The sequence below is a fragment of the Eubalaena glacialis genome, chromosome 7 (assembly GCF_028564815.1).
Source record: "Eubalaena glacialis isolate mEubGla1 chromosome 7, mEubGla1.1.hap2.+ XY, whole genome shotgun sequence".
Classification (NCBI taxonomy): Eukaryota; Metazoa; Chordata; class Mammalia; order Artiodactyla; family Balaenidae; genus Eubalaena; species Eubalaena glacialis.
Window position 1 is genome coordinate 22,822,181 of NC_083722.1, and position 62,398 is coordinate 22,884,578.

Consider the following 62,398-nt stretch of genomic DNA (forward strand, 5'->3'; position numbering starts at 1 on the left):
ACCTTACTCACATGCTTCTTCTATCTTCCAACTCTACCTTCTTTGGTCCCTCAATTCCAGTTTTGTTTAGAAAAGAATGTGTGTGTGGAGAAGGCATCTTCTACCCTGAACTGTCTCAGACCAGAATTTCTGTTGATCAGAATTTTTTATATAATCCAACCTACATGGAGGCTGTAAACTATAGAGGAGCCCATGGGCTTTGGTTACCTATTGCTGCATAACACGCTATCACCCAAATACAGAAGGTTAAACACTTATTTAATTAAACTGCATTATTCTGTGGTTCAGAAATTGGGAAGAACACAACCGGGAAGTGTTGACTCTGTTTAATAATGTTTCAGGTCTCAAATGAGATGACTTTATCAATAGAAGTGTGAAAATAATTTGATAAACTTCAATATATTTTTATGACTAAAGTTCTCTGAACAATAAAAGTAAAAGGACACATATAAAATGTTATGGCTCTATGTCAGTCTCTTCAAGCTATTCTTACTTAAGGAGACAGGGCAGTGACTAGAAAGAAGTTGTGAGTTTTAAGAAATCTTTTTTTTTTTTTTTAAACGCATTGTTTACTTTGTTTATTTATTTATTTATTTATTTTTGGCTGTGTTGGGTCTTCGTTTCTGTGCGAGGGCTTTCTCTAGTTGTGGCAAGCAGGGGCCACTCTTCATCGCGGTGCGCGGGCCTCTCACTATCGCGGCCTCTCTTGTTGCGGAGCACAGGCTCCAGACGCGCAGGCTCAGTAATTGTGGCTCACTAGTTGCTCCGCGGCATGTGGGATCTTCCCAGACCAGGGCTCGAACCCGTGTCCCCTGCATTGGCAGGCAGATTCTCAACCACTGCGCCACCAGGGAAGCCCAAGAAATCTTTCTAATTTTACTTCCAAATCAATGTTAGGCTTCTGCTTAGTTGTTGATTTTATTTTTTTTAATAAATTTATTTATTTTTATTTTTGGCTGTGTTGGGTTTTCGTTGTTGCATGAGGGCTTTCTCTAGTTGTGACCAGCGGGGGCTACTCTTTGTTGCGGTGCCCAGGCTCATTGCGGTGGCTTCTCTTGTTGCAGCACGCGGGCTCAGCTCAGCTCACGGGCTTAGTTGCTCCGCGGCATGTGGGATCTACCTGGACCAGGGCTCGAACCCATGTGCCCCGCATTGGCGGGCGGATTCTTAACCACTGCACCACAAGGGAAGCCCCTTAGCTGTTGATTTTATTCCTCAACTCTAGCTATAGGAAATTTTCTCAATGGAAAATTCCTCCAGGATTTTCACCAACGAGTAACTCTGGGAACTGAGTCTCCAAGGCCAAAAAGATTTCTTCTGCAGCCAAACTCTTTCTGGTCTGAAGAGAGATGAAGATTGATAATGCTCATCTCCTAAACTGTATTATCTTTACCTGGTCTCATCAATGTATTCCAAGGCCCTGGATTCTTTTGTTCTGGTCCATCTACCCACAAATAACATTGGATAGAATGGATATTTCTAAGGTCATCATTTATGGAGTAGAGATTAAGGAACCCAGAGATAAATATTGAAAATGTCATTTGGCAAATGGAGAAATGAGATCAGTTTTAAGTGGACTATAGAGAGTTCAATTTCTGCACTTGGTGGACTATATAATGTTGAAAGTCTATTTGATTTGTGAATCTGTTTTCAAAGCCGTATGCCAGCTGTAAGAAAATATCTCAAATGGTAAAACTGCTACTGTAGAAATGTCTAGTTGGAGGTTAAATATACAAGTCTAGAGTTAAGAAAATAAGTTGAAATTGAAGGTATAATTTAAGAGTTATCTGTTTATAGATATATATAAGGCACAGAACTGGAAGGTAGAGAAGAGGAGAGGTACAAAAATGAATAATAAGGAGGAAGAGCAGTAACCAGCCAAGGAGACTGAACAGGAGTCTGCACTGGAAACCCAGGAGAGCATGGTGGGTATCCTGAAAGCAAGATTTTTTTTTAAAGTGTTTGAGGTAAGAAAAGAAGGATCAACTGTGTTAAGTCTTATTGAGAGGTCAAGTAACTTAAGGACTGAGAATTGAACTTTGACATTGACAAGAGGGAATTCAGTGTAATGATAAGAGCAAAAGCTTGATCGAAGTGGGTTCAAGAGAGGAGTCAAGGCAAAAGTCAAGGTTCGATCCCTGGTCGGGGAACTAAAATCCGCCATGCCGCGTGGTATGGCCCAAAAAAAAAAAAAAGACCTAGAAAGTCACCAATAGATCTGAGCTTAGAAGGATGAGCAAGAGCTGACTGAGAGCGAAGAAAATGAACATGGTGCATATAAGGGAACGCAGTGCAGCCAGTGTTTCTGGGGAGCAGATGATGAGTGGACTGTGGTGCAAGATGAAGCTGGTGAGACACCTTGAGGTCAAAACCAGAGGAGCTGGGACTTCTCTGGTGGCACAGTTGTTAAGAATCCACCTGCCAATGCAGGGTACATGGGTTTGAGCCCTGGTCCGAGAAGATCTCACATGCCGCAGAGCAACTAAGCCCGTGTGCCACAACTACTGAGCCTGCACTCTAGAGCTCGTGAGCCACAACTACTGAGCCTGCAAGCCACAACTACTAAAGCCCGCGTGCCTAGAGCCGGGGCTCCGCAAAAAGAGAAGCCACCGCAATGAGAAGACCACACACTGCAACAAAGAGCAGCCCCGCTCGCTGCAACTAGAGAAAGCCCACACGCAGCAACGAAAACCCAAAGCAGCCAAAAATAAATAAATAAAAATAAAAAAACAAACAAACAAAAAAAAAACCAAATGAGCTTTGTAAGACATGGCAGGGTATTTTTCATAATAGCGATGGTTTTCTAGAGACCCATTTTTTAAAAAATTTTATTGAAGTATAGTTGATTTACAATGTTGTGTTAATTTCTGCTGTACAGCATAATGACTCAGTTTTGCATATATTCTTTTTCCTGTTCTTTTCATTATGGTTTATCACAGGATATTGAATAAGTTCCCTGTGCTACACAGTAGGATTTTTCTCTTTATCCATCCTATATATAATAGTTCGCTTTGCTAATCCTAAACTCTCAGTACTTCCCTCCCCCATCCCCTCTCCCTTCTCCTCCCTTTCCCCCTCCTCCTTGGCAACCGCAAGTCTCTTCTTTTTTTTTTTTTTTTGCAGGATCATAGTTCCCTGACTAGGGATTGAACCCAGGCCACGGCAGTGAAAGCACCGAGCCCTAACTAATGGACCGCCAGGGAACTCCCACAAGTTTGTTCTCTATCTCTGTGAGTCTGTTTCCGTTTCGTAGATGTATTCACTTGTGTTATATTTTTAGATTCCACATATAAGTGATACCGTATGGTATTTGTCTTTATCTTTCTGACTTACTTCACTTAGTATGATAATCTCTAGGTCCATCCATGTTGCTACAAATAGCATCATTTCATTTTTTAATGGCTGAGTAATATTCCATTGTATATACATATACCACATCTTCTTTATCCATTCATCTGTTGATGGACATTTAGGTTGTTTCTATGTCTTGGCTATTGTAAATAGTGCTGCTATGAACATTTGGGTGCATGTATCTTTTCAAATCATAGTTTTGTCTGAGTATATGCCCAGAAGTGGAATTGCTAGATCATATGGCAACTCTATTTTAAGTTTATTGAGGAACCTCCATACTGTTTTCCATAGTGGCTGCACCAATTTACATTCTCACCAGCAATGTAGGAGGGTTGCCTTTTCTCCACACCCTCTCCAGCATTTATTGTTTACAGTTTTTTTTGATGATGGTCATTCTGACCAGTGTGAGGTGATACCTCACTGTAGTTTTGATTTGCATTTCTCTAATAATTAGTGTTGCTGAGCATTTTTTCATGTGCTTTTTGGCCATCTCTATGTCTTCTTTGGAGAAATGTCTATTTAGATCTTCTGCTTATTTTTCCATTGGGTTATTTGTTTTTTGGATTTTGAGCTGCATGAGCTGTTTGTATATACTCAAAATGGATTAAAAACCTAAATGTAAGGTCAGATACTATAAAACTCTTAGAGGAAAACGTAGGCAGAACACTCTCTGACATAAATCACGGCAAGATCTTTTTTGATCCACCTCCTAGAGAAATGAAAATAAAAACAAACAAACAAAAAAACAAATGGGATCTAATTAAACTTAAAAGCTTTTGCACAACAAAGAAAACCACAAACAAAACAAAAAGACAACACTCAGAATGGGAGAAAATATTTGCAAATGAAACAACCGTCAAGGGATTACTCTCCAAAATATGGAGACCCATTTTTAAACAAAGAAGTGACATGATGAGATTTTCTTTTTTTGAAAAGATAACGCTGACCACAGTATGGAGAATGTATTGAATGGGGCAAGATCCATGTTAAAACAGTTAGGAGGATAACCGTTCTCCAGTCAATCAACAATACTCTGAACTAGAATAGTGACTGTGTAGGTGGGTAGGAGCATTTACTGGACCCCTGCTATATGCCAAGCACTAAGCTAAGTACTGAGATGCAGCCTCTGCTTTGAAAGACTGGTAGTCTTATGAAGAAAACAGATTCACGAACAAGTAGTTAAACCATCAATCATACAAAGTTTAATTAAGAAAACTCCTTTACACTTTAATAACTCCAGGAAGTCTCTGTTGTTTCTCATTCTCTTACCTTTATGCCTCCTTACTTTGACCATCTTTTATGAGGTCCAACTCTTGTCCTCATTGCTATTTTAGTTTTTTATCCATTCCTCATATTGGTGTCATATGGAAAACCCATTGCCAATAGACAGGATCCAAGGTTCTATCTACCTGTAGCTAACAGTGAGTGAATCCTCCTCATGCTGACTCTTTTCTTGTAGCACATAAAGATGGCAGAATGAACTGTAGCAAGAACTCTGACTTTGTCCTCTCAGGGCTGTCCAGTGACCCAGACAAACAACAGCTCCTCTTTGGTCTCTTCCTGGCCCTCTACTTGCTGAGTGTCTTAGGCCACTTGCTACTTCTGCTGACTATTGGTGCTGACTTCCACCTCCACACCTCCGTGTACTTCTTCCTTAGCCAGCTCTCCCTGGTGGACCGCTGCTTCACTACCAAAACAGCCCCCAAAATGCTGGCGGCTTTGTGGACCAGCAATGGATTGATCTCTTTTTCTGAGTGGGTGGCCCAATTATATTTCTTTCCACTTTTTGCTGATATGGACAGCCTGCTTTTGACTGTCATGGCTATTGACCACTATGCTGCCATCTGCCATCCTCTACACTATCCACTCCTAATGACTCCTTGCAGATGTGGACTGCTGATGGGTGTGTCATGGGGAGTGGCCTACTCAGACTCTTTGATCCAAACCTTGTTGCTAACCTGACTGTCATTCTATACTAATCTAGAGATTCCCCACTTTTTTTGTGATTTCAGCCCACTCTTACGGCTTTCCTGCTCTGATACCCACCTCAATGAGGAACTATCGATGGTTCTGACAGGACTTTTAGGAATCAGCCCTCTCCTCTGCATCATAAGTTCTTATGCCCATATTTTCCTTGCTGTAGCTAGGGTCCCATCAGCACAGGGTAAAAAGAAAGCCCTGGCCACATGCAGCTCCCACCTCTCCATGTTCATTCTCTTCTACAGCACAGTCTTTGCCACCTACCGGAAGTCCCCATCAACTTCTCACATCTCTGGGGAGCTGGTTGCTGCTGTCATGTATACCCTGGTAACTCCGACTCTCAACCCCTTTATTTATAGTCTGAGAAATAAGGATGTGAATAGTTCACTGAAAAGGGTTCTGGGTATGGAGAGTTCTTGGGATTAAGGATAACCCCCATAAACAAGCATTTGGGAAAAATCTCTCTCCACTTCACCACCACATTTACAAAGTGCACCAATTAACATCAAGATTTTCACAGAGTATTACATAATCTACTGGAAAGAAAACTCCTGAAATAGAAATCAGGAGAACCAGGTTCAAGGTCTCTCCTTGCCCTCCATGTATAGGGGCCAGTTTTGAATTTCACCTGGGGAATTCCCAAGGTTGTGAATCAACACATGGGCAATCCCACTGACCTAAGAAAGCAGAAATCAGAATTTGGGAAATGTGGGGCACCTGAAGCAACTGAAAGTTGTAGCATAGGCATAAGAGAAGAGAGATCTGTGCAGAGGACACCCAAAAATAACATTTGGGGGCAGATGTTGTAGCTGTGACTGATTTCCAGGTTGTACATGTGAATGGAAAGACACTTTGAGAAAGAAGCTTCTACAGAATTGAAATAAAATAAACACTAGAAGAGGAGCAGGGCTTGGGGAAGAGCAGTACCAGGAGAGTGTGCTGTTCTGGCCCTGCTAAACGGGGGACAGCCTGTTAACACCTCATTAATATCCTTGTTATCAACCTACCACTCTTAAAGTCTAAGCGTTAAGAGTAAAAACCACATCTTTGAGTAAGGTTTACTCTAGACCTGGCCAAACACAGGCTAAAGCCAAAGCCCTGACTGTGCCCACCAGGAAGAGAGAATTTGGAAGCTGAGTCATGTCACACAAGAGAGTGACACCTTGGGCTTTCCACAAATCCATACTACCAAAGCATAAAACCAAGCCTACTCAAGTTCAAGATGATCCTCCGTGACTTGAAATGTCTGCTAGAACAAAAACCAATCTTCTGAAGAAGAAGATGACAGAATCCAGAGTTTCCACAGTGATCTGTATTCAGACAAGGAATTATTAGTCATACAAATACATGGGAAAATCTTATCAATATTCAAAAGAAAAGGAAGTCAATAAAAACTGAACTTGATGTGGCCCAGATGTAGGAATCCACAAAGATTGTACAACAGCTACAAATAAATTCAAAACATGAAAACAAAATATGTTCAAAGAATTAAATCACTTGAGCATTAATTATCAACTTTTATCAATGGATGCTAAAAATATTAGGTGAAAGACTGATGGAGAACTGAATAATACATGGATCAGATGGATGCCACTTATGGTCAAACAAAAGTGGTGGCAGTGATGGGTGGCATCACTAAAAATGGGACAACCAAACATTGTGTGCCTCATGATATGATGCAGTAGAAATTGCAGCAACTTTGTGTTATTCTGCTAAAAAGCTAACCAAGATCCAATTAAGCTTCTATCTTAATATCAGTTTTGTAGTGTAAGTGCCTGATAATTACCTTTTTTAATTGTGATGTAAGTGCCTGACATTAAGCTTTTGATTGCCAGGGCATCTGTTTCAAACACATTCATCTCAAATAAACATATAGTCAACTACACAACTAGGTAAAGAGCCAGGCCACCCCACCCATGAAGTTCCCCTTTTAGAAAACTCTGGGTGACCTCAGTTAACTGACTGCTTGAGTGACTCTGCTTTTCCCTTCTTACTCTTTAATTCCTGCTCTTGTGTTTTATATTCACCAATAAATAGTGAACCCACGCAACCCTAGGCACCCCACCCTCGATCCCAATAAAGGCAGAGCCCCAGGTCCATGCTCTCTCTCTCTCTCTCTACCTAAGATCTCTTTGTGTGGCCCCAGGTATGCTATGTAACCTCCAGGACCTATGGGTAATAAACCTTGTTTTTTCAAAGTTCCCTGATGGTTGTTGCTGAGGTGCATCCTGCAATCATAACAAGAACCACAATGGTCATCCCAGCCCCAGCACTGGCTCTGGTCAGGGAAATAAATGTTGGTGGGGGCAGGTGAATGCCCAGGCACTCCTAGCTGATGGCACTACTACACCATCAATAGGCTGAGACTGACACAAAACAAGTTTATATAAAATACAAGATATAGGAGTATATGCCAAACAAAACCATAGGTCAGCAGAAAGTCTAATTTAGAATATGGAACATTCTAGAGATAACCAGATTCCTCCGGTAGGTTGAAGGTAAGAAAAAAAGAGGGGAGAAGGACTGCTGTGAAATAAGGGACTAAGAAACATAACAAGATACATTGTGTGAATCTTGTTTACATCCTAATTTTAAGAATTTAAAGATAATTGGAGAAATTTGAACATGGTCTGTGTATTAGATGACATTGAGGAAATGTATATTAAGTATCATAATGTCAGGGTCAGCATGTTTTTTTCTTTAAATGCCTTTATCAATCAGAGAGCATATTAAATACAGTTGACCCTTGAACAACACTGAGGTGAGGGGCAACAACCCACTGAGAAGTTGAAGATTCACCTATAACTTAGAGTTGGTTCTCCATATACATGGTTCTTCTGTATGTATGAGGTTCCCTATCCCTGGATTCAACCAACCACAAATCCTGTACTGCTGTGGTATTTACTACTGAAAAAAATCTGCGTATAAGTGGACCTGTGCAGTTCAAACCCATGCTGTTCAAGGATCAATTGTACTTGCACGTAGAACAATTACTTACATGACTTACACAACACAATACTTACACAACATCTGGAATTTGCTCTAAAATTTTTCAGAAAAAAAAAGGAGCTACAGGCAGTTGAAATAGGATTGGCAAATGTTGATATTGAAGCTAGATGATGGCTGTATGGGGTTCATTATAATGTTCTATATACTTTTGTGTATATTTGAAATTTTCTACAATAAAACAGTTAAACAATTACAATGCATTCAGCTTTAAATATTTTTAATATGCATGTCTTTAAACCTGGCAATTCAACACCTAGGAATTTATTGTAGGAAAATCTAGATGTTAACTATATTTGCATGGTGAAAGAATTGAATACAACTAAAAATTTGCACAATAGAAGATTATTTAAACAAATCATGTTTAGCTATATTAAAAAGCTCAGAAGAATAAATAAGTATGTATTTGTCAAAATAAAAAGAGGTTCAAGACATAGTAGTCAATGGAAAACTAGATTACAAACTTCCATGGTTCAACTTGTTTTATACATATACACCCAAGTAGCCAAGATTTCTAGATTTGCTTTGTGTTGCTATTTTTGTACATCTATTTCCTATAGTAAATATTCATAGATTATTTAGTAAAGAAATAATAAAATATTAAAGTAAAATTTTTAAGTTAGCACTTCAAAATTATTGCTCTTCAATACTCATTTTTAGCGTGAGTATGATAACTATAAAACTTTTCACAGAGAGAAATGTCAGAACAGAACAAAGTTATTTCTACCCAACCAACCCCAGAAGACATCCCAAAGTCCAAATAAAATCTTTACCACAATCCTCCTTCAATCAATTGTTTCAGTTTGCTTAACATAGAGAAGCCTCTGTAGTGCCTGATGAACCTCCTTATTCCTCAGGGTATAAATCACAGGACTGAAGAGAGGGGTGACCACAGTGTAGAGCAGGGCAAAGACCTCGGAGAGGAGCTGGGAGTGGACAGCAGAGGGTGCAATGTACAAGACCATGAGGGTGCCATTGAATGTGGACACTACAGCTAGGTGGGAGGAGAAAGTGGAGAAAGCCTTTCGCCTGCTGGCCCCAGCAGGAACTCTCAGCACAGCCACCACGACACAGGCATAAGATGTCAGAATCTGTCCAAAGGGAACAGTGAGGCAGATCACAGAGAGAATGAATGTTGTTATCTGGGCTACACTGGGATCTGAGCAGACCAGGCTCATCAAAGGCATGAAGTCACAGTAAAAGTGGTCAGTGTGGTTGGGGCCACAGAATCTCAACTGGGCCATCAGGACTACAACCAATCCATCTGCCATGAAGCCAGAGAGCCACACTATGACCACCAGCCCCAAATACCATCTGGGCCCCATCAGGAGTGGGTAGCACATTGCCAGGTAGTGATCATATGCCATGACAGCCAGTAGGAAGCATTCAGCCGTGGCCAGAGAACCAAAGGTAAAGAACTGGCGCAAGCAACCAGCCACAGAGATGGCTGCCTCCTGCATGAAGCCCTTCAACATTTTTGGCACTGCTGTGGAAATATAGAGGATCTCCAGGAAAGACAGATCAGCCAGGAAGAAATACATGCGTGTGTGGAGCCTCTGAGAGCTAACCATCACCGCAATGATTAACATGTTCACTAGGATGATAGAGGCATAGCTGAGAGTGAACACAATAAAGATAAGGAGATGCAGTTCAGCTACGACATAGAAACCAAGAAGGACAAATTCAGTAACCGTTTGGTTTCCTATGGAGACAATTTGCATGAGGATCATCCACGTTTCTGCTCGGCAGTAATTAAGGGAGAAATTTTCGTGCATCTTTGTATCTTCTACACCAAGCCTGAGATAAGTAGAACTAAAATGAAAAAGACAAAAGTGAGTCTCCAAAACAAGAGTCATTTATACAAGTCCTCATCTGTCCCCCTTTTAGTTGCTTTCACTCCTTTTCCAACTCTTATTCTTCCCTGCATTCTTTAACTGTACGTTCTTCAAGACTCAAGAGAATTTATCCAGACTCACAATTTCCAGACTTCAGAGCCCTTTAACCTATTAGTTCAACCTAACATTTTTATGATATAATAAATTCCACCTTCCCAATCTCTAACCAGTCATAGAGCCTTCTGCATGTGCAATAGTGTAACGCCCTACAAATGCCTGCTTTACATGTCCTATCATCAGCTTGAAATCAGCATGATCAAAAAACAAACTATTGTATCTTCCCTGACCACAACCAGCTCCACTGTGAGTGGTTTGAAAATTCTGCCTGATACCCAAGCTTGTTATATTGTAGTCATCTTTATCTTAATACTGTCTCTCATTCCTCAAGCACTTTATCTGTTGTTGCTTGGAAAATTCTTATCTATTCCCTCTTCACTATTCCACCATTAGTCTCACAACCTCTTTATGACTATCTTAGCACAATTATAGACTTATAGTCTCTAGATTACCCTCTCCCTTATCAAAATAATCTTCTTTATATTCTAGTTTCATACAAGATTTTATAGTACAAATGTGATAAATAATAATGTTGAGGAAAGTGTAGTCGTGGTAGTAGAGAGAGGCCAAACCCAGACTAGGAGCTGGGGGGCTGTGAGAATCAAGGTCAGAGAGGCTCCCTGAGGAAGTAGTTGTAGGTTAAGTTTTGAAGTACAGGTAAGAGTTGACCAGGCAAAGGATAGGAAAGTGAGCATAGCATTCCAGGCAGAAGAGGCATAATTGAAAGCAAAGATGTGTAATTGAGTGAAGAGCTAAAAATGGTTCTGAGTACCTGCAAGGAAGATCTCCTATGCTATCCAAAGGGATGTGTGTGTGTTTTTATTAAAAACAATGAGAATACATCAAATGATTGGAAGCCGAGGGGAAAGGTACAGGAAAAAATGTAGGGGTATGTGTGTGTGTGTGTGTTTGAGAGAGAGAGAGAGAGAGAGGTGTCTCAGAATGTGCTAGCAGAGTTTGTGAAAATAAGGTTGTCATCTCCACAATGAGACTGCTCTTGGGAGTGTTTTAAAAGTTCACTCATGTGAAAACTATTTTCAAGTCATAACTATTTCCAAGTCCTGTATTTTCAGACCACCACATTCCCCACTCTATTTTTCAACAGGTTGGGGAAGTGGGGTGAAAGAGGAAGATAAAGAGAAGGTAGTAGGATGTGAGGATTGTAGAGAAATGGGCAAGTTTCAGTGGAAGACGCTGCAGCACTGGGATTCCAGAGGAAGACTGTGGGATTTCTTTAAATTACCTTTCAGAAAGAGACTTTTTGACTCTCTGGGTTAAACGAAATGTGTTACTGATAGAGGAGAAAACTCCATAAAGACCAGTTCTTTAGCTTTTTTTTTTTAAAGGATCTGTGAACTAAGCTGTGAACAATTATACAAAAATAGGAAACTCACTTGAAATAGCACGTCTAAAAAAAAAAAACTGTAAGCAGAATATGTGCCAAGGTTTTCTGAAGAGTTCAGAATATTGAAATTTCCCACCTTCAACTCCTCCCTTCTTGAGCTCAATGTGAAATCATGTAGGACATTGATTAGAAATGTCACACGTGTCACCCTCCACTCGCCAGAGCCATTCTCTCCTCCTCTCTCCATCTCCTTTCCTAGCTCCCAGATTCCTTTGGCTTTTCACTGGAGGTCCTTCCCTTTATCGCAAAGGAGGGCTGACAATTGCGAAGAGGGGAGGGGCCCCTGAGAACCAATTGCAGATTTACTGGAGAGCAGCCTTAAATGAAAAAGAAATATCAGCCCCCTGAAATACTTGTCCTTTTCCAGAGGAGGTTCCTGAACTGTTGACTTCACCAAAAGTAGAGCAGAAACCAATAGTCATATGGGAACCCACCTTTCCATCTCCATAGGGGCTAACGCTCTCCACCAAGCATCCCATCCCCCAATTTCCAGTCTCTTTCCCGGAACTCATCACAAAATTCTCCTAAGTTTTCTGCAGCATCCCTAAACCACCACCCCCAATAGTGGTCCTCCCAGAAGACTGCTCTCAACCCTTCTGCCCCACCCTCCAGCTTTCAGACCCTTTCACCATCCCAGAAAACTATTTCAATTGAGACAGCCCTTACTAGGAGTGTTTTATATGGATTATCAAAGACTTTAAGGGAAAGAAAGCTGGCATGTTGTTACAAACATTTGGCTAAGGCTTCATAAATGAATCAGAAAGAATGGCTGCTGTTTTACAAAACACAAAGGAGGATGCCAAGTATGAGCAAAGACACTGAGGCAGGAAGCAACCTAGGGTTTCAGGGCAAAATAAGGAAATCTGCCTAAAATGGCCCCTAACCGTTAGATTCTCTAAATGTTAAGTGTGTATCAGTGATTGATGATATATGTATATAGTTTACTAAGGAGTCTCAACATATGGATTGTAAATGTGCAACAGTTTTATTTCTATAGTTACTGCTACAAACTGTGCTCTGTTTACTCCCTCCCTTTCCACTGGGTTGCCAACTGCCTAATGACCCTGAATCAAATTCCCTAATTTGTCAGTCATGTTTAGCTTTAAAAATGTTCTCTGGCTATTAAGACTGTTTACTTTTCCTTTGCTTCTACTAAGGTATAATTTTGCACACAAAGGTCTGTTTATTTTTGTTTCAATCACATTTTCATATCAATACTCCTTTTTTAATAACTCCAGCCAACAGCCAGTCGTAGATTCGCTCTATTAGCTTAGAGTAAAAGGGAGAGAGCCTGGTCTTCCCCCATGACCCCCACTCTTCCCTGCCTCTACTTTTTCTGGTAGGGGAGATAAGGAAGGAGAGTAACAGTATGCTGGTAAGGTTGCATCCTCTTCTTGGTTGGAACTTCTGCTCTAGCTCTTTGTGTGATTAATTTAAACAGGGGTGAGCAGCTCCCCTAAGCCTTGGCCACCCACTCAGCTTCAGCTTGCAAGTTGAATCCCAACTAGTGGCCTCATACTAAATTCTTGATGCCCAAAACTCTTTGCCCAATGATCCAGTATGGCCCCTAAATCATCTGCCCTCTGTGACCCTGACTCTGGAGCCTGTACCTACAGGAGGATTCATCTTTGTACTGCTGGGAAATCAGTAATTCAAGGAAGCAGAGTCTGCCTCTTCTCTGCCTGGAGACCTCACCACCTCATCACCTCTCCCAAGGCTCTTTCCCTAACTTGGTTAGCATCTGCTGGCCAGTGAGCATCCAGCTGGGAAATCAGAAGTCAGTCTCCCTTTCTCTGCAGGCATCTCTTTTCCTTCACGGAATAAGACTACTGGAAGGTCAGAGATGGGACTAGACTTTCTGTCCAAACAAGCCCTGCCTTCCCCACAAAAATAACCCACCCCTTCCTCCCAACCTTCACCTTAAACACGGCTCTAGGGAAGTCCTCACAGTTTTCATTTCATGCCTTCATGCATTTGCAAACACCCTGTTCTTTGATACCTAAAAACTCCTTTGTATCCATCAAGACTCACATTGAATTTTACTTCCTCCTTGAAACATTTCTCTGCTTCTCAAAAGTCAAATCCTTCATCCTTGGTGGTTCCTTAAAGCCCTTTGACTATCCCATGTTTATGACACTTCCCGAAATGCTTCATGATACATCTGTTTATATCTGTCTTTCTACTATTAGACTTGAGCTCCTTGAAATCAGGAGCTCTGTGTTATTCATATGTAAGTAAAAACTGGGATAGAGGTAGAGCTCTTTCTTCTGACCTAAATCTCTCAGCAATCCTTATTGGGAGATAGCAGACTCTCTCAGAAAGTTTGAATTTAGAATGAGTTCTGGGGAAATAGGAAAAATCTCACTAGTAAACTTAAAACTACACTTTCATAGACAGGTGGTGTGGAACAGATTTTGCAGCATCTGCAAAAGAATGCCAAGGAAAGGAATTGGAACTTGATATAGTGTGTCGTGGGAGTCATCGTGCCTTAAGCAGAAGAATGATGGAATGAAAGTTTTGTCCAAGAAAATCCATCTGGCAGGGAATTTGGAGACAAAGAAACTGGATAACAATTAGAAAGCAGCTTTGATGGTGTATCTATTAATTCCTCCACTTAACATTTAGTTTTTACTGCTCTGTCTTCCAGGCTGTACCCTAGGCTTTGAGAATACAACCATCAATAACATAGAGCTCCTGATTTCAAGGAGCTCAAGTCTAATATTAGAAGGATAGACATAAACAGATATATCGTGAAGCACTTTGGTAAGTATCACAAATATGGACAAGTCAAAGTGCTTTAAGGAAGCACCTAGGATAAAGGATTTGGCAGTTCAGAAGCAGAGCAAGGTTTCACACAGGGGGTCAAATTCAACATGAGTCTTGATGGATAAAAAGGAGGTTTAGATAGCAAAGAATGGGGTGTTTGCAAATGCATGGAGGTATGAAATAGAAACTGTGAAGAGTTCCCTAGAGCCATGTTACCAGAGCTTAATGAGGGGGTGATACATGAGACTGAAAGGGTAGGTGGAGTCCAGACTGAAAAATCTTACGTGCTCTACTAAGGAGCTTAGACCTGGTCATCCAGGCAGCCTGGTTTATAGAAACACCGGCAACCTCAAAACCACAAACACCTGGATTTGAGTCTTGCTTCCACCTCTTACTAAATACTTTGACTCTCAATTCTTCATCTGTGTCTTGAAAATAATACCTGCTTTGCAGAATTTTGGTGAAGATTAGGTAATACATGTGGAATGTATATTAAGTATACTTAAAATATAACTAATGTGAAGTTCCAGAAATCCCAGTAAATTTCAACTATTATTTTTCAGTAATAAAAAATCAATAGAGAATTTTAAGCATAGAAATAGCATGCAAAAAATAAGAAGACTGATTGCTGAGTATAAGTGTAACTAATTAGTTTCAGGGAGCTGTTGCATCAGTCAAGGTGAATGATGATCAGGATTTATTTTAAATGTGGCAATAAGAGCAGAAAAGAGGGACCTAGGGGCTTCCCTGGTGGTGCAGTGGTTAAGAATCTGCCTGCCACTGCAGGGCACACGGGTTCGAGCCCTGGTCCGGGAAGATCCCACATGCTGCGGAGCAACTAAACCCGTGCGCCACAACTACTGAGCCTGTGCTCTAGAGCCCGTGAACCACAACTACTGAGCCCATGTGCCACAACTACTGAAGCCCGCATGCCTAGAGCCCGTGCTCCACAACAAGAGAAGCCACCGCAATGAGAAGCCCGCATAACGCAAGGAAGAGTAGCCCCCGCTCACCACAACTAAAGAAAAGCCCGCACACAGCAACTAAGACCCAATGCAGCCAAAGATAAAATAAATAAATAAATAAATTTTAAAAAAAAGAAAGAAAAAGAAAAGAGGGACCTAACTGAGAAAAGTTTCTGGGATAAAAATCAGCAGAATATTTCGAAAGATTGACATGGGGGCAGGGAAAGAGAGAGGGGGATAAGGGAGTCATTGAACATTAGTCCATATTTCTAGCATGAGGAACCTCATGGGTGGTAGCATCATGAACAAAGGAAGTGGTACTAAGATCCTGAACCAGGATGGCAGTAAAAGAATGGAAAGTAAAGGATGAACAGTTAAGAAATTTCTTTTTATGGTTTCAAGTGTGCATTTTGTGCATGTGTGTGCGTGCATAAGTGTGTGTAAATACATGAATGAAAATAAAATAGTCCATAAGTTAACACTCAAATATAAATAATGTTTATCACACTGAATGGAAAGTATTCAGATGATTCTTAATTTCTTCTTAATACTTGTCAATTTTTTCTAGTTTTTCTCAACTAACAATATTTCTGACATGAAAATAAATAAATATTTTAATAGCAAAATAAAACATCTTTTATGATATTAAAAGTGTATTTATTATAAAGTGTTTCATGACACAAAAATTTACATTTAAAAAGTCACTGGTAATCTGACATCTTGGGAATATGTACCAGATCGTATTGAATATTAGATTTTGCAGCATACCTTTACATTTTGTCAAAACAATTTCTCATGTATTTTAATGTATAGTGTATTAACCTTACTCCTAATGATGAATATATTTATATTTCCATTTTTAGAGCACTTCAAAGGAAGAAACCTGCAAAATTTGGAAAATATGTAAAGCTCACATCTCAATAATGTCAATGCTATCACCTTCATCCATCCCAATGTTAACTTTAACTATGCAAACCTGACTGTCCTATGAGCCTTGCTTTTGTGACCAGTTTGGGTTTAAGCACATATCAATAACAGTTGTTGCCTTCCAAGGATCCTAACCCATCTCAAAATTCCCACCTGGGAATCCAAGCCTGCATTCACTTTTCACGTTAAACTATATTCCTCTCCTTACCCTCCACTGAGCAAGATCTCTCCTACTCTGCCTTTGATACTCAGAATCAAGGAGTCTCCATGAAGTGCCTCTATCCAGTCTTGTGCTGGAATCTCTACAAAGGGAAACATACTCACTACTCCCCAGCTTCTGAGATGTGATGGCATAAGACAGAGCTACTGTCCAGAACAGACAGAACAGTATGATTCCACATCTTTTGTAAGCCTGAAGGTTAAAGAATCTTAGGGTCAGAGAGCAAGGGTACACACTAACCAATTCTTGGAAATATTAAGTTAAATAATATGAAATTGCTGGTTTGAGGTCCAAAAAAGTTGATATCTGCAGTAATATGTGATTTAACCTACACCTGAGGACGAGGTCACTACATGTTCACTCTAGTTAGAGCCACTGAAGCTGAATCCTCTCCTCTAATCAATCTAAAAAGAATTCCTGTGAAATGGGGCATTTTAGGACCTATTTCAATGAGGAGAAAGAGAGAGAGTCTTGACTATTCAGTAATCCTACTTTTAAAAAAATAGAGTACTCACTGCTTTGGAGAAGCTGAGAGGCAACCAAAGAGTGAAATAAAAGGAATACTGGGAATGTGTGCAAGTCCAAATGGTTGAATAAAGCTGGAGAGGAAACCACATAACAGAGGACATCTCAAGATCTTCATATGTCTTCTCCTTGCCCAGTTGACCCACCAGGCTGAATGGAGAGAGCCAACTGCACCTTGGTCACTCAATTTGTCTTTGTGAGATTTTCCAACTCTCCACGTCTCCAGCTGCTCTTTTTCTCCCTCTTCCTCCTCATCTACCTCTTATCCCTGGTGGGCAATGCACTCATTGTGCTCATTGTAACCCTGGATGGGCGCCTCCACACTCCCATGGACTTCTTTATCTGCAATCTCTCCTTAGTAGAGCTCTGGTACACCACGGTCACTGTGCCCAAAATGCTGGCCAATTTTCTAAGTTCCCAAGGTGTCATCTCGGTTCCCAGCTGCATCACCCAGTACTACTTCTTCTCTTTGGCTGCCACAGAGCTCTTCTTTCTCACCACCATGGCCTATGACTGCTATGCTGCCATCTGCCGACCACTCCGCTACCCACTCCTGCTCAGCCCTCAAACTTGTGGTACCCCGGCTGGCGTCTGCTGGTTTGTGGGATTCCTCTGCCCCATGTTCCCCTCATTCCTCCTTACACAAATCTTCTTCTGCACCCCCAACCAGATCAACCACTTCTTCTGTGATGCCATTCCAATTTTCCCCCTTTCCTGCACAGACACATAAGCCGAACAAGCAGTGGGCTATGCTTTTAGCACTGCCATTATCCTAGGGCCCCTGGTCTTTACCATGGCTTCCTATGTCCAAATCCTGGCCACAGTTCTAGCCACGGCCTCAGCTGCTGCCTGGCGCAAGACCTTTTCCACATGCACAGCCCATCTTTCTGTGGTCACAATCTACTTCGGCATTCTCACATTCATGTATGTCCACCCAGCAGTAAAGTATGAGTCAAATATCAACAAGATTGTGGCTATCTTCTACTCAGTCATCCCCCCCCCCTTCTCAATCCTCTCATCTATACACTCCGTAACAAGGATGTCAGGGAAGCTCTGAAGGTGTTGGTGTCCCAGATGCAAAAGGTCTGCTACCCAAGGAGGGAAACAAAGTGATAGAGCCACATGAGAAGCCAGAGAAACCAAAGCTGGTGCAATATCCAGCAGAAAACAATTCCTAATCATTGACTTTTACTTGTGCAATGTAGCTTTTCTATTTATTAAGTTTATATATTTGCTTTTGGGGAGTTATCTGTGGCATATTTTAAGTGAAAGAGCTGCTCCTCCTGCCACCCAGTATGTCCATTGCTGCCCATTCTTTCCATTGTTCAGCATCTCCAGAGGAGTGAATAATCTCATGTTAACATAAGTGCAGGGAAATTGCACAGGCTTTGTAGTCCATGCATCTGTGTTGGAAATCCAGCTCCCCCACTTGCTATCATCAGTTAAGTAAGCCAGTGAGACTTCTGAACAGGTAACCAAAGAACATCAAATCCTTTTTAGTTCTCTCAGAGGGAAGTTATGATTTTCAGTGGACCTAATAACATGTAAAGCAGTGAACAAGTGCTGGTTTATTTGATTACATTGGTCTGTAGTTTTCTTCCTTGTAGTGCTGTTATGAGCTGAATTGTGTGCCTCCACCTCCCCCTTCCCCAGAAAAATTCATATGTTGAAGCCCTAAGGCCCAGTGCCTCAGAATGTGACTGTATTTGGAGAGAGGGTCTTTAAAGAGATAATTAAGGTTAAATGAGGCCATTGGAATGGAGCCTAATCCAATATGACTAGAATCCATTTAAGAAGAGGTGATTAGCCATACACAAAAATAAACTCAAAATGGATTAGAGACCTAAATGTAAGACTGGACACTATAAAACTCTTAGAGAAAAACATAGGAAGAACACTCTTTGATATAAATCATAGCAAGATCTTTTTTGATCCACCTCCTAGAGTAATGGAAATAAAAACAAAAATAAACAAATGGGACCTAATGAAACTTAAAAGCTTTTGCAAAGCAAAGGAAACTACAAACAAGACAAAAAGACAACCCTCAGAATGGGAGAAAATATTTGCAAATGAATCAATGGACAAAGGATTAATCTCCAAAATATATGAACAGCTCATGAGACTCAATATTAAGAAAACAAATAACCCAATCAAAAAATGGGCCGAAGACCTAAATAGACATTTTTCCAAAGAAGACATACAGATGGCCAAGAAGCACATGAAAAGATGCTCAACATCACTAATTATTAGAGAAATGCAAATCAAAACTACAATGAGGTATCACCTCACACCAGTTAGAATGGGCATCATCAGAAAATCTACAAACAACAAATGCTGGAGAGGGTGTGGAGAAAAGGGCACCCTCTTGCAGTGCTGGTGGGAATGTAAATTGATACAGCCACTATGGAGAACAGTATGGAGGTTCCTTAAAAAACTAAAAATAGAATTACCATATGACCCAGCAATCTCACTACTGGACACATACCCAGAGAAAACTGTAATTCAAAAAGACACATGCACCCCAATGTTCATTGCAGCACTATTTACAATAGCCAGATCATGGAAGCAACCTAAATGCCCATCGACAGACAAATGGTTAAAGAAGATGTGGTACATACATACAATGGAATATTACTCAGCCATAAAAAGGAACAAAATTGGGTCATTTGTAGAGATGTGGATGGATCTAGAGACTGTCGTACAGAGTGAAGTAAGTCAGAAAGAGAAAAACAAATATCATATATTAACGCATATATGTGGAACCTAGAAAAATGGTACAGATGAATCGGTTTGCAGGGCAGAAATAGAGACACAGATGTAGAGAACAAACATATGGACACCAAGGGGGGAAGGTGGCGGGGGGTGGGGGGTTGGGGTGATGAATTGGGAGATTGGGATTGACATGTATACACTAATATATAAAAAATAAATAAAATTCTAAAAGTCAAAAAACAAAAAAAAGAAGAGGTGATTAGGGCACACACACACACAGGAAAAACCAATGTCTTAATACGTAGGAGAAGACAGACTTCTATAAGCCAATGAGAGCAGAATCAGAAGAAACTAACCCTGCCAACACTTTGATCTCTAGATTCCAGAACTGTAAGAAAATGAATTGCTTTATTTAATCCACCCAATCTGTGATACTTTGTTACGACAGCTCAAATAAACTTTGCCTGTTCTTTTTTTTATTGAAGTATAATTGATTTACAATGTTGTAGTTTCAGATGTACAGCAAAGTGATTCATTTATATATATATATATATCTATTCTTTTTCAGATTCTTTTTCCTTATAGGTTGTTACAAAATATTAAGTGTAGCTCCTTGTGCTATACAGTAGGTCCTTGTTGGTTATCTATTTTATATATAGTAATGTGTATATGTTAATCCCAAACTCCTAATTTGTCCCTCCCCCTCTTTCCCCTTTGGTAACCAAAAGTTTGTTACCTTTTTTTTAAAATTGTTATTTATTTATTTATTTATTTATTTATTTATTTTTGGCTGTGTTGGGTCTTTGTTGCTGCGTGCGGGCTTTCTCTAGTTGCGGTGAGCAGGGGCTACTCTTCGTTGCGGTGCATGGGCTTCTCATTGCGGTGGCTTCTCTTGTTGTGGAGCACAGGTTCTAGGCACGCAGGCTTCCATAGCTGTGGCACGCAGCCTCAGTAGTTGTGGCTTGTGGGCTCTAGAGCACAGGCTCAGTAGTTGTGGAGCACGGGCTTTGTTGCCCCGCAGCACGTAGGATCTTCCAGGACCAGAGCTCAAACCAGTGTCCCCTGCATTGGCAGGCAGATTCTTAACCATTGCACCACCAGGGAAGTCCCCGTAAGTTTGTTTTCTATGTCTGTGATTCTATTTCTGTTTTGTATATAAGTTCGTTTGTATCGTCTTTTTTAGATTCTGCATATAAGCAATATCATATGATATTTGTCTTTGTCTGGTTCACTTCAATTAGTATAATAATCTCTAGGTCCATCCATGTTGCTGCAAATGGCATTATTTCATTCTTTTTTATGGCTGAGTAATATTCCATTGTGTGTGTGTGTGTGTGTGTGTGTGTGTATACACACACACATACCACATCTCCTTTATCCATTCACCTGTTGATAGACACTTATGTTGCTTCCATTTCTTTTTTTAAAAAATATTTATTTATTTATTTGGCTGCATCGGGTCTTAGTTGTGGCATGTGGGATTTTCATTGTGGCACGTGGAAACTTTCATTGCAATGCACAGGCTCTTCATTGCAGCACACAGGCTTCTCTCTAGTTGTGGGCATGTGGGCTCCAGAGCATGTGGGCCCAGTAGTTGCAGCGCATGGGCTCAGTAGTTGTGGTGCACAGGCTTAGTTGCCCCACGGCATGTGGGATCTTAGTTCTCCAACCGGGGATCAAATCCGTGTCCCCTGCATTGTAAAGTGGATTCTTAACCACTGGACCACCAGGGAAGTCCTCTCCATTTCTTGACAATTGTAAATAATGCTGCTATGAACCCTGGGGTGCATGTATCTTTTCAAATTAGTGTTTTTGTTTTGTTCACATATATACTTAGGAGTGGAATTGCTGAGTCATAGTTCTATTTTTAGTTTTTTGAGAAACGTCCATACTTTTTCCACAGTGGCTGCACCAATTTACATTCATACCAACAGTGTACAAGTGTTCCCTTTCTCAATATCCTTGCCTATTCAATTCGTCTGCCAATTTTTAAATTGAGTTGTTTGCTTTTTTGATGTTGAGTTGTATGAGCTGTTTACATATGTTGGATATTAATCCCTTATCAGTCATATCATTTGCAAATATCTTCTCCCACTCAGTAAGTAGATGGCCTTTTCATTTTGTTGATAGTTTCCTTCACTGTGCAAAAACTTTTTAGTTTCATGTAGTCCCATTAGTTTATTTTTACTTTTATTTCTCTTGCCTGAGGAGAAATCCAAAGAAATATTACTAAGACTGATGTCAAAGACTTACTGCCTGTTTTTTCTTCTAGGAGTTTTACAGTTTCAGGTTTTATATTTAAGGCTTTAATCCATCTTGAATTTAGTTTTGTGTATGGTATAAGAGAGTAGTCCGGTTTCATTCTACAGAGTGAAGTAAGTCAGAAGGAGAAAAACAAATACCGTATGCTAACACATATATATGGAATCTAAAAAAAAAAAAATGTTCTGAAGAACCTAGGGTCAGGACAGGAATAAAAATGCAGACAATAGAGAATGGACTTGAGGACACGGGGAGGGGGAAGGGTAAGCGGGGACGAAGTGAGAGAGTGGCATGGACATATATACACTACCAAATGTAAAATAGATAGTAGGAAGCAGCCACATAGCACAGGGAGATCAGCTCAGTGCTTTGTGAGCAGCTAGAGGGGTGGGATAGGGAGGGTGGGAGGGAGACGCAAGAGGGAGGCGATATGGGGATATATGTATATGTATATGTATAGCTGATTCACTTTGTTATAAAGCAGAAACTAACACACCATTGTAAAGCAATTATACTCCAATAAAGATGTTTAATTAATTAATTAATTAAAGAAAGGAAGTTCCAATGCTTTGATCAGATGCAACAAGAGGTCATCTTTGTCCACCTCACAATTCCATAATTGCAACTTTCCCTTGTCATTTCTTTTTTTTTTTTTTTAATTAATAGCTACTTTATTTATTTATTTATTTATTTATTTTTGGCTGTGTTGGGTCTTCGTTTCTGTGCGAGGGCTTTCTCTAGTTGTGGCAAGCTGGGGCCACTCTTCATCGCGGTGCGCGGGCCTTTCACTATCGCGGCCCCTCCCGTTGTGGGGCACAGGCTCCAGACGCGCAGGCTCAGCAGCTGTGGCTCACGGGCCCCAGTTGCTCCGCGGCATGTGGGATCTTCCCAGACCAGGGCTCGAACCCGTGTCCCCTGCATTAGCAGGCAGATTCTCAACCACTGCGCCACCAGGGAAGCATTAGCAGGCAGATTCTCAACCACTGCGCCACCAGGGAAGCCCCCATTGTCATTTCTTTTATCCTTCATTCAGAAGGGATGTGAGCAGGATGAGTACAAACACCTCTGCGGTGACTGAATTCATTCTTACCGGTTTCTCCCACCTGGCCGAGCTCCAGAGCTTGATCTTCTCTTTCTTTCTCACTGTCTACCTGCTCACGGTGGCTGGCAACCTCCTCATTGTGGTGCTGGTCTCAGCTGACGCTGCCCTCCAGACCCCCATGTACTTCTTCCTTCGAATCCTCTCAGCCCTGGAGATTGGCTACACGTCTGTCACCAACCCCCTACTGCTTCACCACCTCCTCACGGGTCAGCGCCACATCCCTCGCTCTGGCTGTGCTCTCCAGATGCCACGGAGTGTTGCCTCCTGGCAGCCATGGCCTATGACCGCTATGCAGCCATCTGCAAATTCCTTCGCTTCCCCCTGCTGCTGAGCTATCGGATGTGCCTGTGTCTAGCTGGGTCAGCGTGGGGCTGTGGAGCAATGGTGGGCCTGGGCCACACCTCCTTCATCTTCTCCTTGCCCTTCTGTGGCCCCAATGCCATCCCACACTTCCTCTGTGAGATCCAGGCTGTCCTGCAGCTGGTATGAGGGGACACCTCACTCAACGAACTGCAGATTATCCTGGCCACTGCTTTCCTCATCCTCTGCCCCTTTGGCCTCATCCTGGGCTCCTATGGGAGTATCCTGGCTACTATCTTCCGGATCCCATCTGCTGCTGGCCGCCCCAAAGCCTTCTCCACCTGCTCCTCCCACCTGGTGTGGTCTCCCTCTTCTATGGCACTGCGATCTTTATCTACATCCGCCCTAAGGCCAGCTATGATCCCGTCACTGACCCTCTTGTCTCCCTCTTCTATGCTGTAGTCACCCCCATCCTCAATCCCATCATCTATAGCCTCCAGAACACTGATGTCAAGGCTGCTCTAAAGAGAACCATCCAGAAAATGGGGCTGGCAGAGGTTTGACAAAGGGTGACTGACGAGGACTACCATTCCCAGTCAGCCCCAAATCACCAAAGAGGAAGCATGGTTCTTATCTTGGGAGAGGGCAGCTTGTCAAGAAGACAATGTTGCCTTTAAAGAACTATTGGAGTCAAACCCCTCTTCCAACTCCTGCGACACACACACACACACACACACACACACACACACACACACACACACACTATTCTGCCTTCTGTTGTAAGAAACAGGACAAATTTAGGATGGAGGATCAACTTTACAAGCAGAGCAAGTTGACAACTAGGAAAACGTTACAAAATGTCATCTTCACCAGACTATCAAGGTAATAAAATTTCCAGCAATAGTAATGATCCTTAAAGTTATTTGACATTTATATATCCTAGGTAAGGCATTTATTTTCTGGGTGGTACTGATAATTAGTACATTAGCACACATAATTATATCTAATTAAATCCATCACCAAGTAAAAAGAAAAGCCCTGAAGAAGTGAGGGCAGTGAAAAAAGTTTCAATAAAAGTAAGCTCTTATGGAAATCAGTATGACAGAGTGGTTAAGAGAATAGATTATAATGTCAGACTGTAATTTAAGGCCATAATTCTTCCAAGTGATTACCTGTGTGATAATAGGAGAATTACATAATCACTCTGAGCCTTAATCTATTTATCCATAAATTTCGCATAATAATGGAGTCTGTTTCTTTGGGTTTTTTGAAGCTTGTTAAATAGCCAAGCTTAATATCGCACACAAAATAGTGCCTCTGTAAATGTTTTTATTACAGAGCCAGACAGATCAGTACAGAGGATAATATCCATCCCACATTGGGCGCCTTTGTTGGGGTAGAGAAGGGTATTCTTGGAGTGTCAATGACCTCGGGAACCAAGACTCAAAAGAGAGTGGAGGAAGAAACTGCACACGCTACTGCCACCCAGCACAGACATAAACCAAAGACAGTCAGGCCACTGTAGAGTACATATAATGGCAAAGCACGGAAGAGTCAGAGACACACAGAACAAAGAAATGAGATGAGCTGAGACAATCAGAAAAGATGTCTCAGGGGGGCAGGTATTCACTAATCATTAAAAATATAATCCACACCCCTTTTCTTATACCCAACACTTTATTCAGTTTTACAAGCATTTATTGAAGGCTTTCCATATGCTCATTTTCCTGCTTGGCACTGTGGTGTATACCAAGGAAATACAGGGTGGTGATTTTGCCCAGATGGTGCTTGCTAGCTGGTTGAGGAAATCATGCTCATTCCCATGAATGTTTCAGAGGACAACGCAAAGTAGAGAATATTCAAAACACTAGGTGAAGAGACAATAAACAGTTACTCCCTCGTCTCCTACCCCACAGAGGAATAGTATGGTCCTCCCTGGGGTCATGGAACTGTCTGGCTCCTTGACTTTTGAGGAATTCAACCCAGTCCCTAACATATTCCTACAGTCTATATACTTATCAATGAGTAAAATCTCAGAACTACTGTTCCTTATCACTTATTGAGACATCCTTTGACAGGGACAATATTTAGGAAGGGTTGGCTAGAGGAGTGGTAATACAGCTTTTCTTCTGATATCTAAAATCTTATCTCCAGACTAAAGCAGACCAAGAGACACCTGCACATCTAAAATGCATTATATCCCATCTCCTAGTCATCTCTAACTATCCTTCATAGAATTGTTCTTGCTAAATAGTGCTTTGGCATTCTACCATTGGTTTACATTGGGGAAGACTACAAGAAGCAACATTATGAAACCCACAGAGGAAAAACTTCTCTCACATCTCAGTGCTAGGAATAACTGTACTTATGTAAGCAATAACTTTTTTTCTAACAGCTTTATGAGAGTACAATTGATGTATAATAAATTGTATATATTTAAGTGTAAAATTTGATATGTTTTGATGTATTATACACCTGTGAAACCATCACCACAGGCATGACATAAGCATACTTAAGCCCCTCAAAGTTTCCTCATGCCCTGTTGCAATTTCTCCCTTCCACCCCTCCCTGCATTCCTCATTCCCAAGCAACCTCTGATCAGCTTTCTGTGGCTATAGATTATGTTGCTTTTTCTAGAGTTTTACATAAATGGAATCATAAAGTATGTACACTTTTTGTGACTTCTTTCATTCAGCACAATTATTTTGAGAGTCATCCATGTTGTGTGTATCAACAGCTCATTCCTTTTTATTGCTGATTGTTATTCCATTATATGGTCATATGACAATTTGTTTGTCTATTAACCTATTGATGGAAATTTGGGTTGCTTTCAGTTTCTGGTTATTACAAGTAAAGCTGCTCTGAACATTTATGTGCAAGTCTTTGTATGCTTTTATTTCTCTTCGGTTAATATTTGGGTGTGGAATAGCTAGATCATATGGAAAGTGTTTGTTTAACTTTTTAAGAAACGATGTAATCACTTTGCCCTGTTTGCATGACAGCTAGTAAACTTAAAGCCAAATTTGTAACTCATTTCCAGGAAATGTACATTCCCTCACAGTGTACTTTTGAAATACTCGTCTGATATCTGACTTCACCTTATTTTTTCTAGTCTACAATTTTCTTTGTGCAGTCTACCTCATCCTTATTTTGTACATAATAGGTAAAGCTTGTTAAAGTTTTTCTGGAGCAAGATCTAGGGTCATGAGCATGCAAAAGACAGCAGACGGGATAGCTGAAAGGAAAAGCCTGGGTTAAGACTGAAAACCTGGGTGAACGAACATCTCCCCTCAACTACTAAACTCTTGACCCAGTGCAGACTCCTTTCATCATCTCTCTGGTTTTCAACTTCATCATCAATAAACAGTAGGGTTGGGCTTCCCTGGTGGCGCAGTGGTTAAGAATCTGTCTGCCAATGCAGGGGACACGGGTTCGAGCCCTGGTCTGGGAAGATCCCACATGCCGCGGAGCAACTAAGCCCGTGAGCCACAACTACTGAGCCTGCGCGTCTGGAGCCTGTGCTCCGCAACGGGAGAGGCCGTGACAGTGAGAGGCCCGCGCGCCGCGATGAAGAGTGGCCCCCGCTCGCCGCAACTAGAGAAAGCCCTCGCACAGAAACGAAGACCCAACACAGCCAAAAATAAATTAATTAATTAATTTTAAAAAAACAACAACAACAGTAGGGTTGAATCAAATGAGCTCTATGTCAAGTTTGAGCTCCATTATTCTATGCCTATTTCCCCAAGGACTTTCTGCTTCTTGTGGCTGATTCTCACATAAAGAACCAAAAAGAAGATCATGGTGGGGACTTCCCTGGTGGTCCAGTGGTTGAGACTTCGCCTTCCAATGCAGGGGGTGTGGGTTTGATCTCTGGTCGGCAAACTAAGATCCCACATGCCTCGGGGGCCAAAAAACCAAAACATAAAACAGAAGCAATATTGTAACAAATTCAATAAAGACTTTAAAAAAAAAAAAGGTCCACATCAAACGATCATGGTGAATGCTCCCTCCCCATCATTGCTACCAAGGGATATTGAACTACACTAATCCTGGCCAAATATGTTTGTTCACTTGGTTCCCATGGCAAATACCACTCAAAATAGGCAGCAAGTTTCTAAATTCAGAACTATGACCCCAGATCTAAAAGAATTCAAGCAGACAGGTTTCTGTTTATTCACACAGAGATTTCTAGCAGAGAGCAGACATGCATGTACTCATCAGAAAAGAAGGAAAAGACACAGGGAGGAGCCAATTATTGGAGAGATCTCTGGATGGCCAATGTCCACCTTCACCCAAGGTTAAGGAAGCAAACCAAATGACACCTGCTCCCCAAATCCAGTGTGCCTTCTTCCCCGTCTTTCTGATGGATGCTCACCATATCTGGGTGCTGTTATCTAAGCAACAAGCGTCCCATCTAGAAAATATCATCTGAGGTTGCAATATCTCACACAGGCCCTCAGCTCGGTGTCTGGGTGAGATCTCCTAAAGAGGGGAAAGTCTCATCAGCATCTGTGTTGTTATTAGGAGGCAGTCCCAACATCGTGGTGGGTTTGCAAACCAGGCACATGCACTAAAAACATTAACACAATGGCCTAACAAGGTGCCTGAAATGCACTCTTAAAGACTCATAAAAGCCCTTCCCTTTGAATCACAGATAATTTTTTACTTCAGGAATTTCTGAAAAGGTGCATCACTTGCATCGTTTCTCATTTACAGCTTAAGATAGAGTTCTAGGAGCGAGACGCCTCAGGACTTGGAACCCAGACAGGTGGAGAAGCCAAAACAAAAAGGAAGCATCCGGAAGGGTGGAAAGGTGGCCAAGTTCGACTTTGTCCATGTCCCAGTGTACCCCAGTCAACAATAAGTCTTCTCTTGGGTAAGCCGGACCTCATCTGGGCTCTCCTTTCCTAGCACCTCTCTGAGCTTTTCCTGATGACCTAATGAGGCAACAGATAATTTTATAGCGCGCCCCCTTGTGGTCAGGGACATGGACCAGATTACCCCCACCTCTTCCACACAGTTTGTACAGACTGGAACACCCCGATCACCTTTGATTTGGAGTTGGGTGGGAACCTGCAGTGGTGGAGCTGAGAGCTCAAAACTATTGGCTTTTCATTACACTAGGACAGTGGTTCTCAAAATGCAGTCCCCCAACCAGCAGGAACGACATCTCTCAGGAACTTAGAAATGTAAATTCTGAGGTGCCTCCCCAGACCTACTGACTCAGGAATTCTGTGGGTAAAACGCACCTTAAAGACTAAAATTACTACCCTAGACCTTAGCTCAGGGGATAGTTGCTACGATATTTCAGGGTCAGGGCTTGCCCTCCAGAACACTGAAGATGCAGTTCTCCACCATGGTCACACGGTGGCACACACCAATCCTGACATCCTGACTTTTTTTTTTTTTTTAATGACTGGTCATACTGGTGGAGGATGCTACTGAACCAGTCATTATTTTGTTTTATTTATTTAATAATTTATTAATTTATTTTTGGCTGCATTGGGTCTTCGTTGCAGTGTGCAGACTTATTGTGGTGGCTTCTCTGGTTATGGAGCAGGGGTTCTAGGTGCGTGGGCTTCAGTACTTGTGGCACGTGGGCTCAGTAGTTGTGGCTCACGGGCTCTAGAGTGCAAGCTCAGTAGTTGTGGTGCAGGGGCTTAGTTGATCCGTGGCATGTGGGATCTTCCCCCACCAGGGATCGAACCCATGTCCCCTGCACTGGCAGGTGGATTCTTAACCACTGCGCCACCAGGGAAGTCCCCATTCTGACATTTTTAACTTAAGTGCACTGTATCTGCATCGCTATAGGGAAAGGTCTCTGCCCAGAACTTGGTGGGCTCCTGAAAAGTTAAGGAGAATTAGAAAGTCAAAATGAAAGTATTTGTAAACAATTACTTTAAACCAGTTCCCAAGACTGCACAGGAAAGTGGGGTTGGTCCAAATAATTCATCTAGAAAGAGAAATGCTGGCTTCCACCAACCACAAGCTTAAAAATAATTTTCTTCCAGTGAAAAGACACCTTATTGAAGGGAAAAGCTGGTGCACAAAAAAACATATGAGAAGCACCAACCTCCAGGAGGTGCATCCAGTGGAATTTGGTAATAAATTTCACCTCCAGAAAGTCTGATTTTCCAGTTGGGGGACTGAGCAAAGAATGGTATTTCCTCAACAGGGACCTACTGTATAGCACAGGGAACTCTGCTCAATGGTATGTAACAACCCAAATGGGAAAAGAATTTGAAAAAGAATAGATACATGTATATGCAAAACTGAATCACTTTGCTGAAGACCTGAAACTATCACAACATTGTTAATCAACTATACTCCAATATAAAATAAAAAGTTAAAAAAAGAAAAAAAGAACGGTATTTCCACCCTCACCGTATTACCTCTGACACCTCTTCAACCAGGAAACATGAAGTGCTGAGAGGAAGCTGGGCCATTAATAGTCTCCACCACCATCACCCTTGGGTTTGGCATCCACCCCCAGTTTTGAGTTGTGTGAAAGACAAAAAGTGTTGTTTGGTTGGGGTTTTTTTGTTTTTTTTTTTTTAATTTCTAGTCACCCAGACTCCCACCACATCCTGCCCTGATGTAAAACTTAGGCAGGAAATTCCACCAGTGAGGCAGAGTTCAACTGTAAAGAAAACACCACGCCCCATACCACCAACGTTCAGAAATTTGGCACACATCAACTGCAAAGCAAAGATTTGGGAGGAGGGAGGAGACAGCAAGTTGATGATGGGCTGATGCAAATGAGGACATGAGCTGCAGGGCTCAGAAGGTCATTTTGGGAGGATGGAAACATGACAGGGGGACCTCTTCAAAAGGGGGCCACCTTCTCCTCCCTCTTTTAACATCTCCCATGAGGTAGACCAGGGGCTCCAATGAGTGACTAACAAATGGGAGTAAAAACCCTAGAAAATCAGTTGGATGAGAAAACTCTACAAAGAGGTTTTACCCTACCCTGTACCGCCTGTCATGCTCCTGCGCCATGCCTTCTGCTCCCAGATCATTCCCCGGGGACCCAAGAACCCAGGGATCAGCTGTCTGGTGTTCTCTGGGACTTCCTACATTTCTGGGGGGCATGGCAGAGACTCTGAAGAGGAAGGAAGGACAGAGGCCTGCTTAAAAACCCTACTTAGTCACCATGCAATCCCAGGGATTTGCCTGAGGGCCACTAGATCCCTGGAAATGCTGACCAAAGAAAATCAACTTGAGCTCTCCTACTTCACCCCCGTTTCTAGTAGGGCCCCAAATCTTCCCTTGACGATTCCCACTGAGAAAGGGCGAAGCCGAGGTCTAGGCTCCTGGAAATGGGTCACCTCTGCTTAGCCCCAGATAAGAGCTTCAGGCTTCGGTCCCAGGTCTGGACAGGCCGCAAAGTGTCGCCGCAAAGTGTCACCCCCAGCCGCCTGTCCACCCCATGCAGCTTCTGGTGCGGGATGAGGCTGGTCTTCTGCCTGAAGCTCCTGCCGCCCACGCCGCAGCCTTAGGGCTTCTCGCCCAAGTGGACCCTGCGGTGCGCGAGCATCTGCTGAGGCTCTTGTCGCAGCCGTCCCCAGCCACCTGGACGCTCACCCGCGTGCGCCCTCTGGTGCGGGATGAGCCGCGAGCTCCGGCTGAAGCTCCGCGCGCAATCCCGCCACTTGCAGGGCTTCTCGCCCACGTGGACCCGCCCGTGCGGAACGAGGTTGGCGCGCTGGCTGAAACACTTAGTACAATCCCCGCCCTTGTAGGGCCTCTCGCCATTGTGGATGCGCCAGTGCTTGACCAGACACTGGGCAAGACAGAAACACCTGCGGCACGCTGCAACGGTAGGGCTGCTCGCCCGTGTGGACGCGCTGGTGCACGAGTAGTCATGAGCTGCGGCCAAAGCGTTCCCCGCACAGCGCGCACCAGAAGGGAGGCTCTCCGTTGTGCCTGCCCAGATGGTGCGTCGGGTCTGAGCTCCAGCTCAGGCGCTGATTGCACTATGGACACTGGAAAGGCTTCTCGTCCCTGGGGCTGCGCTGCTGGAGGTTCCATTTGGAGAGGTGGCTGAAGTCCTTGCCACACTGCGGGCACTGGTAAGGCTTGGGCGGGTCTGGAGCAGAAAAGAGTCTCCAGGGACAGTCAATGGTAGTGCAGGGGATCAGTTGCTTGCTGTCTGAAGGGCACCAGTAGAGAACCTTGTCAGAAGGCTCCCCGGAGACCTCATCCCCACTGGGCAGGGCTGGGGAAAGGAGTCCCTGCCTCACAGCCCTCCCTGGGTGCGGCAGGGGTTTCATGCATGTCACCTGTGGGAGAAAGCAGAAGACAGGGTTAGAGATGGGTGGAAATGGACTGCAGTGTAAATCAGCAGATTGTGCCTTAGCACTGAGGCTAAGATTGACGCCTTAAGCAGATCGCTCAGTATCTCTAAGCCTTCTTCCTCATCTGTAAAATGAGAGAATCAAGACATACTTAACAGGTCTGTTAGTATGATTACAAAGCTACTTAATAAATATGTGCTGAATGGAGCACTTGAGAAAGTTAAAGGAATAAAGGATGCACACATTCAGGGTGTCCATGGTTACTTCAAACTCCATGATCTGGCTTCTCACCAGAAACTCAGACAATTCAAAAAGAAAACAAATATAGGTCAACTAATCTATGACAAAGGAGGCAAAGATATACGATGGAGAAAAGACAGTCTCTTCAATAAGTGGTGCTGGGAAAACTGGACAGCTACATGTAAAAGAATGAAATTAGAATACTCCCTAACACCATACACAAAAATAAACTCAAAATGGATTAGAGACCTAAATGTCAGACTGGACACTATAAAACTCTTAGAGGAAAACATAGGAAGAACACTCTTTGACATAAATCACAGCAAGATCTTTTTTGATCCACCTCCTAGAGTAATGGAAATAAAAACAAAAATAAACAAATGGGACCTAATGAAACTTCAAAGCTTTTGCACAGCAAAGGAAACCATAAACAAGACGAAAAGACAACCCTCAGAATGGGAGAAAATATTTGCAAATGAATCAACGGACAAAGGATTAATCTCCAAAATATATAAACAGCTCATTCAGCTCAATATTAAAGAAACAAACAACCCAATCCAAAAATGGGCAGAAGACCTAAATAGACATTTCTCCAAAGAAGACATACAGACGGCCAAGAAGCACATGAAAAGATGCTCAACATCACTAATTATTAGAGAAATGCAAATCAAAACTACAATGAGGTATCACCTCACACCAATTAGAATGGGCATCATCAGAAAATCTACAAACAACAAATGCTGGAGAGGGTGTGGAGAAAAGGGAACCCTCTTGCACTGTTGGTGGGAATGTAAATTGATACAGCCACTATGGAGAACAATATGGAGGTTCCTTAAAAAACTAAAAATAGAATTACCATATGACCCAGCAATCCCACTACTGGGCATATACCCAGAGAAAACCGTAATTCAAAAAGACACATGCACCCGAATGTTCATTGCAGCACTATTTACAATAGCCAGGTCATGGAAGCAACCTAAATGCCCATCAACAGATGAATGGATAAAGAAGTTGTGGTACATATATACAATGGAATATTACTCAGCCATAAAAAGGAACAAAATTGAGTCATTTGTTGAGACGTGGATGGATCTAGAGACTGTCATACAGAGTGAAGTAAGTCAGAAAGAGAAAAACAAATATTGTATATTAACGCATGTATGTGGAACCTAGAAAAATGGTACAGATGAGCCGGTTTGCAGGGCAGAAGTTGAGACACAGATGTAGAGAACAGACATATGGACACCAAGGGGGGAAAACTGCGGTGGGGTGGGGATAGTGGTGTGCTGAATTGGGCGATTGGGATTGACATGTATACACTGATGTGTATAAAATTGATGACTAATAAGAACCTGCAGTATAAACAAACAAACAAAACAACTAATACTAAACTTTCATTGGGTTATTTGTATGGAAATATGTTAATATAAATGTTTCAGACATTACATGAAATTTCTAAAAATCTTATATGTTCTGGTATAATGTTATAAGTCATAATCCTAGTTATTACTTTAAAATGTATATCTCAGAAATAACTAATTTTCTTGTCAACTGCATTATTATGAACTTTCATCAAATCTTTAACCGTGGTCATTTTTAAGTCTTTTGTCATTTACAGACAGTTCTGGGTGTACTCTGATGCTTTTGTAAATATGTTCCTATAAAAGGGTTTCATCTTCAGGAAATTCATGGAAAAGACTCTGACAAGTACAGGTTTCTGGTACCTGACTGTACTGCTGAACTGAATGAATAAGCATTTTCAGAACTCTAATGAAAAACTGATGAGCTCATAAAAGTGCTAACAAAAGATCAAGATGAAAAAAAAAAAATTAATTACATGGGACTGAGTGAACTGATGAGGATGAGTATAATTTTTGTGACTTTCTGGTTGAATTTAAAAAAAGAAAAAATCCCACAAGAACTCAGAGGCAAAGAATATACAAATCAATTTTCACTGCAAAGTAAAGGAGCTGTTACAGTGGAGGATTACTGGACTGAATGTCAATATTATGACATAGTATGAGTGTGTTTCATGTTTGGTAATTGCAATCATTGTTGCTTTTGTTGTGGTCATCCATGTACAATGCTTGGTGTCAGTCTATTTATCTCTTGTAAAAATAAAATATAGTGTGTGTGAAAAAAAAAATATATATATATATTAAACCAAAGATTATGGAGTAAAAAAAAAAAAAAAAAAAAAGAAAACAAATATAAAGTTATTTTTACTTGGTTTTAGTAGGTTTAATTTCCTCATTCTGTTTGACTCATAATTATTTGGGGGTTGGGGAGGGTGAGGTGAAGGGGAACTTCTAAAATATCTGAGTGAGGCAGGTACTCAGCAAATACTCTTACCAACAACAACAAAAACAAAAAAATTTAAAACTGGACAAATTTGTCCAAAAGAACCATGCAAGAACTCCGGAAACTGACCAAATGCATCCAACAATTTGAGAAGTATTTATTCAAGAATACTTCCTAAACCTTAGCGAGAACCGTGGGTCTGTGTCATTTTAACCTGGAGCTGCTCCCATCACTTGCCCAGGTGTCTGGCCCCAAAATTCTGCCAGGGAAGGGGCAGGCCATGAAGATCAGCAGGGAAAGGGCTGACTTTATTTGGAGCAGAACAGAGAATATTCTGTGCCCAGGGAGTTGTCAAAATAATAGCAGTCTTAGTGGCCAATAATCAGGAAGACCATGTTCTCATCTAGCCTGAGATCTATATACTGATTGAGGAAAGCAACAAACCTGCAGATCAGCCAGAAATTTAACAGGGAGATCTAGAGAACAAGACACCCAAAGTGGGCCTTGATAAGATCCTACATGTCCCTCATGATCTGAAGCCTTCACACACACAAGGCTGCAGATAGGAGCAAGATACTCATCTGGGGCTGAACATGAGGCCTCGCAAACACAGAAAGGAAAAGCCAAGACAGATATACAAACTGCCTGAACTTTGAATGTGTTCTCCAAGCCACATAGAGCCATCAATCAAGGATGGAAGACTTAATGGCTCAAAGTGTTTAAGCACAACCTTTAACCAATTACTGGCTAACCAATAAGCTACATTGATCCAGGGAGATCTCTAAGAAACAAGTCTTAAAAATGAAAACAAAAATGTTAATACAGTGTGGCTAATAATGCAGGAAGAGAGAGCCCCAAGAATTAGTCCAGGCAAGTCACTAAACAAATAAACAATCAACAGCAAATGCCACCCTTGGGATCAGAATCCAGATTGGCATAATTATCTAAAATATCCAGTAATAAACAAAAGATTATGAGATATGCATAGAAAGAGGAAAGTGTGACCAGATATACAAGAAAATAAGTCAGTAGAAACCGTCTCTTACGGACCCCAGATGTTAGATTATCACAAAAACTTCAAAGCAGCTGTTATAACTATGTTCAGAAAACTAAAGAGAGTTAATGATACTATATCGTACATTTGAAAGTTAAGAGAGTAAAACAAAAGTTCTCCGCAGAAGGAAAATAATATGTAACCATGTGTGGTGATGGATGTTAACTAAATTTTGTAGTCATCATTTTGCAATATATACATGTATCAAACCATTACGTTGTACACCTAAAACTAATACAGTGTTATGTTAATTATACCGCAACCAAAAACAAATATTAAAAAATAAAATTTAACAAATAGAGAGAGAGAGTAACTAGGCTATGATAGGTATGAGCAGAAGGCCTTAGGGAAGCTCAAAGAAGGAACGCCTAGTTCAGACTCTGGGCTGCCCTTGAGGAGAAACCTGGATTCAGAATTCTGAGGGGTGAGTACGTGTCACTCCAGAGAAGCAGAGGATGGGAGTCCTGGCACAGAGAGGAGTGGGGTCAGTCAATCACATAATGGACAACTGCCAAGCACCTAGGGTAAGGCAGGGGAATGTGCCAGATGCTACAGGGAGACAGAGACACATAGTTGTCTGCTCCGGGTTCTTATAATCATCCCACTGATAAACGGAATGTTTATAAACGGAATAATTCCTGCCATATCAGTAAGCAAAGGATGTCACAGTCGTCAACGATTGCAGCCCTCCAACGTGAGCCAGTGAGCCCTGAGGAAACTCAGGGCTGAAAAGAATACCTGCCATCTAGCAGCTGTCAGACTGCAGCCACTCCCTGCGATGAGCGCTGAGGAAACTCGGGGTGTGAAAACACAGGATACTGGCCCCAGATGGCTGAGGTGCATATCAAAGGAATGATTTCAGTGAGCCCAGACTCTTGCATCTTCCCATGCATAGAAAAGAGCTAAATGCCTTAACTTGAGATAGCTGGTTTTCTTTAATTAACAATAATCTTTTGATGTTCAGACTACCTGCCCTTTGCTTTATGAAACTCCTATATAACCTGGCTCCCCCACCTCGCCTCCTCGGAGCAGTTTCTAAGAGTTATCCGAAACGCTGTCTCCCAGGCTGCTTCATTTTGCCCCAAATAAAACTTAACTAGCGGGACTTCCATGGTGGCGCAGAATCTGCCTGCTAATACAGGGCACACGGGTTCGAGCCCTGGTCTGGGAAGATCCCACATGCCGCGGAGCAACTGGGCCCGTGAGCCACAATTACTGAGCCTGCGCGTCTGGAGCCTGTGCTCCGCAACAAGAGAGGCCGCGCTAGTGAGAGGCCCGCGCACCGCGATGAAGAGTGGCCCCCACTTGCCGCAACTAGAGAAAGCCCCCGCACAGAAGACCCAACACAGCCATAAATAAATAAATAAATAAAAATTAAAAAAAAAAACTTAACTAGCAACTTTCACGTTGTGCATTTTTTTTAAGTCCTCACCACACACACACCTCCAGTGGAGCAGCATTTATAAAATGCAACTTAGCAACTGAGGAAATGCAAACAGCACCTGCTACTCCATCTTGCTGCCTGCTCCCCAGATTAGCACCTTTGGCAGCTGCAGAGACGTAACCACATCCAGAGAGCTGCTTACCCATGGGAAAATCTACATCAGGGTCCTTCAGGATGTACTGTGCACAGGAAATTCAAGAAAAGAGAAATGGATTTGACTGGGAGGCAAGCCCTTCAACTTCTGAAGTAGACTCTTGGGGACTTTTAGGCTCAGTCAAACTATGTCACCTCTCCTCTCAATTGATGGTTCTTACAGCTTAGGATTTTACTTGGAAATTAGAAATCCACTGTAAATCTCCTTTAAATAAGTAAAGGAACAAATATGTGAAAATAATAAAACATTAATTCTGAAATAGGGCCTAGAGAAAAACCCTAGAGTTAAAAAGACTTAGGCAGATACTGTTGCAGGAAGTTGAAACGTGATGAGATAAGAGATGTTCAGAAATGCTGGGGGGAAAAAAAAACCTTGGGCTGATGTGGTGAGTTTGCTTTAAAAATAGAGATAAACCACATTTCAAAGGCAAATAGAAACTACTTTGCGATTTTTTACTATTTTGTCTTATTCATATCTTGGGCTATCTTCCAGTTGTTCCCTTCCATTAGCATGAAGACTGGGAAGTGGCTCCATTTACTACATAAATATGTATAATTTGGTTTTGAGTTCCTCTAAACCTATCCATGAGCTACGGGACTCCCAAACGAACAAACAAAAAAAATGAGACACAAACACACATATAACTATACAATTATAAACACGTATATACACCGAGAGACATGCATATACGGATGAACTCTGTGAGGAAGGATGAGATACTCAGAGTTCTCTCAGTAGGCTAGCGGGCAATGATAAGGCTAGGTTATGGTCTGTGTACGTTTTTAGCTATTTAAAAATAAAAAGTCATCAAATGCATGACCTTCTCTTCCTTAGCGTGAGGCACAAATACATGCACAAAAAGATTCATGTATACACACATACTATAAAGGAGGATAATCTATATTCACTGTTCACTCAGCGTGATCTCAGATGTGTGACAAGTCAGTGAGCCTGCCACACTCCTGCCAGTGACCCATGGGAGCCAAGAAGTGCTGAAGACACCTGAGTGTACCCGCTCCGTCCCCAAGTCTCATCACCACATCACCTGCCAATGACAACATCAGGCCTCTCTGGTTCCATATTCTAACAATAGAAAGAACTTTCCCCACATTTCTTCCAACACTCAATCCAAGCTAACATATGTGGGCTTTAAAAAATCTCCAAAATGTCAAAAAATATATAGCATTTGGAATATAACAACCAGATGGCCCCAAGCTTAACTGAGCATCAAAATATTACTGGCCACCGTTGTCAAAAAAATTAAAAATACACGAGCTGATCTTAGTAGACACTTTGTTTTAAAGAACCTCAGAAATTGACTGTGGTTCCACTGTACCCTCCTGACACTCTGACATTCTCATTTTTAGAGACATTTTGGGCTACGTAAAAAAGACAGACATTGTCTCTAGACCTATATTGAACTAACTTTTTAAAAGGTCTGTAAGGAATACTCCAAAATGTAGAAAGAAGTTGTATCTGGGTAGTGGGATGGTTTTTAACTTCTTACACTTTTTGTATTTGCAATTCTTATACAATGAACAGGCATCACATTTGTATCAGAAAAAAAAAAAAAAATTAGTGCATCTCCCTTATACCCCTGGAACAAATCTAACTTCATACTCCAAATGATATCTTTCTCAAGACATGCTGATAGAGCTGAGGAAGCTCACAGCTCCAGCACACAGTATATTCCATAAATTCCTGCTGACTGAGCAGATCAAGAATTAGAATACAATAAGATCTGGATGGTAGAACTGTGAAGTATTGACAGATGAATCTCTTTTAAAGGACTCAGAGATAGTGAAACTGAATCCGGCCTCTGTACACCGACACCGAATTAAATCTCGAGGCAGAGTTTTGGGTGAAGTAGAAAAGAATTATTGCTTTGCCAGGCAAAGGGGGTCACAGCAGGCTAATGCCCTCAAAACTGTGTGTCCCAACCTGGAGGGCATAGTGGGGAGCTTTATAGTAATGGTTCAAAGAGGGCGTGATGAGCTCGTGGACCTTCTTCTGATTGGTTGGTGGTGAGGTAAGTGGGAGTCAGCATCAACTTTCTGGTTCCAGCTGGTCTGGGATCTACGTGCTTGTGGGCAGCATACCGTGTTAACCATTAACCTCTTCCAGCTGGTGGGGGCTTCAGTATCTGCAAAACAGCTCAAAGATATAGTTGTGTGTATCCCTTGAGGGAGAACCAGGACCTTGCCCCAGGGCTGCACTATTCCTCCCTTGTCTCCGCATCCCCTCCCTTCCCTGATTAACAACTGTTTGAACCTACTCGTTGGAACTCAGAGAAGGTTGTGGAGGCTGAATGAAGCCTATTTCCTGTAATCAAAGAAATGGGGGACACAGGAGGGCTTTTGTGCCCGGGAGCCCCACAGGGTCCTGCTCAGTATCAATAGCTATAAGTTGCATATAAACCCAGCAGATGAGAAGCCATATGGGCAGTGTCAACTACAAATTGGCACTTGCCATCTACCTCTACAAGGATTAAATCATTAAATCAGCAGCTGCTGACCTTCAACACCCCCTGAAAGGAATTCAGGGTGATCAGGAATGAGGCACCCTGTGCTCTGAGAAAAACTGGCAGAACAGGTAGATATTTTCAGGCGCTGATTTTATGAGCCCAATTCTTGCATCTCCTCATATCTAGAAAAGCACTAAATTCCTTCATGGTGACGTCTGCTCCTCATGACTTGCAGTAACCCTCACGAGAACGTCCGCAAAAATATGTGCTTGATTGCATGTATTCCCTCTTCACCAAAATCACATATATATTGACCTTCCCCCCCTACCTCTTTGGAGCAGTTTCTCAGAGCTATCTGAAATGCTGTCTCCCGGGCTGCAGTCCTCATTTTGCCCCAAATAAAACTTAACTCACAACTCTCATGTTGTGCATTTTTTTTAAGTTGACAGCAGCATAAGGCACTGATGCAGAATGACAGTTCCAGGGTGAGGAGGTCTACGTGGCAAACGCCTTTGAGAGCAGGGACCAATGATGGGAGCAGCACAAGGCAAAAGACTGTGTTTGGCAAAGTTGAATTTCCAAAAAAAAAAAAGAAATTAGCAAATGGATGAGTAGACTGGTAAGAGAATATATGACTATGGAAGAGAAAATAAAGAGTAGATTTGATTTCCCTCTCACACAATCCCTTCTCCAAATATTGAAACCCTCCCTTCTGCTCAGTTACTATACCTTGGATGCAGCTCTCTCACCTGCAAGAAAGGTTGGAATAAGCCCCAGATCAGGAGGTCTTGGGGCATCGAGAATCTATGGTTCCTCACGTTGCTCCAGCTGTGAGGTCAGCTCAGTTTTAGGAAACAAGAATTCTATTGGATCAATCGGAAGATCAAAAAATCCTTACTGAGCTATGTACAGCTACTATGCCCTACATTCTATGCACCTTGACACTCTAAAAAACAAAATTCAAATAGTCCTTATTCAACTTGTCTAACCTTGCCCTTTGAGCTACTGCCCCTCCACCAACTTAGGTCCACCTCTCTTATGTCCTACGTATATGTGGTCCCATTTCACTCGCTAAATTCTAGAATGGCTGCCGCTGGACCACAATGTCCTGGGTGTTGAGGATAGCTGCAACGGTAGGCTTGGGCCATGTCGTTCATTCAACATGTCTAACACCAACTTCTGTAACCACATCCACCGTCTCATGTTACCCTAACCTAACCAGGTAGACTAGTCTATTTACCAGTGTCCAGTAAGTCCACCTCCCTTTGAGTCTTTGCTCTCCCCTTCTTCCCACCTGGAATACCTTCTCTGCTTCTCCCCTCTCCGTAGTTTATTTTTCCTACCCATCTTTCAAGTTCCACCTTGCTTCCCATGAAGCCATCCTTGACGATCCCACACCACATAACACTTATTCTCTAGACCAGTGCTTCTCAGACTCTCTGTGGTGAAGGACCAGAGGTTTTGTTTTGTTTTGTTCTTTTGGTCAATGAGATGGGCCCACTGGCCACATGCTTGGATACTGTGGCAATGTCAAATTGCTCTAAAAGTTTCTAAATGCTTTCTCTCAATGTATGTACTTATCCCATCACAAACTGATAACAAACAGTTCACAGACTGGCACTGGTCCAATCAAATGCACAATGCTCTAAATCACTCATTTGACATTGAGCATATTCGACCTTCTTTGTTTAACGGGTGGTTTTTCTCTTGTCATGACAACAGGAAGGTAACGGCCAAGTGGGCACGGGCCTTGTCTTATTTCTCTGTGAATGCCCCACCCCAAACTGTAAGGTGTGGGGATGACTGATGGTAAACCCTGTCGACTAAAAAAATATATTCACAACCTAAAAGTTGAGAGTTATGTTTTATTCGGTGGAAATTTTTAGGACGTCAAGCCCGGGAGACAGCATCTCAAGTAACCCTGAGAAAACTGCTCCAAGGAGGCGAAGGGAGAGCTAGGATCTATAGGAGTTTTGCAACAAAGAGCAGGTAGTCGGAACAAAAGAGTACTGTTAATAAAAAAAACCCTGGATATGTCAAGTTAAGGAATTTAGCATTTTTCTATGTATGGGAAGATGCAAGAGTCTGGGCTCACTGAAATCATTCCTTTGATATGCACCTCAGCCATCTGGGGCCAGTATCCTGTGTTTTCACATCCTGACTTTCCTCAGGGCTCACCAGCTCACCGTTGGCGTAGCCGCATGGCTGCAATCGCTGATGACTGTGACATCCTTCGTTTACTGATGTGGCAGGCAACATTCCATTTCTCAGCCCATAGAGGATTAAGGGGGAAGTTTGGGATTTGAAATAAAGGAAAATGTGATGGAAATAAACTAGATCCTTCTATTATAACCTTGATATCAATATAAGAAAGAAAATACTGGACTGGTAAACCAAGGAACTGATTGAAATTGTTATGGCTCTGAGCTTCCTTGTGCCACACAGCCTCAATCTCCTCACAGCACCCACTAAAAGTCATGCCCATAAAGGGAGTGAGAATACCACCTGAGGACTGGCCCAGAAATCTCCATCTCCCTAACCAGGATCATGTCTCCCATTCCCAGGCCTTTTTATTTTACACAGCCCATTGGTATAGCTGTATTTCTCATCACATCTCATTGTACTATTTAGGAAATAAAAATGTTTTGTAATAAAAATGTAATGGAGAGAAAGGAATGTTATATGCATTTGGGGGAGAGTAGAGGTTGAGTCTAGACTTAAAAGAGCCTAGATTTCTAGAAGGAGTTATATGGAGCTATCACTCACGTTCTAAGTGCCCCATATAAATACCTTCAGTTTCCAGAAAGTTCTTTGAGAGTAATACTGGCCAAAAACATACTGCATTTTCAGATCACTCCAACATCAATCAGTACCCCATTGGGGGTCAGAATCGGTGGGGAGGCTCTCACTGAATAGTACTGAAAATCATGTACTGCTAATGAAGAAGAATTCTGAAAAAGAGAAGAGATAGGAAGTCTCACCCACAGAAGTAAGATATCTGTAGTTCTGCTACATAACATCCCTGTAGAGGGCCCTCTGTGCAGAGTCCAGACACCCCGACTCTTCCTGGCACAAATGCACGGGCACCTACTCAAATGACAGCAGCACCTGGAATGGCATGACAGCCCAAGGATGAGACCCATAAGAGGCTGAAAGACAAGAAGGGACATTCAAACATGAAGGGGAAGCAGGACACAAAGACTCAGAGAGGAGGATGGCATGAGGAGCAGATAAAGGCAGAGTGACCAGGAGAGAAAATGGCCCCAAATGAATTAAATGGCCAGCACTGTTTAATAAACAGAATCACAGCATCATAGTCATTAGGGCATTTGAGCAGAAAAATGGGCTCATCTGGTCCAATCCCATCGTTTGGAAGATGAGAAAACACAGGCATAGAGTGATTTAAATGTGCCCAAGGTCACATAGCTACCTAGTGGCAGAGCCAGAATTAGAACTTAGGTCTCCTTTGGCCCAGCCAAGTTCTCTGGCCATCGTGCTCTTGTCCCTACATACGTGCTGAATGAACAAAAATGAATGAATCCTTCTCGCCTGGTTTCACCGTAAGACTTCAGTCAAAGCTGTGGTTCAGAGAAAACTGAAAGGGTCAGGCTTGTGAGATGCAGCAAAGGGAAAGAGATGGCTGAGTACTGGCCCAAAGAGCAAAAAGGGAAAGGAACACACACACACACACACACACACACACACACACAGTCACCACAGAGGTAGGAAAGAGGAAGAGGTGAAAGCAAAGATACAAGGGGGAAGGCAAGAGGCTGCATTCTCCCCTGAGCCCTACTTGCAGAGGGCATGGATGCCGTGGTCAGTCTGCGGAGGACGAACACAGGGTAGTTGATTTGAACCTGACCCCTGAGCGCTACCTCCCCTCTCACATCCTGCTCTTCTCCTGGCCCTCTTCGTCACCTCCCACCCGCCCTTTCGCTAAGGCTTCCTCTTCCCCGCCCCCCGCGACTCTCCCTTCCTTAACTTCCCAAGCCCCAGAGGGCCCACCCTCTGAAGTGTGCCCTGCCCGTGGCGGCGCCTGCTACCGGAAGTAGCCTCCTTCCCTCACTCTGCAGAAGGAAGTAGGAGGTGACTGGGGAGGGAGAAGGAGCCGCGCAGGCAGAGTGAAGCGCTGGCGGAGAAAGAGGAAAACAACAACAAAAGCCCAGAGGAAAACTCACCGGCCCACAAGGAAACTGGTGTCTGGGCTCCCTGGGCAGCCTCTTTTCCGAGCTAAAGAGCAGACCGCACCCCCGCGGATCTCACTTCCCCAGCCTGCACTCAGGGCTCCCACCAGCAGATGGCTCCCGGGTCCCCCAGCCTGACCTCCTCCCTGGGCTCTCCGGGGTTCACAGATCCGGGCCCCAGGGAGGCACTGGAGAGCCTGACGGGAGAGGATCTCGCTTGGGGGCCGGAAGGAGATGTAGGAAGCAGGACTGGATGATGAATAGAGACAAAGGCTTCAGCTCAGTCCGGAAACGCGAGTGGGTGCTCATCCAGGTCGCTGTCAGCCTCTCCGCCTCCCTACGGTGTGTGCTCTCATTGGCCTTAACTCTTCCCTGTCAGGGTCAACTAGGAAAGAGTGAGGAGAGGAACGTGGGAGAAACTCAGGCGCCATGGGCCTGAGAAACAGGGGCCTTGGTTCCTCCGGAGATGTAAGGGGAAAGAGGAGAAGGAGCTGACCTGGCTTGCAGCTCAGAAGAATCCCGGATTGGTCCTCTGAGAACGGAGAAAAACAGGAAGTGGGATCTAGGTGCAGACTTTGGGCTTCAAAGATGCCACCCACTCCTCTATTCACCCTCCTTTCTTCTGCCTTTCAAGTCTGCAGGTAATTATCAAGGCCCCACAGTGTCCCTTATGCAAAACATTCTCCATGATCTGGTAAAGGCTCTTTGCCTTCCTCCTCCACTCAGCATCTCTTTTCTATTCTCCTCATTCTCCCTCACTCTCACCCAACCCCAGACCAACTCCAGCTCTCCCCTGTGAGCCTCCCTTCCCTCTCTCCCTCCTCATCACCCTGAAGGGATATGCAACATTATCAATCTGCCTATCCACCAAAACTGCTCACAGATGTCAAATGAGTTGTTCAAGATCAGGCTTCATGGCCAGAATCTAATACACTCTTTCCACTTTGTCACTAAAGGGGTAGATATAGATATAGATGATTGATAGGTACATACATGCAAACATACATACATAGACAGACTCCAGGGATTCTAAGGAAGCATTTGATGCAATCGTTCTATACACACCACTCTTTCCTTTAAAAAAAAGATAAAAATACAGAAAATTCATTCTGTTTCTTGAAATGTCACCTTTAATGCTTTGTAAGAAAACTAAAGTAACCTGGATATCAAAGAAGGGGGCAACAGTAAATTATAATAAATTGACACATTGAGCACACGTGTATCTTGTGGATATTATGGTGCCTGATCATTAGCAGATGATCAATAAATATAAATTATATTTTTATATATACAAGATATATGTAATAATGTAGACATTCTTTCATCATAATACTAGATGACTAACGCCAAGTACAAAAAATAAACTTATGGAAACCATAATGAATTCAATTATGTAAAAATATGAAGGAAAAAGAGAGTGGGAAAGAGAATATCCTAAATTATTGATGGTGGATAGTTAACAGTATCGGTTGTATGAATTATAGATAGGCTTTTTTCTTTCCCTATATGTTTATATATCTCTGTTTTCACCCATTTCTCTCTTATATTTCCTGCTTTTCCATAAGTGGTATATATTATTTTTATAATCAGAAAATAATGAAATGACAAGCAGAATGTGAAAAAGATTATGTTTGTTTTCACAAACTCTAAAGGCTCTGGGAAGCAAGAGGAGACTTGGAAAGGCTTCCTGGAGGAGGTGAAGCTTGTTCTGAACCTGGAGGGGTCGGGAGGACTGAGGTAGGTGAGAGGGAACAAGGAGAGCATTTTGTTCAAGCAAAGAGAAATGCCAGTGCAAAGATACAGAAGTGGGGAAGCACAGGGAGTCATCCAATCCAATCAGTGCAGCAAGTTTATTCGAGGAAAAGCAGAACACCTGCTGGGCTTGGAAACTTGAGGCTGGATTCTTGGAAGCCTTGAATGTCAGACCTCAGACTTCTGGCTCTATTTGGGGAGAGTGGGCACAGGAGAAAGTCACATCCTTCTACGACCTTCCAATACCCTTACTGAGGCAGGAAGCATTTAGGTTAAATTCAAGATGAATACAAGGACTCTGAAAGATCCTGAGAGATGTGGAAAGAAAATGGAGGGGACCGTGGGGAAGGTTTCTGTGTGTTACTACATTATTCAAGTTGTCTTCACAAGCCCTAAACCACAGGCAGCTTAGAGGATGGGAGGAAGTATTTGTAAACCATATATCTGATAATGGGTTAATGTTGATATATAGATATATAGATATATATATATACACACATATTACTCAATAGCAAAAAAAAAAAAATCCATAAAAAATTGTCAAAGAACTTGAATAGACATTTTTCAGGAAAAAAATATGATTAAAAAATGGACAAAGGATCTGAGCAGACGTTTTTCCAAAGACCTACAAAGGGCTACCAGGAACATGAAAAGGTGCTTGACATCACTACTCATCAGGGAAATGCAAGTCAAAACCACAATGAGATACGACCTTACACTCTTCACAACAGCTATCATCAAAAAGACAAGAGAGATAAGTGTTGGTGAGGATGTGGAGAAAAGAGAATCCTGGTGCACTGTTGGTGGGAATGTAAATTGGTATTTATATATATGTGTGTGTGTTGCATTTAAAAATATGAATATTTATATATAATATTTATATTTATACATATATATAATATGATGGAATATTATTCAGCCATAAAAAATAAGGAAATCCTTCCATTTGTTACAACATGGATGTACCTTGAAGTCATTATGTAAGTGAAATGAGTCAGAGAGAAAAAGACAAATACTGTACAATACCATTGATAAGTAGAATCTAAAAACATTAAACTCATCCAAACAGAGAGTAGAATATTGGTTGCCAGGGGCTGAGGGGTGGGGGAAATGGGGAGGTGACGTTCTAAAGGTATAAACTCTCAGTTATAAAATGACTGGGGACCTAATGTACAGTGTGGTGACTATAGTTAACAACATTGTACTGAATACTTAAAAGCTGCTATGAGAGTAGATTTTTAATGTTCTTACCATAACAACAACAAAATGATAATTATGTGGATGAAGAATGTGCTAACTAACCTCAGTGTGATAAACACTTGGCGATATATAGATGTATGAAATCATGACTTTGTATACCTTACATTTACACAGTGTTATACGTCAAATATATCTCAATAAAACTGGACAGAAAATTTAAAAATGAAGTTAGTGGTCATGAATGTAAAGTGAAACTTCTCGGCATGACTGTGGCCTTTTCTCCGTCCATGATCAGCTGAACGAATGTAGGGATAGGATAGGATCTGAGGTGGATTTCAGCAGGAACGTTGATAGTATGTGCACAAAGGACTAATTACAGTGACTGACCAGGGAATCTAAGCTGGATAGGGAGAGGAGTGAAGATGTGAGGGAGGTGAAGGACAGTGATAAATGTTCAGATGGCTACTGAGGAGGGAACTGAGAGGAGACAGCGTCATCTCCCTGGATACTGAATTCACTGAGAATCGTGATGGTAGCCTCACTGGAGTGAGTGAGCGTGAGCCAGGGACAAAACTCTTCAAGGAATAAAGGGGAGCAAAGGGGGTGAGGTAGGGGATGACAGCAACAAGGGGGTTAGGGGGCAAAGCTGATGACATGAGAATCAAAGCTGCATTCAGAACTGGGGATGACATCATCGAATCTACAGCATCTAGCACAGGTAAGGGTTAATACCCATGTTTTACAGATGAGAATCACTGAGGTTAAACAGCTGGCTTAAGGTCACTCAGCAGAGGATGCAATCCTAAACCAGTTAAAAATTAAGAGTAGCAATGATGTGAGAAGGAATTGTGCTGCCTCTGGCTTCCACACACTGCCAGGGACACTCTATCCGAAAGGGCCTTTCCCTCCAGAAATTTCCCTTCCCTACCCTGAGGGAGCTCTCTCTGGACACCTCCATACAAAGGGCTAATTATGGGAGAGGGACATAGATTCCCCAGAGCTCCATCCTCTCTTCTAAATAACAGAAATTGTTGACTCCCTGGCTCTCTCTCTAGTAAGAGGCTCATCAACACCCTTTCTCATTCTCTACAACTGCTTTGCCCATGCCACGTTGTCTTCTCAGGTACCTGCCCTGATCTGAGGCACCGGTTCCAGAAATCAATAGCCATGTGATTGGGCCTTTCTTTCATCCCTTCCACTGTCATTTCAAACCCAGAGAATCCAGAGCAGGAGCAAGAGACCAACTTCTTATCTGGAAACTGAAGGCCTAGATATCAGTGCCAGAGAATAAGACATGAAGGTAGGCTTATTACCACATTGCACTTTTAAAAAATGGTCTTATGGAAGAGGGGCACATTCTAGAATACCAAATGATGTGTAGGGACACGTTATAGAATATTTTTTACAACAGATTTGGTTTCTGGATGCTTTAGGGGGATTATGGGGTGTTTGGGTATGTGTACAAATGTGTCTGAGCTATGTGTTTGGGTATTTGTGTGTACATGCAGTAAAGATGTCTGTGCAATTTGATCACTGTGTGCTTGTTTTCAGGATTTGGTAGGTTTGCCTAAGAATGACTTAAGGCTTGCCTGGCTGAACTGGTGTGTGTCTATGTAAGCAGAGAATTAGGAAATTTGACTCTTTGTAACTCAACATCTCTAGCACCATTGGACCATAAGCCTGAATGTCAACTCTCCTACTTTATTCATCTCCAGTATGACTATAAAATTATCCAGAAATAAAGGTCAATCTTTGTATGTAGTTTTATCCATCACAGTCCCTAGCATATTAGAGCCTGGTTCATAAAAAAAAAAGAAAAGAAAGAAAAAAAAGCAAGGATCCCAGAATTAATCAGATTGGGGTTGAAATCCTGAGAGGTATTTACAAACCATGTGAATTTGGGCAAGTTATTTAACCTCAATTACCCTCCTATCCTACTGAATAAAATAGGAGTATTATCTATTTTTTCACATAAGAGTTAACATATGAAACGGGGTATAAATTTACATACCAGTTCTGTCCTTAAGTAGTGTAGGAACCCTCTAAAAGCCTGTTTCCTGATGTGAAATAGTGATAATAGTTAACATTTATTCAACGTCTACTATGTGTCAGGAACTGTTCTAAGAGCTTTACCCGTTGGAGCTACTTAATCAATTCTATTTTCATATGAGGAAACTGAGGCACAGAGAGGTTAAGCAACATTGCCCAAGGTTGTTCAGCTAAGAAATGGCAGAAGCAAGAATGGAACTTGGGCAGTCTGACTCCTGAACCCTTATTTTTAATCACGACACTAATACTTGTTCTTACTAATGACGATAAAACGAGAGAACCATATAAACATAATGTTTTCTTAGGGGGAAGAGAGTTCCTTCCTGAAAAATAAAAAATTAGGGGATTATGAGTTTTAAATTAAGAACAGTGAAAATGATGTTTAAAACAAGTTATCTGTATAATCATACCTGTCAGGAACCATGTAGTAGAAAGCTTTCTATGTGACTTTTATCCATCACATCAACCATGATGGTTTCTGTACCGTCAGGAAATTTGATTGAGCATCACTATCAAGGGTTAAAAAGCTTCTGCATCCACTTTTCATTTGTTTGAAAAATATTTATTAAAATTAGAGCCAGGAAGACATGCAGGAACCTTAGAGGTTATAGAGTACAAAATCCTCCTACTACACATGAAAAAATTGAGGCAAAGGGAAATGAAGTGACTTCCCCATATCAAATCACTAGTCAAAGGCAGTTATGCTAGGTGGAACCCAGGTCCCCTGACTTTCATTTTACCCAGATCACTCTGGATTTAAAGGCTGGTACACATGTGCCAATCTTTGTTGCTCATGATCATCACACTAGATAGTAAGCAGGAGGGGCATGGACATTAGAAGCAGCCTAGAAGAGAGATTCACCACAGATTAAAATTCAGTAGTCAGTAGTATAATGGATTGTATTAATAGAGGTAGAGCACCTGAAACAAAGAAGGAGATAGTTCTGCTCTACCAAGTGTTGGTTGTATCAAACCTGGAGTATTGCGCGTAATTTTGGGCACTAAACATTGCAAACAAAGAGGAGGGAGGCTCAGAGTGAAATCTGTCTTCAAACACCTGAAGGGTTATCATGTGGGACGAAGATTAGATTTCTACTTTTACCATAGGACTCCTTCCAGAAGCAGCTGAAAGAGGCAGCTGAAAGAGTACTGATTTCTAAATCAAACAGGCCTTTTAGTACAGGTCCACGGGGTCACTCACTAGCTATGACCTTGGGATGCTTTACCCTTTTGAGCCCAAGTTTGTTCATCTATAGGATGGAGATTCTATCTTCCTCATAGAATTTTCTGGTAAATATATCAACTAGGATATACTAATATAAACTACGGGCTCAGATCTGAAAATGAGCTTCCAGTAGATACATAAGCATTGTGTGTGCTGCCATCCCTTCTCCCACCCCACGCCCACTGGCCCGGGTTTTCCTTTGCTTAGAAGGGATAACATCACCCTTTCGTGTAGCATATATCGTCCTTCCAAACATTCTGCGAGTTTTCCCGCTTTAGGCCAACCACAGCACAGAGGAGCGCTTCCTCCTGCTGGGTTTCTCCGACTGGCCCTCCCTGCAGCCTGTCCTCTTCGCCCTTGTCCTCCTCGGCTACCTCCTGACTCTGACGGGCTGCTCGGCGCTAGTGCAGCTGGCGGTACTCGATCCGCGCCTGCACACGCCCGTGTACTACTTCCTCTGCCACCCGGCCCTGGTGGACGCGGGCTTCACCACGAGCGTGGGGCCACCGCTGCTGGCCGACCTGCGCGGCCGGGCGCTGTGGCGGGAGCTCGGCCCCCGCCTGGCCCAGCTGTGCGCGTCGCTGGCGCGGGACTCGGCCGAGTGCGTCCGGCCGGCGGTGATGGCTCTGGATCGCGCGGCCGCCCTGTGCCGCCCGCCGCGCCTCCGCCGCGCGCTGGCCCGCGCCTCCTGGCTCGGCGGCCTCACCAGCTCTGCGGCGCAAACGGCGCTGCTGGCGGCTCGGCCGCTGTGCGCGCCCCGCCGGGTGGACCACTTCATCTGCGCGCTGCCCGCGCTGCTCAAGCTGGCCTGCGGCGGCGGCGGCCGAGACTCCGCCGAGCGCCAGATGTTTGCTGCCCGCGTGGTCATCCTGCTGGCGCCGTCCGCCGTCATCCTGGCCTCCTGGGGTGCCGTGGCCCGCGCTGTATGGGGCATGAGGACCGGAGGGAGCCGCAGGAAAGCGGTGGGCACCTGTGGGTCCCACCTGACAGCCGTCTGCCTGTTCTATGGCTCAGCCATCTACACCTACGTGCAACCCACTCACAGCTACAACCATCAGCGGGGCAAGTTCATTTCGCTTTTCTACACTGTAATCACACCCGCCCTCAACCCACTCATCTACACCCTCAGGAATAAGGAAGTGAAGGGGGCAGCGAGGAGGCTCCTGGGGAGTCTTCGGAGAGGGCAAGCTAGACAGTGAGTAAGTCAGGGAGGGAAGGAAGTGTTACCCCAGGGCCCAAGGCGGGAAATGCCCACTGGAAAGTCAGTCAGTTTAGCCTTCAGGCTGCTCATTTCTGTATGAGAATCTGCAAGATTTGTCCTTACGGAGTCCATGGTTAATGGGGGAGATCCCTTCCTCCCATCAGGAAAGGTTCGTGTGCTGTAGGGAAAATCCTGACATTTATACGTGCAGGTCTAGTGAGGGGGGAAATGGCCTTCAGGCTTTCTCCTAGGCTGCTGAAAAAAAGAAAGTTTGATTTGGGGAGGACCTTCCCCATCCTCAGGGGATACTATAACCACCCGTCAAGAGTCCATATGCTGGTACGATGATATATGACAAATTCCAGTCTGATGGAAGAGAGCGTGGAAGACCCCATGGTGTCTGCCATCAGACATATCCCTACGTGACAATAAAATCATAGACTCTACCCTATAGGAGGCCCCATCCAAAAAAAGAAGCCATGGTCTCTTGTCTCGAGGAATCAGTCTAACCCAATGCCCACCTATGCAGTTAAATAGTGCCCACCTCAGAGCACTTCACTCATAATTGTAATAAGCAACACCTATAAGTGTGGTTTGTGCTGAGCAGGGTTAAGTTCAGGAAACTCTTCTGCAGGAAGTGGTTCTTGAGCAAGTTATAAAGAAGAGACCGGACTAGTGGAGAAGAGGGTGAACATGTTTCAGGCTGTAAGAAAAACATACATGTGATCAGGAAGGAGACATGAGGGTGAGATGGAGGAGTAAACGAAGGGAGAAAGATGGAGGAAGCAGAGAGAAAAAAGCTCCACTAGCCAGAACTTGGACAGAGCGTTGGGGTCAACCCAGAAACAAATCCTTACCCCCCCAACTCAACCCAGAGAAGACCTGCTAGACCCTAAGGCAGACAGGACAGAGACTGGTCCACAATCCCCCAACTTTCAGAAAGTCCCTTCCCACCTAAAGCATATCCATTCCCAAGGAGCCCGCACTAGAGACATAAAGTCTCTAGATCCCCAAGGTGAACATCTTGCCATGCCTACCGTTGTCCCCAGAAATACGAATGGTTTAACTGGATGTGAGAAATAGAGAGAGTAAGAAGGGGCACAGTGCCAAGTTTCATTTCATAACAAATAGCTTTCAATAAGGAGAGGTAGTTTAATTGAATTCCTAAATTATTTATTAATATGATTGTAGTCATGTCACAGTAAATAATTCACTTCATAATAAACCATTTCACTATTCTCTGTAAGTAGAAAGTCAATTTGGTTCAACGATTATTCAGTGATATGATAGAAGAAGCACTGAGCTAAACATAGATGCAAACACAGTAACTAGAAGAATGTGGGAGTAGCTGATTCACTTTGCTGTGCAGCAGAAACTAATACAACATTGTAAAGACAACTATACTCCAATTAAAGAAAAAAAAAAAGGAGAAGAAGAAGAAGATGGATCACAACCTAAAACATACTATCTTGTTGGCTGGGAAAGGAAATAGGAGTTTTTCTATGAATCAGAGGGAACCAGGGAAGGATTAAACTGCAAGCTGGTTTTGAAAGCTGTCTCTAACAGGCCTTCAAATTCTAATATATTATATCTATATATAATATGTTATACAAAATTTTGCCAATTATTCAATCATGTTAGAATGAAAGAAGCAATGAGTTAGAAATATCCTACATTCTTCCTCGCCAGTCCACTCCAAGTCTTCTCTTGCTATTTATCTTTCTCATTAGTTTTGGGAAATTTTCAAAGGGTGTGACTAGTAAGGAGCAAAAGGAAATAAGGTCTTTTGCTCCTGATTTCACTCCATCCCCAGGGTGGTCACCCCCCGATGCAAGGGTACGTCAGGAAGAGTAAATGGCCCTTTTTGATGCCATAATCTGCCATGATCTTCCCATCTTCCAGTTTCTTTCCATTGCAAGTCACAACCTGCTTCTTAGGGGATATGGCAGTCTTTGTCTCGATCATCTCTTTCACCTGGGCCACTGAGCTGGACCTTCGCACCTGGAGTTGGTGCCTCTGCCCCTCATTACCGGACTCCACCAATTCCAAGGGCAGCTCCTCATCACTGGGCTTCACCACCTTCAGGGTGAGGTGAATGGTCGTCTCCTTGTCGATGCCATACGATGACAGCGTTCTCTGGGGCTTTAGGGTCTTTGAGCCCAGCAGGAGGACCTGGTCGTGCACGGGAACCTTGGTCTTAGACCGGACATGTTCACTGATGTTCTTCACTCTGTCTTCTGAGTGGACAGTGAAGGTCATTAATTCCCATTTCTGAGAATGGACGTTCACCTGGACAACAAAGACCAAGAGACAGTTGCCTAGAAGGCCTGCCACCTTTTGCGCCCTTCGTGCCCCCTCCTTCATTGCTCCGACCCTTCACTTCGTGTCTGGTCCTCCTGTTCCATTACAACGACCTGTACCCCTCCCTTTTTTGAAACTTCTCTTTTGAAATTTCCAGGTCATAATGCAAGAAAACCAGTCTTATTCTTTTGTAACCATACCTCTTATCCATCTCAAAATGTTATCAACGATTTCCCACCTTATTTACCTGTCTCCTATCCAGATAAAGTTTGTCAAATGTCAAAAACTGAATACAACTAGAAAGCAACCAGAAATGTACACCAGAATCTAAAAACACCTCTCAAAGAGAATTTCCAAGGCTTGACGGCCTAACGGAATACCCGCATGGCTGTCCTCCATGACTATGACTACTTTACATGGAAACCCTGTTTAGGACACATCTTCTCTGTACTGTCAGTACTTTTTAAAAAAATAACTAGCTTATTTTAATGACCCTATGTTCAGTATCACTTGTCCATATGTATTTTCTGTGTTTTTATATCTACCTATTATAGACTATGATCTCCTCCTTTAATCCCATCAGGGCCCCACTCACAGAAAGTAGGGAGTATATCTAGGTCTTACTTCAATAATCTGAACACGGGGAATCTCCCCCTGTCTTGTCACTGGAAAGCCTCGGAGGACCTCTTTCAGGCTTCATTCAAAAATATCTTCCCAATCTAGATGCCACAGACATTTCTTCACTGAACTCTCACTCTTCTGTGCTAAGCATTGCCCTCATTCCAAGTTCTCTTTGTAGAGCATATATTCTTACATAAGGTAATGTATCAGGGCATTAACAACTTAGGATAAATGAATTCTTTGAACCTCTCTTTTGGGAAGAGAAGGAAGCTTAAGAGCCCTGGACCCCTAAACAGGATAAGGGAGAAAGGGATCAAGACAATATTTCCATAATTTCAAGTCTTGCCAGCCCTGCAGAGCACAAAGCCCACTCCCACTTCCTACCATGTACCCACCCAACAGTGGCCAGTGCAAGGTCTCAACAAAAGAGAACTCAGGAGCCAAACGACCTGGTTCTCTACATGGAAACCTTCCTCACATTCGGTAGGTATCAATGCCTCTCTCATCGCCTTCCAGATGCCTTCCCAGCCACCCCACCTACCCAGCACTCTCCCTCATCCATTCCTGAGAGCTCTCCCATATCTCGGAGGTGCTCTCCCTTTCCCCATCCTCCCCATCCCCATTATCCAATCCCAACTTACACAGAGCGTGGCAGCCATCTCTACAATCAGGGGCGCAGAATCAGGAGACAGAGAAAAGGTCCTGGCCTCCAGTTTATATAAGCAGCTGAGAGGGAAATCCCCTGCCTGACAGCTGTGCTTATCAGGCTTTCCTGTACCCTTTGTTCTCATAAGGTCTCCTCAATTTACTTTCACTTTTGCTACAGCAGAGTCAGTAAACAAAAATACCTTCTGATCAAGCACTTCTCCCCACAGCCAATCCATTTGCCCTCCCTGTTCCAAACATGGCATGGTCCTTCTCTGCTGAGAATTTTTCCCTGATTAACAACCCACCACTCCCAGTCCCGACTTATGACTTCCCAGCCTGCAGTCCTGGACCCTCACTGGCTTGAAGACCTTTAAAGCTTGTGGTCCTCCCCTGCTGTTTTTAAGAGCCCCCCATTAGTGAGAGACCTTGCTGAGGACAAGGGCGCCTGGGAGAGGACGGTAAGAGCCGGTGTGGAACGATGTGACCAGCAACAGACTGTTCACACTAGCCTGGCGGAATGAGTGAAGCGCGCCTGGAGGAGGCATAGGATACATAACCCTGGACTGAGAAGAGACGTGAGTTCCAGTGCCGGGGACGCCACTCACTAAATTAACTTGAGCAAGTCTGTTCACCTCCCTAGATGTTGGTGTTCTGGTCTATAAAATGATATGATCAGAGAGAATTCCTAAGTGTATTCCAGGCTCAGAAAACTTTGTTTATAACATGTCCTTTACAAAGAACTTTAGATTCCTGGGTCTTGAGCTTCCTAGCACTCTTCCCACCCTGTCTGAGAACGTGCAAAGCAAATCCACTACTTGAGAACAATCCAAATCCCACAATCAAATGCTGACTCCCATCCTCCACACACAAAACAAACACACATCCCTTTCACAGCACAGTGCCTCTATCTCCTCACCTTTACTCCTGGACACTCACTAGTGTGATCTCAGAGATACCTAAAGAGCTACTTACTCCCTGGCTCTGGAGATTTGGATTGGGACAAAAAGGAAGTACATAGGCTGTGTGTGCTCAGGGCGTTTTCTTGATCATTCTGATCTCCTAACATACCAGTCCCAGGGACGCCACTCACTAAATTAACTTGAGCAAATCTGTTCACCTCCCTAGATGTTGGTTTTCTGGTCTATAAAATGATATGATCAGAGAGAATTCCTAAGTGTATTCCAGGCTCAGAAAACTTTGTTTAATCCCTGCCCTCTCCGAAAGTCTCAGGACATCGTCACAAAACCCACTTTTAAAACATCGTTTATTAAAAGTGCTTCAAATGTTTTCAAAGTAAAAGGCCTGTAAAAATGCCAAGTTGTCATCTTTGTTTGCTGTGTTTTCAGTGGCCATTTACTGTACCTTCACTCACTGACAGATTTCAAATGAGCCCATTTTAATTCAGGGGTTTCCATCCTGGAGAACCGGGTTTTACAGAAGTGCCTACACAGAGTAACGGGGTCCAAGAGCTCATTCCACTATTTGAACAAGCTTAACATTAAGTCATGTTCTCCGATTTGAAGCTCTTATTAGGCAGTTAATAAAATTGGTAAAATGAATTATTATTTAAATGTACTTTGTGGGGTAGACATACTTTTGTAAACAGAATGAATATGAAGGGGGAAGAACGCAACCTGATGGAATAGACTGGAAACCTTGACGTGCTGTTCTCTCTTCAGATATCTCTCCAGGTTCTCTGATTAGATAACGAGATTGTGACCTTTGGCTGCTGCACGGTAGAAAAGGGCTGCCCTGCGTCCACCGTCCAGCAGGATCCGGGGACTCTGCAACATCACCAGTGGCCACATAGAAGATGTCAGATCAGGTTGAGGGCGACAGGGAAGTGAAAGCCCAACAGGAGGACAAGGATGAGAAAGCAGGTCTGGAAAGAGAAAGAAAAAGCTGTACACAGCAGACTTGAGTAAACTGCTTCAATTTTCAAATTTTATTTACACCTATTACTTTCTTAGGTCTCTGTGTCATTTCTGGAAAGAGAAGAGGGAGAGTAGATGGTTGAAGCTTCTTATAATTAAGTCTCTCTTTTCTCACACCCTTTCTCTCACCGCGTGGCATGAGGGACCTGAGAGAGAAAGGAAAGCAGAGGATGCAACGAGCCTTGGGATGAATGAGAGCAAGCAGAGTTTAGGGGTCTCTATGTAGGCAGGAGTATCCCTGGGTGGCAGGCCCTGCCTGGACCAGCCTGTGCTTCCCCACTGGGCAGAGGTGAACGAAGAGCCTCGAGTGCAGGGGTCAGAGCCCGGAGGAAGATCGCAGCCTAGTGCCAAGGGAGAGGAGAACTGCTCTCCCAGGACTGTGAGTGACGAAAGACTAACACTGCGAGGCAATTCCGCAGGGCAGTAGAGAAACTGCCTACTGGATCTGGGGATTTCCAGCCTAGAGTTCCTCCAGGGCAAGCCAGGGATTTTCCCAGGGAAAACTAATACAGGAGATTCCCTCCCCAGATAGGATCTGGATTCTGAGAAGCGGTATCCTTTCAAGGAACGAGAATAACAAATCTGGACTCTGATCTCTCTTTTCCCTCCAGCGGGAGGGCGGTCCCAAACCCCCAACGCCCCTTTGCTGACTACAGCTTCCTCTTGGGACCTGACAACTCTTTGCTTCTCTCCACAGTGTCAATCTGATTTATTTTTTCTCCCTGGGTCACAATACACTTTTTCAGAAGCAAAAAGATCTCTTTTCATTTGCCCCTCTAACAAATTCAGAAAACAGCCAAGGTCAAAGAGCATTTTGTGGAGATTTTGGTGGTTATAAAACAAATGTCTCAGATATCTAAAGCCTCCCAGCTTGGCACTAGCTGATGGGGTGGTCTAGGGCTAGTCACGGCCCCCACTGAGGCCTCCTGGAGCAGAAGCCTTGTTTCCATCTCTTTCATAATGCCCATGAGAGAGTTCGTAAAACTGCTTTGGGATCAGGAATATTGCTTCAGAAATGCCAACCAAACTCAATCAAAATGCAACTGTGAATTCTTATTTAATGATGGTTGGGGGAAAAGTTTGTCCACTCTCAAAGAAGGATAATTTGGAAAATACATGTCAAAATCAAACATGGACATGCCAAACTAAAACAACCCAAATACCTTTCCATAATAGGGAAATAGATAACTGAACTGTAGAATACCATCAGCAATAAAAATGGATGGGTTTTACCTGCAAGCAGTGATATGGATGGATATGCCACATACAGATTGATTGGAAAAAAACAAGACCTAGGAGACTACAGAAAAGTATGATACTTTTCATAACTCTTCAAAACAAGTAAAACTAAAAAGAGATAAGCTACGTTGAAATAAAAAGAGATAAGCTATGTTGAAATTCAGAGTATGTTTGTTTTTCAAACAAATGAAGCCCAATCTAAATGCTGATAGGAGTAACTTGAAGATTTTCAACAGGGAATAAGGCATTTAAGAACCCTCTGATACCTCATCCTGTCACATTTAGAGTCTAAAGTTTAACTTTGGGAACTTAATGTTTGGTGAAACAACTTACTGAATGTCACTAATGTATGTGACATTCAGTAATGTCACTAATGTATGTGACATTCTTATTACTTAATTAAGAGATGTAATGTGTATTCACTCTATTAAAGGTAAAATAATGTTATGATCTAAAACATGAATGTTCTAAAGGGAAATCAATACAAGCAAAACTGAACAATATAGTGTTTAGGACCATATATGTGTGCCATCAAGCTGTCATAAAAATGTAAAAACCATGAGTGTTGATTATGACAAAATTATGCTTTAGAGTTTACATATCTTACATGTATTCTTTTGTGGTACCAAAACTGGTGACAAAAATATAATTTTAAAAATGTCATCTACATATCCTAAACCCAGCAATTCCACTTTAGGAATTTATTCTATTAATATACTCATATATGTATGAAGTAAGATATGTACAAGCCTATTCATGTGGTATTATTTGTAATCAAAAAAATGGAAACAACATTTATCAATAAAGAATAAATGAAGGTGTATACAGTGGAATTAACTGAAAAAAATCAAGTTACAAAATGTCTAATATTCTGATATTTAAAAAGATAAATATATACACATATGCTGAAATATGCATACAATATCTCTGGAAAGAAAGAAACTGTATTGCCTAAGGAACTGGAATGGGAGGGAGATTTACTTATTACGTGCCTTGTCCTGTTGTTATGTTTTTAGTTTTGCATTGTCAACTAAAAAAATATATTTACAACCTAAAAGTTCAGGGTTATGTTTTATACAGGGGACATACTGAGGACCGCAAACCCAGGAGACTTTCTCAAGTAACCTTGAGAAAACTGCTCTGAGGAGGCAAGGAGGGAGCTAGGATATATAGGAGTTTTGCAACAAAGGGCAGGTAGTAGGAACAAAAGAGTACTGTTAATAAAAGAAAACTAGGGATCTCAAGGAATTTAGTGCTTTTCTATGTATGGGAGGATGCAGGAGTCTGGGCTCACTGATATCATTTCTTTGATATGCACCTCAGTTATTTGGGGCCAATATCCTGTGTTTTCTCATCCTGAGTTCCCTCAGGTCTCACCTTTGGGAGTGGCTGCAGTCTGATGGCTGCTAGATGGCAGATATTCTTTGTTTCCTTCCTGAGTTCCCTCTGGACTCACCTCTACTGCAATCACTGATGACTGTGACATCATTAGTTTTCTGATACGGCAGGCAATATTTTATTTCTCAGCAATCTGTGTATGTTTTACCTATTCAATAGCAAAAGGGTGGCGGGCAGAGGAAGGGAGTAAAGGGAGGGATATGTATCTTTTTTATGCTGTCATTGGCTCAGGACAGAACTGGCTATAACATATGCACCAATGGGAATCAATTTCTATGCTCAGCACTAGTTGCCAAGCAAATAGCCATGAAAAGCTAGCGCTATAATAGGTTAACTGTCAGGACCCTGTGCCTTCCCTACTCCCAAACACACAACATCCACTAATATTTTACATACCCCAAAACTTGGAAAGATTAATAATATAGTCTATAATATTATCTGAAATCAAGGGAATTTAAAATTAGCTAAAATCAGAGGCCAAACCTAACCAAAATAAACCAAAAAATATATATAACTCAGGGATAGTCACTGAGCCTAGATCTTGGGTCTGATGGCAATGTGTGAAAACTGACTAAATCGACAAAATAACTGGAGTAGCTAATGCACTAGGAGGTGTGGGGTGGTGTGTGGGCCAGTGGCCCACATCCACTTTGCAGCAGTCAGGTCTTCCTGGAAAAAATTCAGGCTCTGCTTCCTACTTTTTATGCAAGTTATTTAACCATCCTGAAGCTTAGTACTTTCTTCTGTAAGTTGGGGATTTCACTTAGGATTAGGCTCTGCTAATCTTTAACACATATCTAAAAATATTTGGCTTCAAAAAGATAGAAGTGGCTTCAAAATCCAGAGGTAGAAGCCTCAGAACCAGTATGATAGTTCTGTTCCACAAAAAAAACTCAGGACCACACTCCTTTGAACTCTGCTATTCTTAGGATACGGTCCACATTTTTGTGGTCCAAAATGGTATCTAGTGCTCCAGCCATTACATCATTATTCCAGGATATGACAGAACTGATGAAAGAAGATGGCCAAAGAGAGGGCTTCAATAGTATTTTAAGAAAGGCTCCAGGAAACAGCCAGAGGGGATTTCTCCTACATTCCATTGCCTAGCATCTTACAACCACATGAAGCTGAAAGGGAGGTTGTGAAATTGTTTTTACTCTGAGTAGGCGTAACCTGACTGAAATAGTATGGGAGGAGGGGAGAACTACTACTAGGGAATAATGAGCAATCTATGGTATAATAGGAAAAACGGTATCTACATCACATGACAGTTATGATGATTAAATGAGATTTCATAAGTGGTTAGGCTTTTGCTAATCTACAGAATTAAGACCAGAAAGTGGAAATAGAAATGAGGCAAATTTTAACACAGAATAGCCCCCTAAAAATATAAGGTATAAAAAAAAAATGGAATGGATAAAGCAACTATACTCTAATAAAAATTAATTATAAAAAAAGTGGAATGGGAAAAAATGGCCGGAGACGATTCAAAAAGTGGTGAGTTATAAGGGGATTTTGGTGTATGAAATGAAGATTAAGGGGCTTCCCTGGTGGCGCAGTGGTTGAGAATCCGCCTGCCAATGCAGGGGACACGGGTTCGAGCCCTGGTCTGGGAGGATCCCACATGCCGCGGAGCAACTGGGCCCGTGAGCCACAACTACAGAGCCTGCGCGTCTAGAGCCTGTGCTCCGCAACGGGAGAGGCCAAGATGATGAGAGGTCCGCGCACCGCGATGAAGAGTGGCCCCCACTTGCCACAACTAGAGAGGGCCCTCGCACAGAAACGAAGACCCAACACAGCCATAAATAAATAAATAAAAATTAAACTTTAAAAAAAAAAAAATGAAGATTAAACATTAACTCAAATGGCTCTTCCACCCTTGGGCTTCTAGAATTCACTGTTTCTACACTGTAGTCCAACACGGAGAGAAAAAAAAAATCTTTTTTAATCAGAAAATTTACAACAAACAAAGACAGTATGCTGCACTAGACTAACTCTCCGGCCAATAACAATGATAAATTCTGTAAAAGTAAAATATAGATAATAACTGTTTGAAGTCAGTGGGAGTGATCAAAAGCAAAGAGAAACTGGAGGGCATTTGACCCTTTGAAAAAGAGAGCTATCCTATCTGAAAATTAAGGAGGAGAAATCCCAGGAAGGAGGAAACTGCAAAGGTACAAACTCAAAAACTAGATGAGAACTCCTCTCAAATCTTTGGCTGACCAGTAACCTAGAGATGTACAGAACAAGCTTTTAGAGTCCAGGAACAAATCTCTAACCTAGAGATTATCATATTAAGTGAAGTAAAGAGAAAGACAAATATCATGATATCACTTATATGTGGAATCTAAAGTATGATACAAATGAATTTATTTACAAAACAGAAATAGACTCACAGACATAGAAAAGGGGAAAGCAGAGCGGGGGGATAAATTAGGAGTTTGGGATTAACATATACACACTACTATATGTAAAATAGATAACCAACAAAGACCTACTGTATAGCTCAGGGAACTATATCCAATATCTTGTAATAACCTATAATGGAAAAGAATCTTAATGAGAATATATATATACATATATATATGTATATATATATATATGTTCAGCTAAATATGTGTGTGTGTATATATATATATATATATATATATTCATCCATTATATATAGCTGAATCACTTTGCTGTACACCTGAAACTAACACAACATTGTAAATTAACTATACTTCAGTTTAAAAAATGGTTAAAGAAGACAAAAATTCCAGATTTATATAAGGTTGTTGGTTGCACAACTTTGTCACTACTTTTACAAATAAAGAAAATCAACAATAAATAAATAGGAGAAAAGGAATAGTTTTTCCTTGCAGTAGAATTCAAAATAACAAATAGAAAGAATGATGGAAATAGAAATTTTCCATTAGGCAAACATCTCAGAAATAACTGTTGTAGTCAAGAATCATTTGTGGATGCTAAAATTGGCGGGCAATAGGGTGGTGGTGGTGTGATGAATTGGGAGATTGGGATTGACATGTATACACTAATATGTATAAAATGGATAACTAATAAGAACCTGCTGTATAAAAAAATAAATAAAATTCTAAAATTCAAAAAAAAATTTAAAAATAAAAAATAAAATTGGTGGGCAACAGTACAATGAGAAAAAAGATATTTGCATAATCTAAACACATCTCCCACAGGATACGTATTTATTATAAATAG

The 62,398-nt window shown here is 42.3% G+C and overlaps 7 protein-coding genes across 7 annotated transcripts; 4 read left to right on the forward strand and 3 right to left on the reverse strand.

Annotated features, from left to right (window-relative positions):
- The first annotated feature begins 4,827 nt into the window (after positions 1-4,827).
- LOC133094362 (olfactory receptor 1M1-like) lies at positions 4,828-5,757 on the forward strand. The gene is given in 1 exon segment (XM_061194902.1): positions 4,828-5,757. A coding segment is annotated over 1 exon segment (930 nt).
- Positions 5,758-9,122: 3,365 nt separating this feature from the next.
- On the reverse strand, positions 9,123-10,058 carry LOC133094363 (olfactory receptor 11A1). The gene has a single exon (XM_061194903.1). It carries the CDS (start codon positions 10,056-10,058, stop codon positions 9,123-9,125), a length of 936 nt encoding a protein of 311 aa, XP_061050886.1.
- A 7,193-nt stretch (positions 10,059-17,251) lies between these two features.
- Positions 17,252-17,827, forward strand: LOC133095665 (olfactory receptor 6Y1-like). The gene has a single exon (XM_061197415.1). It carries the CDS (start codon positions 17,252-17,254, stop codon positions 17,825-17,827), a length of 576 nt encoding a protein of 191 aa, XP_061053398.1.
- A 5,293-nt stretch (positions 17,828-23,120) lies between these two features.
- LOC133094364 (olfactory receptor 10C1-like) lies at positions 23,121-24,036 on the forward strand. Its single transcript, XM_061194904.1, is given in 3 exon segments — positions 23,121-23,418; positions 23,421-23,828; positions 23,831-24,036. Coding segments are annotated over 3 exon segments (912 nt in total).
- Positions 24,037-30,968: 6,932 nt separating this feature from the next.
- On the reverse strand, positions 30,969-31,676 carry LOC133095666 (zinc finger protein 79-like). The gene is made up of 2 exons (XM_061197416.1): positions 31,637-31,676; positions 30,969-31,399 (listed from the first exon to the last, which is right to left on the reverse strand). The coding sequence occupies exons 1-2, from the start codon at positions 31,674-31,676 to the stop codon at positions 30,969-30,971; spliced, it is 471 nt and encodes a 156-aa protein (XP_061053399.1).
- A 15,544-nt stretch (positions 31,677-47,220) lies between these two features.
- Positions 47,221-51,039, forward strand: LOC133095667 (putative olfactory receptor 2I1). Its single transcript, XM_061197417.1, is given in 2 exon segments — positions 47,221-47,284; positions 50,048-51,039. Coding segments are annotated over 2 exon segments (1,056 nt in total).
- Positions 51,040-52,239: 1,200 nt separating this feature from the next.
- Positions 52,240-54,669, reverse strand: UBD (ubiquitin D). Its single transcript, XM_061194905.1, has 2 exons — positions 54,605-54,669; positions 52,240-53,330 (listed from the first exon to the last, which is right to left on the reverse strand). The coding sequence occupies exons 1-2, from the start codon at positions 54,620-54,622 to the stop codon at positions 52,860-52,862; spliced, it is 489 nt and encodes a 162-aa protein (XP_061050888.1). The 5' UTR covers positions 54,623-54,669; the 3' UTR covers positions 52,240-52,859.
- Between the last annotated feature and the right edge of the window lie 7,729 nt (positions 54,670-62,398).

Coding starts and splice junctions, on each gene's coding strand:
- LOC133095665 (XM_061197415.1), top strand. CDS start 17,252: ATGGAGAGAGCCAACTGCACCTTGGTCACTCAATTTGTCTTTGTGAGA.
- LOC133094363 (XM_061194903.1), bottom strand. CDS start 10,058: ATGCAAATTGTCTCCATAGGAAACCAAACGGTTACTGAATTTGTCCTT.
- LOC133095666 (XM_061197416.1), bottom strand. CDS start 31,676: ATGAGGTCTCCGGGGAGCCTTCTGACAAGGTTCTCTACTG. Junction 31,400..31,636: donor TCTGACAAGGTTCTCTACTG/GTGCCCTTCAGA, acceptor CCATCTGGGCAG/GCACAACGGAGAGCCTCCCT.